Source organism: Leiobunum rupestre, chromosome 3 (assembly GCF_980474605.1).
Source record: "Leiobunum rupestre chromosome 3, qqLeiRupe1.1.hap1, whole genome shotgun sequence".
In the NCBI taxonomy this organism is placed as follows: domain Eukaryota; kingdom Metazoa; phylum Arthropoda; class Arachnida; order Opiliones; family Sclerosomatidae; genus Leiobunum; species Leiobunum rupestre.
The window spans coordinates 62,301,823-62,373,911 of NC_143386.1; the positions used below are offsets into that span (position 1 = coordinate 62,301,823).

General features: G+C 39.6%; 2 protein-coding genes across 5 annotated transcripts; one reads left to right on the forward strand and one right to left on the reverse strand.

The window, feature by feature from the left end:
• Nucleotides 1–8,060: 8,060 nt before the first annotated feature.
• On the reverse strand, nt 8,061–26,905 carry LOC149954151 (uncharacterized). 4 transcript variants are annotated; one of them, XM_090168931.1, is made up of 9 exons: nt 26,867–26,905; nt 26,691–26,794; nt 15,431–18,549; nt 14,251–14,532; nt 13,643–13,756; nt 13,363–13,529; nt 12,042–12,268; nt 11,282–11,435; nt 8,061–8,386 (listed from the first exon to the last, which is right to left on the reverse strand). In XM_090168931.1, exons 3-9 carry the CDS (start codon nt 18,545–18,547, stop codon nt 8,116–8,118), a joined length of 4,332 nt encoding a protein of 1,443 aa, XP_090025057.1. In that variant the 5' UTR covers nt 18,548–18,549; nt 26,691–26,794; nt 26,867–26,905; the 3' UTR covers nt 8,061–8,115. The 4 variants fall into 4 exon arrangements, with proteins under 4 accessions (XP_090025057.1, XP_090025056.1, XP_090025055.1 ...); XM_090168930.1 differs by lacking the exons at nt 26,691–26,794; nt 26,867–26,905 and adding an exon at nt 25,170–25,364; XM_090168929.1 differs by lacking the exons at nt 26,691–26,794; nt 26,867–26,905 and adding an exon at nt 18,638–18,918.
• Nucleotides 26,906–54,462: 27,557 nt separating this feature from the next.
• On the forward strand, nt 54,463–59,910 carry LOC149954152 (uncharacterized). The gene has a single exon (XM_090169857.1). The coding sequence runs from the start codon at nt 54,463–54,465 to the stop codon at nt 59,908–59,910; it is 5,448 nt and encodes a 1,815-aa protein (XP_090025983.1).
• The last annotated feature ends 12,179 nt before the right edge of the window (nt 59,911–72,089 follow it).

Genomic DNA, 72,089 nt, shown 5'->3' on the forward strand with positions numbered 1-72,089 from the left:
CGCCAACTCGAGTCTCCCGCGTGCATTGCTATATACTTGCCGTTCCTATACACGTATGTACGGCGCGCGATTTAAGCCCGGCGATACGTATTACATCTATAGAGACGGCAGCCCCTCGCTTCGACGCCGTTATATCAGCCTCTGTAATGGTGGCCGTGCCCGGATGGCTATCGCGAATTGTGCACAGCGAGAGAACAACCGCGAAGAAATGGGAGTTCCCCTCGTCGGATAAGTCCGTGTCTGGACGATTTATACCATCACGCGTACGAATATTATAATTGATTATTATTATATATGGATATTGTTTTGGGGGAAAAATAGGTCCGACCTAATTGGTTATTAGTATTTGCTTCTCGGGATTTTGGCTAAGATCAAAGTGTAGTATTTGGGTACAACGCATATTTTTTATTAGTGTTGTAAGTCGGAAAATTTTCCGGAAAATTACCGAGGCCTTTTTTTCCGGAATATTTTCCGTATTTTTCCGAAAAATATTAAAAACGTTTTCATTTGATGATTTGTCTAATATATTGTTTGCAAATTTAAATAAAGCGGAATTTTCACCTCATTTTTTCAAATTTAAAAGTAAAACTAAACCTATAGACTAGTTTAAACTGGTTGAAATGTAACACTATTAATGTTTTGTAGTATGTTTACTGATATTAGTCATTTTAAATCGATAAAAAGTTTAAAACATTAAAAACCCTTGAAAAGTAATTTATGTTTAAATTTTTTATTTTTCCGATTTGCGGAAAATTTTCTGGAAATTTTTCCGCATTTTATTTTCCCGGAAAATTAACAACCCTATTTTTTATAAAAAATATAGTAGGTTAAAGTGTTTGAATCTTCGTTACGGACAGCGGCGGATTAACCTTTTCGGCGCCTTTAGGCACAGAAAAATTTGGCGCCCCTTGGCATTGGTCAGCTAAGGAGGGGCGTATCGGTTTTTAAAAAGTAAATAAATATATTTTAGTTTCCCCAAATCTTTTCGGCGTTATTTTGAGTAAGGGCAAGCCCAGTACATGGACCGTGGGGGCTTTATCTGAGTTTTGGCGCCCCTAGAAAAATGGCGCCCTAGGCACTTGCCTACTTTGCCTAATGGTTAATACGCCCCTGGTTACGGAGGTATTAACGGTGTAGCGTATATGAAAATCTAGCAATAATAATAGAAATTGAGGTTTGTGCAGTATATATAAATAACCTCAGATCATAGCCTTTTGCACCGCGTTGAAGTTGTTGCAGGATAAATAAACACCGAACATTATTTTTACATTATTAATGTTAAAAAGTGATTATAGAAAATTTGTGAAGTTCAAAACATATCATGGACGCGTAAGAGCATTTAATGTTACGTTAGTAGGGTAAAAGTGTAGATTCCACACTATTTACTGTATAGATTATAGATACGCCTGTGCCGAATAATTGTCAATTTCAACGCCGGTGCGCTATTGAACAGAGAAATATCCTTCTCAAAGAACTTTAATAGGTGGAGAATGATAGAAAGACCGGTTTATGCAATTTCAACCGAAGCGCACTTTAAAACGATAATGAAATAAAAACGGTAGGTAGAATGATGGCAGGTCGCGTTGGCGTAGGCGCTAATTACGGTAAACCGAGAGGCGACGTAATCGGCGTCGACTGCCGATGGCGAAGCGAAACGCGGTAGCCGAAACAGAGTGGAAAATAGTATCGCTTCTAGAACGGAAAGAGACCGTATAAAAAGAGAGGGAACGAAAAAACAGCGTGGGTGGATCAGGAAATGGGGAGAAGGGGCCGGAGAGAGGAGGGGGTAGAGAAGAGAGTGATATGGCGACGGTGAGCGCTGACAAGAGAAGGGCCGAGTAGAATCGAGAGGGGGGAGGGAAGGGGGAGGGAAGGGGGGCAAAGCGAAGAGACAGAAAAAAAGAGCGGGAGAAGATTCGCGATACGACGTGGCTGGCGACCGAAAAGTATAATTAATAATGACGCCCGACTCTGAAACTTTCCTCCCCCCATCCGATCGAGTTTTTAGACGAAATGGGGAAGGGGGGGGACTCCACGATAGATTATATATACACACAGTCTAAAGGGAGGAAGACTGGGGAAGAAAACGTTAACACGACGGGGAAGGGAACTAAGGGGAAAAAAGCGAAATCGTGCTACAACGTCGAGAGGAGGATTTGAAATGGTAGAAGGCGCGGGGGGCGGGAGATTGAAGGAAAGTACTTTTCGTTCGTCTCTCTTCTAGTCTCGCCGCCAGTATATGGTGATTAGCTGCTCGCTATCTCGTTCTATGATCTACGAGATCTTTTTTAATTTCTTTCTCCCCCCCCCCCCCTGTAGCCTGCCTCCGTTCGTTTTATGGTTGTTTAATTGGCGCGTCGTCGCTTCGCTTTTGAAGTGAGCGAAAATTAAAGTGTACGCTATTCGTTCGTCTATTTAGATCTCTCTCGTTTTCTTTGGAAACTAACGAAATTTTAACGAAGCGAAAATACGATTCTAAAAGTTTATAGATTTTTTTTGTTAGAGTCAATAGTTGAGATATTTAAATTTATATTTGGTATAACTCGCGCTTTAACAAGTCTTTAAAGAGAGGCTGATCACTTCCCGTAATAGGCGTGGAAGACCTTAAAGGCCGACTACATAAATCTTCGGTTTACTCTGTCTTTCACTGGAAGTAGGCTGACTGCATGTCACACGTGTATTGCAGTAAGCCTACTTCCAGTGAAAGACAGAGTTAACCGAAGATTTGTGTAGTCGGCCTTTAAGACCCATTCGAATACCGATTGTGACCAATAAAATTGATAGGAATTGGCCAAGGGAGAGTAATAATAATCAGCTATGATAATACCCAAGACACCATCTCGGGCTCAAGTCATCTAGCGATTTTATTGTCATTTTCATTAACACCAGCATTAATAGAAAATAACACCCCACAAACAAGTAATATTAAGTGGGGATATTTAACTTAATGTAACAGAAATATAATAAATAAATAAAAAAATATACCTACACTAACTATTATCGTAAACCTAAATAAGTTGTTTATGAACTTGGGAATCTGAACAACAAGAGTGGAAATATCTTGCACACTCAAGTTTTCACATAGAGCCACAAAATAGGATTGAATCCGGCTCCTCTTTTTGATAGACGAGAGAGTTAACCACTTTTCCACCCCACTACTATGACCATGGCTGCAGTTTCATAGACCCTATTCGGTGTACAGAATTTCAGTAAGTGGTTAGCTCCTTCGGTCTTTTGAGGACTTCACTTTTAATCCCTCGATTTATCCTATAAGAAATTTTGTTAAAGGTTCAAATTGTAATTTGACCCGAAGGCGAATCAAGTAAAAGGATCCGAAACCCTATAGTAAAGTCGGTGGACAACGGGGTGCGCCGGAATAGGCGTAAAACAAAATGGCCCCCCGAGCTCACCTCCCGAAAAAAAAGGTAAAAGAAGCCGGGATGACCGCCAGGGGTCTTTCCGCCGACCGCGCGTAAAAGTCTTTTGGAGTTATGGCCGGTGCACGCGAAAGGTCTATTATAATCGCCAATAGGATCGCGTCGATCGATCACTCGGAAAAAAAGGGTCTAAACGCATCTCTCTGCCTTCTCCGGCATGGACGTTCACTCCCGCTCATGCCCCCCTCCGGGTTGGCTCCCGACTGCACCCTCCGCTCGCAGCCGGGATACAAACGAGGGTATACGCTCTACCCCACGTTCAAGCCCCGAGATCGGGACCAAAGGGAGAGAGGAAAAGGGGATGGAACAGCTAGTCGTTTCCCGCGCCTCTTCTCGAATCAATGGCGCTCGAGGGTTCCAGCGTCGATATCCCCCCCCCCCTCTTGCGGGAGTCTTTTGTGACCCTCGGTTGAGGAGCGACCCTACTGCGTACCGCAACTCGACAACCGGAGTCCCTTGACATCGCCCCCGTCTAATTATTAAAAATTTTAACCAGAAATATTGGGAGTCACTGACAACTTACAATACTACCAAAGGAAAATAAAATATTTTAAACGAGTATTTAATTGATCAGATTGCCAGATCTGAATCTGATAGACTAAAAACTCTAATATTCAAAATAAAAAATTTAATAAAATAAGGTGGATTGTAATAAATATTGAAAGAAGTTTTGGTTCAATAGATACACTTTTAATTATTAACTGGGCTGGCGCTAGCTACGTTAGAAACCAAACGTAGCGTGTGTTAACAGGGGTGTAGCGAAGCACTTAGGTTTTTGGGGGGATAAGATAAATTTTTGCCAACTCCAAACCTAAAAATTGCCAACTTCATGAAATATATTTTTAATTTAATTCATAGTAAAGTGCTTTGATTTAATAATTTCACAAAAAATAAAAAAAATTAATGGATTACGGGAAATATTTGGTGTAAACCCAGTCTTAACGCCTATGGTTTAAAAAGCTATATACGCGAAGAGTGTTTGTCGGCTCGGTTTGGCGGGTAGTTACGAACCTTCGACAAATAGAGCATTATCTGGGTACTTTTGCGCTAAACCGGGGTACACGAAGAAATGAAAAGTGTTTAGACGAGGCTAAAACAATTATAATAAAAAGCTCATAGGACTGCAGTTCGTGATTTCTATTCCGTCGTCATGTACCCTGTTGTAGTAAAAATACTAGCCCTCCCCCTAGGATAACATTAGGCTCGTGCGACTACTTTCAATTAAGTAATATTTATATGGTTTTAATAGCCTACATCTACTATCTAATGGGCTCAAATTTACTATGCTTTGAGATCGTAGATACGACCAAAAACAGTTTCAACGATGGTACTAATTAGTCTATGGAAATTAATTAAGAAACAGCGTTGGGAATTTAGTCAGGGTAGAATAGAGTTGGAAAAAGGACAAATATATATTGGGATTTTGGGACCAATGCATCTGGAGGAGCGACACACAATTGAACCAAAATTTATATTATATCGTTTTAAATATATTTTAACGAATTGAAGTTTCTTTAAATAACAAAGCAAATATCATATAACTTCGAAATATAGAAATTCTAAGTTTGCCGACTTTAAGATTGAAATTCCTAGTTGGCCAAATTTAAGATTGAAATGCCTAGTTGGCCAACTTTAAGATTGAAATGCCTAGTTGGCAAACTTTAAGATTGAAATGCCTAGTTGGCCAACTTTAAGATTGAAATTCCTAGTTGGCCAACTTTAAGATTGAAATTCCTAGTTGGCCAACTTTAAGATTGAAATGCCTAGTTGGCAAACTTTAAGATTGAAATGCCTAGTTGGCCAACTTTAAGATTGAAATTCCTAGTTGGCCAATTTTAAGATTGAAATTCCTAGTTGGCAAACTTTAAGATTGAAATTCCTAGTTGGCCAACTTTAAGATTGAAATGCCTAGTTGGCAAACTTTAAGATTGAAATGCCTAGTTGGCAAACTTTAAGATTGAAATTCCTAGTTGGCCAACTTTAAGATTGAAATGCCTAGTTGGCAAACGTTAAGATTGAAATGCCAAGTTGGCCAACTTTAAGATTGAAATGCCTAGTTGGCCAACTTTAGGATTAAAATGCCTAGTTTGCCAACTTTGGAAAAAAGTTGGTGGGGTGGATCCCCCTGCCCCCCCCCCTATGGCTTTCCCCTTGCACCGTGTTAGCAGACGATATTTCGATATAGAATATACTCCCCTTAGCCCCTAATGAAGGTCAATGTACAAAATACGAGGCAATCTACCGATCATAGCTACAGAGTGAAACGCGAGCCCAAAAAATCGGCAAGGTTGTCGTACCGCGGTGCGTATTGAACGCCCGAGTAAATTTCCACTCCGTCTCCTTCACGCGCAAACACGCACGACGTGTCCCCCCCAGTCACCCTTCTCGCAGTTTTGACTCCCTCTCCTCTCTCTATATATAAATATATGTATCTGTATAGGAAAACTTCTTGGCCTAAAAGAGGCTATACTTTCGCCGACCCGTCTTCGTACGGAGGCTCCATGCGTGCCTGCTCTCAGGAATGCAACGGAAAAATACAGGGCCAGGCTGGCGCGCCACTATTATCCAACAGAGCTTTTGCCTGCCCTCGGAGACGCGCGCTCTCTCTCTCTCTGACTCAGGATTCAAAGGAAATTCCTTATAACCGGGACGTACTTTCCCGACTCCGTAGTCAATCGGGATTTCAACTCCGGTAAACCGGCGGATTTCGACGAAACACCTCCAGCCACTTACCTCCCCGTCTCATCCAGAACGCTCGTCCTAATGTCGACTTTTGTAAAAGATCACCCGGAATTGCCTTAAAGGGGCACAGAAGCATTTGGAAAATGCAGCCCAAATTGTTACTTACCCCCCTGATCATACTTTGCGCATTTTTCAAGCCTTATTTCCGAAATGCAAACGATTCGGTGGTTCTTTTCTTGTTTTAATTTTCTTGTCGGTTTTTTTTTTCGACACTGACACTCCGACTACGGAATAGAGTAGTATATTATCGTCCTTGGTAGTAGTGTAAGTTTCGCCTTGGGCTTATTTAGGTAATAGGGGTCTCTGTGCTGATAACTAAACCTTGATTGCGCTATTAAAATAAGTTCGGTGATAATTTTTGCTAACTGCTATACTTAATGGTATTATTCTCAGAGATAAATATGCATATCCATATATTGCTGATGTAATTAGCTTAGGCTCCCCGCTAATTTTTCAAAATACGTTTTTTTGACAGAAAAATGTTGCGGGGCGAAAAACATATTCTATAGTAGTATTTTAAATCAGTGTTGTCGAATTTTTAGATTCAAATTATCTAAAATTCTCAAAGCCAAAATTAACCCTTTAACCGTATACTTCACTTTTGTCAGAAGTTAATAAATTGCCTTAGACTTTAGTATAGAGGTTATAAACTTTTACAAAGCATAACTTTTTATAACCTTAATATACTACGACCGTTTAGAATTTTTTTTAAATTCCTTGACCTTTTAGCGCAATTTTTAAATTGCCGGAATTTTTCGGACAATTTCTAAATTTCTTGACCAATTTGACCAATTTTGAAATTCCTTGAACAGTCAGGCCAATTTTGAAATTCCGTGACCAGTTAGGCCAATTTTGAAATTCCGTGACCAGTTAGGCCAATTTTGAAATTCCATGAACAGTTAGGCCTATTTTTAAATTCTGGCAACCCTGTAAAACTACTTAAGTTAAAATATCTTATTAACTAAATATTTTAACTTCCTATATTTTATATCGTTATGTGGAGCAATAAAACGCGGTGTCTGCTTTGGTGGATTGCATACTTCTCTCTCAAAATACTTCTGCTTGCAATAAGTATGTTTCAAGTATAACGACAACGGTTGCATTTTTAATTATTTTTATTTATAGTTTTCTTAGAAAAAACATTGTGTTTTCTGTAAGGTTGGGGACACAATAAATTATATACAATGGGTATAGATCTCGCCTTTTTTGTTGCACGTATATATCTGACATACATATAACTTTTTGTATTTTTTTACATTTTTGGTACAAGAATATTTACCCGGTTCACGGTTTTTTTTTTACTGGGGAACTAAAATATAGTCGAAGTGAAATAGCGCACCTTTATCCACAGTACTATAGCGATTAGAGATTGTATATTTGAAACCAACAACAGAAGTCTATAGTGGAAGGTATAATAATCACTATTATACTAAATCATCGCACTTTTCCCCGATGATACTCTATTATAATAATAATAATACTCTTTTACGTGAACGCATTTTTTTTAAAAAAGACCAGAAGGAAGTGAAATAAGGGAAATTTACCGGCTATATACAATCACTATACGCGAGTCTTCTTTTTAAACCCTATTTATATCAATGATATGAGGCACAAATAACACATTGTTTTCATCGAGAATACAACACAAACGTGGGCTTTTTCCAGCGGTAGTTCAACACGGATAATTTGTTTTCTAAATATATCTTCAAAGTTCGTTAAGTTTCAGCAGACGCGCCGTTCAGTTTTGTCCGGCACAATTATCACGCGACCAGAGGTAAACGGGGGAAGTCCAAGGATGTACTGATGACGTAGTGTCTCTAAGACCAACGTCTATACGTTGGATATAGGGGAGGGGATTGACTGGGGAAGCGCGGTCAAAAATTGAAAGTAGAACGGGTTGGGAGACGCGTTTCCCAAGTTCGACGACGGAACTCCTTCAACGCAACGTGATCGTCTCGATCCCCAGGACCATTCTGATTTGGTGATCGAGTTTGACGACGTCAACGAACCCGGCAGGATCGTCTCCGGCGGAGAGCAGCAAAGCGTCCAGCTTGGTGCCCGTTAGTAATTGGCTGCAAGTGGCGCTGGCTTCGAATTCGTGCCTCGGCATCGACACAACTTCGATGAGCGGGAACCGGACACGGAATTCGTCTTTGGACAGAGCCGTCTGCTTTAGAATATCGCTCAATCTGAGGCAGTTACAAGATCTATCGGTGGAGAAACGCAAAAATTAGGGTCGAAGTCTAGAGAGCTTTCCAAAGGGGTTTCAGTTTCATCAGATAATAGTAACGTTCTAAAAATTTTACTAAATACCTTTCTTGAATGACCATACATATTTGGGGGACTTGTGACTTAATAATTATAATAATAATAATAATCAGCTAGGCACCACCCCAGGGTTCGTACAAAATTTCCAGAATTAAATTCCCTGACATTTCCAGGTTTTCTCTGACCATTTTTGTAGAATAAATGAATTTTTGGAGGTAAAATCTTGAAAAATATTTATTATGTACATCTTTCAAAAATTTATCTGCCCGATTTTGTTTTGGGGTCATGGGTCATTTTAAAATTCCCTAACTTTTTTGGACCATTTTCAAATTCCCTGACTTTTTGGAAACATTTTCAAATTCCCTGACCTTTCGAGGTCGTGTACGAACCTTAGCCCAAGTCATCGTACGACTTTCAATGCCTTTAAACAGGTGGCCGGGTTACAATGCGTTGGAGATTGGTGGCAAGCCCTTCAAACCACGCGAGTTGACCTCTACAGGTTTTTATGGGAAGGGAAAACCGACGAACTCGGGGGAAAACGTAGCAAATGGTTGCCAATTTTTCATAAGTAATGAAGTAGTTTTTTTAAAGCAATCGCGTACCTAATGCCGTAATCGCCACTAATGAAATACTGATACGTTGCTTTATTTCGTGGGACTTCAAACTAAGCTATAGAGTAGTAGCACTCCGTAGCTTTGGCCATGGCCGCCATTGTGGGCGCGAATTTTTTATGAATATGAAAAAGCATGGGTGACGTCGTGTGACGTAGCACTGCCATTACTCTATTTATCTCGTCGTCATAGTGCGGGCGCACAGGGAGCCGACGTGTACAAACTGACGCGTGATAATTTGTTTGAAAGTTCGGCATTTGTTTTCGCTGGAGGCGTTTTACTTTTTGAGTATGACGTCAATTCTACGTCACCCCGCATATGGCTATCAGAAACTACATCGTCTAATTGACACACTTATGGAATGCTATCTATAATATGGTAATACCCGTAAGCTGGTAGTATTCTAAACTATTCCGAGATGAAGGGGTCATGCATTAAGAATTGATAGACTTCACCTTTTAGTAATAGCAGAAGTAAATGAACCGAAGTTATCGAAATAGCGCTCAGAATCGGAGGGCGTTTTACTTAAGAAAATTATGAGAAAATCGAGTAAAATTAAAGCTAATTTCCATCCCCGTCTTTTGACGTGATAAATTGCACTTGGGAATTGTTGGTATATCTATTTATATGTTTAATAAATAGTTTCATATTAACAAAAACTTTTTTTCGGCCTAGGAGCGACCAAACTTTCAAATTCGAGGTCAAAATGTAACTTCATAAGGAAAACGCCTCCAACATTGGGAGTATAGCAGTCTGATAACTTCGGTTCCTTTACTTCTGGTAATAGAGATAAAATCGGTTTTCGATTTATCTGAAACTTTTATCGCGGTGAATTATTTAAATATTTTCGAATATTTAGGCATTTCTTATTCGCAAACCGGATATAATAAGGTGAAAGAATACAATAAAAATATCATATACCCAAATAAAGGTCCCTGAAGCACCAAACGCCCCAAATAAAACCAAATACCGAATGATCATTTTACAAAATAAAACAAGGCAAATCACTTTATAGTTATTTGCGTACGGGACACCATCGCGACCAATCAAACCAACTAACCAACAACACCAATTACCAAACTACTCGACTGTTGTACTCTATACACATTTATCAGGGGAAAAGATAATTGTTAACTCTAAGTCTTACCAGATGGCGTTAATAGTTTATGTTTTAATTATGTACAAACCACGACTAAATATTAATTTATTTGTACATCTACTTAAGCCAAATTTTTCCCGAGTAGAACTTAGCCACGGTCACACTTGAGCTTAAAACCCAGTTTAGGTCGGTTTGAATGCCAGTTTTGACCGCCGACGATAATTCTTGGTTCAATCACTTCACCCCGGTTCGCTTATAGCCAAGGCTTAACGTCATTTCAAATTATGACCAGAATTTTGAAAATACTAAAATGTATCCCAAAACAATTAGTTAATCATGTTTACTATACTATTTGACATTATTTAGAATTTTGTTCCCATTATTTTGGAAAATACGAGCAATTTTACTTCCCCGCCTTGTCGTCTTGAAAGCGATTCTAAGCCCAATTGACTTGGACGAGTTGCTTCCCGAACCAACACAAAGCAATTTTTCACGCTGGTTTCGAAAACTAGTTCTCTAAAACGAAGCGATTTTAGGGGTAAGTGTGAACCTGGCTCTTGTGTCGAAGGCTCGTTTTCAATAAGGCAAAAACGGAACGACGGTGAGTTTCGACGCAAAAAAATTGTATTACTCCTAACGGAGATTTTGGTCGTCATGGCGTTTTTCCGTTAGTGAAAACCAGTTTCTACATAAAACTTCGCTTACAATAGAGTTGTAAGTTGTTTTGTAATAAATCCCATTTATTCCCTTTCCACCAAGAAGTTTAAATTAGCGTCATCTAGTATAAATAATAGCATTAAAATCAAAACTCTAAGGGTTCGCCCTAAATGTTTATTTCCCTGTGCGCAATTTGCGAATCGGTCTGAGAAACGGACTAATATTTAGCGTAGCTATCCGCTATTAACCACGCTTAAATGCCAAGCAGCAAATTAGGCTTAACTGATCCTTGTATAAGATTTGCTATGCCCAGCTCTACTACAAAGTGTAGAGACTGGGCAGGGGGGAAAGCCCCACAGGGCCATCAGCAAAAGATAAAGCATACGGTGTGCCGGTAGGAGGGGAGGGGGGTGTATATTGTTAAAAAAAAGAAGCTATATAAAAAGCTATTTGAGAGAAATACTTACGCCTTGCTGCTTGGCAACTGAAGGCGGAATGTAGGAAGGTGAGGAGAGTCGCTCACCTCGAACAGGAAGTCATCGCCGCCGACTTGCAGCTCGCCGTCGCCGCCGCTGTCCGATGGTACCCCGTCCAAGACGTCGAAGCCCATTTCCTCCGGGTCTATTAACCCACACGGTCAGGGAGAGGGCCAAAAGAAGAGAAAGACGGTTAGTCAAGATACCCTACTCGCTTCTTCACTGCCCTCGTTGCCCCGGTAACGCCCGCTACGATCATAAAGTCTCCCTTCCACCCTCCTCAAAGGAATATGAGATATTAGGTCTATCCGCGTAACTGATACCAGAAATTCGTAGGCCTAGATCGGATCACCCCACTATAACGGAAGTCAACCGTTTTATAGGAGTAATAAATTCTTGACCCACAACTACAGATTGTAAATTATGTATAGTGTCGTATATATGTTTTGAAAACCACATACAGTTTCAAGAAGATTTCAATTATATCAATGTATGCGAAATTACGAATCAATTTTAAGGCCGAGCGAGATCAGTTGCGGGGAATTTGGAAGGAAACTACGGCAGTTATGGCTGTTTCCACCAAAACCGGAAAAAAACATAAAACTTCAAAGCTTTCTTGTGAAACTACGAGAATTATCGAGGTACGGAGATTTGAGGTTAAACTATTTTCGACCCCGCAGACTAAGCTTCTCTCGCACGGCCAATAATGTAATTGGGGATGGGGAGTATAATTAAAAAATTGACCGCTCACCTAAACAGGAAGCGGAACCCATAAATTGCCAGGGCAGTACGGGTCGACCATCGGCGTCACCGGTAATATCAGCCATGAAACCACGCAGGAACTCGGCCATCACCGGAGACCTGGCTAGCTTCAAGGGACTCAGTCCGGAGTAGGTGGATATGGTAGGGTCAGCACCGAAGGACAAAAGTAACCTGACCACTTCCACGTGGTCATTCTCGACAGCATCGTGTAAAGGCCTGTGGAATAGAGAAAAAAATCGTTGACGTCAATGTAAAAGACGAAAATAACCATAAACTAGTGTGAGCGTCGACGCAAAATTGTACTATTAGGCTTAAGGGCTGGTTTCACTAGGGCAAAAATGCCGCAGCGTCGACGCAAAAATGTACTATTAGGCTTAAAGGCTGGTTTAACTTGGGCAAAAATGCCGCCGCGACGGTGAGCATCGACGCTAAAAACATTTCTTTGGAATAATGCCTGGTTTTCAATAGGGCATAAACGGTACGTGGGTGTAGGTTAGCGTTAACGCAAAAATATTGTAATAAGCCAAACGGGAATTTTTTGCGTCGTCGCTCGACGTCGTGGCGTTTTTTTAAATAAAATACGTCTATAAAACCAACCAAAAGAGGAGATCGTACGCTAATACATTTAATATCGAATCTGGCGTATAATATAGACGAACGTCCAAACATAACAAATAGACCAATATTGGGAAAATGAAAATCAGCATCGTTTTTCGTGAGGAAAGACAGACAGACACAGAGAAAAAAATTTGGCAAAATTCCCAGTTTATCCACCCCAACTGTAAATCAACCCGGATGGGGTGCGATGGGGTTGGGGGGGATGGGAGGCTTAATATCCTATAGCCGGACTGGAAGGGAGGCGTATCTAGAGAAAGAAAACTTCGACAAGTCAGCCTTTCCCTTTACACTCTCTATTAGCTCAAGATAAGCGTGAAAATGATAAAGGCTCGAGCCAGACCGATTTCGTCTCGCAATATTACATATCCTCAGATAAGCCGAGTATGTAATCTATAATATTTCTATTTTTCGTATCGCTACAAGTATGCTAACAAGAATATATTGTAGCGAACAGAGAATACGTGAGCCTCGTGATTCCCGTACGGAAAACCACGCCCTTTCGCCTTTCGTGGCGTAGAATTTCCCCTTTCGCCGGGTTAAGGGGCGGAAGACCCTCGGGTACTTACTATTGCTCCCTGTGGGCGGGGAATATTTCCCGGGAATCATGAAAAGAAAGGCTCCAGTTGCCGCTTCATATTCTCGGTCTCACCCGCGTATATTCTTGATAATAATATATGGGAGGTATATATTACCTGATTCCCCCTGCCGCGCTGGCATTGACATCGGCGCCATATTGCAGAAGAGCGCGCGCTATCTCCAAGTGTCCCCTCGAACAGCACTCGTGAAGAGGCGTGTATCCGGCGTTATCTCTGGCGTTCACGTCGCAGCATTTTGTCTCCAAACAATACAGGACCACGTCCTGCCATTAGGAGAGAAAAAATATATATCAGTCTTCGATTTTCCTTAAATATTTTACGAAGGCTATAGAGGAAAAGAGACATTTTGGATAATAAGATGACGTGAACTATTTACCGGATAGCATTGTCTAGCCGCTCTGTGCAAGATCGTTTCACCCAAAGCCTTGTTAACCATTAAGCGCTTCATTTCGGGGGGCATCACCAAATCACCGGTAGCTTCGCATACCACCTGAAATAATATAAAATAAAAATTGCTTATTACTATTTATATTATAATATTTTTCATATTAATATTATATAAACAAATTATTAAATTGTTTTTCTTTTCTACGAAAAGAAATTTCGTATTTCTTAAATAAAAATGTCATTTTTAATATTTTTATTGAATGTTTTTTGTATTGTCAACTTCCAAAAAACGTGTATATAATTATTATTATATTATTTAAGAAAAAAAGGTAATTTAGCCAAAAATAAAATAACGAATAGTAGCTTCCAAATTATTGTTTTTTCTTAAATAAAAATGTCCTTTTTAATAGCTTTTTATTTAATGTTTTTTGAATTGTCCATTTTTGAAAAAACGTTTAAAATAAAGTCTGATTTAAATATTAAAGTTTTACTATATTATTTTAAAAAAAGGTAAAAATAAAATAAAGAATAGTAGCTTCCAAAATGTAGCCAAAATGAAAACGTTCTTTTAGGTGAAATAATGGGAATAGAGGTTACCTTGGCAAAAGCTTCATCCATATGGCACATTTTCCTTTGATCTTCTTTCTTCTTTTCGGAACTGAATTGGCTTTTGCATTTCTTCTTTTGTCGGCGGGCGATCATATCTAGGCCCGATCTGAAGCGCTTTCGGCGAACCGCGTGCGAACAGCTGATTTGCATCAGTCGTCTCTGCCGCCAAGTTAAATTCAGCTGCGATAAGGCTCGGCGATCTTGACCGTTGTCCCCTCCTTTGCCGTCCGATTTCTCCGTTTCCGATTTGACGTCTTCGTTACCCGATAACTGATCAAAATTTAAATTCAATAAATATTTATTAATAATAATTAAGTTACGTTCGGAGTCGAGATTGACTGTGGTAGGTAGTTAATGAAGTTAAGATATAGAAAGAAAGTTTAAAACTTGGGAATAGGAAATTGCGCGGGATTTTTTTGGGTAAAGGATATTGAATAAAATGGTAGGTTTCCTGCCTTACACAAAAAAGCGCTTCGGGATTTATTGTGGGCGCCATCTACGGCAATTTGTCGAAAGCTGATCGTATTTAAGATGTCGAAAAACGGGTACAGACATAAGTAACATAATAACGATTAAGTATGACACCTTGGATTAACAATAGTAGTGCCTACCTGGATATATCACTCTAGCGTTCCGCGTGCATTTGTTAAGTGTTTGTTACGGGTTCTGCCTTGTAGAAGGCTACGTGTTACGGCAGTTTCGGAAATTCTCCGTTAACTTCGTCGAAGCGGCGCTGCTGTCGCAAATGTCATTTGCTTGTCAGGTTTATTCCAAGTGATATATCCAGGTAGGCACTACTATTGTTAATCCAAAATGACACCGTCTAACCTTTTTTTCGATAATGTTACTCGCCCAGCTCAGACGTGGACTTTTAACCGAACTAAGTGTTTTATTATTATTCTTGGTAGTAGTATTTAGTAGTTAGTTATTGCGCAATAGCTCGGAAAATTAATTTGTCGATTTTTGCAAATTGTCATAATTATTATCATGTTACTTATGGTACAAGGAAATTATATAAGAAATATTTATATATTTTGATAGTAGATGGCATGTCAGTTTTACGCGCTTGCGGGGATAATATTCCTGAAGTTGCGTAATAAAACATTTATCCGCTAGAAAAGATAACACTAACCGGGTTTGTAAGCTTATACTGAAAATGAATGCATACCTTAGTTTTCTCGTCAAATTCCGGCTTGGCGTCATCCGAGACGTCTTCATCTCCATCCTTGACGGCTCCCTCGTTGGGTGGCGAGTCGGTCTCCGATTCATCCGGGCAAGGAATACCCACGCGTTCGTGGTAGAGCCTTTCCAGCAGTCTTCGCCTCAACTTCTTTTTAGCCCGGGCGTCGGCTACTCTCAGGGCCTCTTGTCGCAGTTCCTCTTCGACGGCCGATGCCCTTCCTTTGCCCTTGGGCGATGTGGGAGGCGGCGAAGCGGAGTTGGCCGTTAACTCGCACCTGGCGGCGCTGGCTCCGTAGGGTCCGGTGTTACTCGACGGCTTCGTCGGCGAGATTTCGCTGCTGCAAACTTCGGGGTTCTCGCGCGCGGATGTCTCGGGTTTCATCTGTTTCGATTTGAGGAGCGACGCTTCGGAATCGAATTCCCTTAAACGGACTCCCTTTTGCCCGTCCAAATCTTGTTGGTCGATTTCCGATAAGTCCGAATAGAGGTCGAGCACTCTTTGTCTTTTATCGGCCGCTTCGGCCGGACTCGGACCGTCGATTTCTTTCTTGACGAGCGAAGAAGGGCTGGACACGCGAACGGAAGAGGCCAAGTAGCTTTTCTTGACCGCGAGAGAGGCGCTCATTACCGGCACGGGGATAATTAAAGGCGTGTGAGAGACGACCTCGCGGCTCGTTTTCTCGATGGATTGTTGCGGCTTGGTCGCGACGGCGTTTTGACTAGAACCGCACGCCGTCGCTTCGGGAGACCGTGTCCTCGGGGACTTGTTGGATTCGGCCAACGTCGCCACCGACATTTCTTTCCCGTTGTTATCGACGTTGTACGGAGTTCCGGCTGGGCAGGCCGGAGAAGCGAACGGTTCGCTGGCGGCGACGGCCACGGCCACTTCGGCCCCCGCTGGTTCGACGACGGCGGGACACGGAGAAGGTACGCGAGGCGATTCGGATGGAATTCCGTTCGGTACTGGCACTCGGTTACCGTTAACGAAAGGAATGGGGTGCTGGGATGGAGGCAGCATGGCGTGAAGCTTCTTCAAGCGGGCGGTCTCGTCTTCGTGGAGAGGGTGGCCGGGGGGCAGGTGGCCGTGGAAAATGGGCACGTAGACGGAAGGCGGCATGACGGGCAAAGTCGGCACCACGGAAGCGATCAGCGACGGAGGTCCCGTCGGACTGAGAGATTCGGCCGGGTCGTTCAGACCGGGGTTGGGACGAACGACGGCTTCCAGGCGGGGCATTTTAGATGGAATGGGTTGGGCCACCTCGGGATAAGACGGCGCCGGACTTCCGCTCCTCTTCACGGGCGAACGGGGTCGGTGTTCCGGCACGGGACGGTGAGGTACGTGAAGCGGAAGTCTCTGAGATCGATCGAGGCTGTTGATTGTGGGGATTTTGAGACCGTTACACCCGGCGATGGCCGGGAAAGTCGCGTGTGGACGATGAAGATTGCTACTTTTGGGCTCGACGTCGTCGATGACGATGATTTCGTTATCTTCCTTGCTGGCGCTGTTACGACGGTGACGGTTGTTGCTTTTCTGATGGGTCGAGTTGCCGTGTTTCGAATGATGGCTGCCGTGGTGAGAATGATGATACTGGCCTTGGACATTGTTGTGGTGGTGGTTGGATCGGGAAGAGTGGTCGATGACGGTCAGCTTGCCTGTCGAGTCCTTGTTGGAGGACGGTGTCCTTGACGCGTTGCCCGCGGGCGAATTCTCGAATTTCGATCTTTCGGACGAGTGATCTTTGGAGCCGCTTCGATCTTTGTCCTTCTTTCGCGAAGACTGATGACTGGACTGATGCGATTTACCGACGTTAACGTGACTAGTGGTCGTATTCGTGCCGTTCGCGTACACAACGTGACCTTGAGAATGCGCGAGCTGATTAGGTATGTTTGGCAAGCCCGTCGTCCAGACCGTCGTCGTCGGGACGTAGATGGGCATGGTTGGTTCCGAACGCGTCGACGCTTCGCTCTTCGCCGATCCGGAAGAGGAATTCTTGGCGGCAGAGTTCGGAGTGGAAGTCGGCGTGCGCGTGGCCGGCGCCGCGCCGTCTTTGCCGTTGTGTCCGGCCGTCGCGAAACCCAAATGCGACACGGCGCCTCGGCTCAAGGCGGCGGGACAATGGGGCGAGCTGCCGGGAATGACGCAGCAGGCGCACGATCCGCCTCCGCACGTGGCTTGATGATGGGCCAAGCCGGAAATGACGGCGGACGCGGACGTCGGGACGCAACAGGCGGCGCTGCATTTGGCCTGCAAATGTTGTTCGTGAATTCGTTGCATGTGTTCCGCGTATCGGGCGGCGTCCAGGGCCGAATTGCCCAGAAACGTCTTATCATTCGCGGCCGCGGTCGACGAAGAGGCAGGGGCGGGCTGAGTCGGAGTCGGCCTCAGAGTCGTGAAAGCGCCTTTCTCTTCCGGTCTCCGGCTCGGGTCGGTCGACGGAGGCGGTTGCAGAGTAGGTGCCGAAGCGTGCTGGAAAAATTCGGGAAATAGAGAATATCCCGGAATTCCGACGGAACCTTGCAACGAAGGTACTCCGAAGATACCCCTCGCGGTCAGGGCGGCGGCGTTGGCCTCTCTTTGGTTGGCGGCGTTGACCCCGGCAGCCGCCGCGGCGGCGGAGCGTAGGTGTAAGGATAAGGCGGCGGCTGAGGCGGGATCCATGTAAGGCGACACGGGTTGAGGCGCCGTGGTCCTCGCCGAATGAGGATCCAAGCAGCGTTCCCGCTGTTGCAGTATTCCAGCCATCATGGGGTGACAAAAAGGCGAGGCGATCGACGGCACCGACATGCCCGAGCAGGCCGCCGCGTCAGTTCGGTACGGAAGGCGAAACAGGGCCGCCGGGTCGAGCAGCGAACTCGGCAAACCGCGACCCGCGAAACCCGCGGCCGCTAAGCCCAAAAACTTCCTGTGATCTAACAACAGGCCGACTTCGTCCGGATCAGCCGTCGAATCGGCGGATTGTCTCACTGTCTTGATGGACAGGTCCAGAGGTATTTCTCTTTCGCGACCGGTACCCATAACGGGCAGTTCTAAAGGACCTCCTAATCCTGGAGCGCGTCCGTCGTAGGAACGTACGGACGCCGGGAAAAACGTTGGGAAGTACATTTCTGGAAAAAAAAAGAAATAAATTATCGTTGACGTTACGAAGTGACGAAGAAAAAAAATCATTACTAAATAATAATTCAAACGCCATACCCATAATTATCCGTTAAACTACGCACGTGTCATTTTACGAGAAAAGCTAAAAATTGGCGAAACGTCGAGCCGCGAACGCGTCGAATTGGGAGATTTCGAAACGAGTGGACGGAGAGAGAGAGAGAGACGGGCTCCTCGATCGAGATTCGGGGAGGAATAAAAGAGGGAACGCAAACGAAAGAGAGACGCTCGCTCTCCGGCGGTATACTGCACACTTTCCTATATTTCGAATAGTCCGCTTTAGCGAGCCATGGAGAGTGGAACGGGAGAGGAGAGAGAGAGAGCCGTCGACGGCTGAATATCGCGGGCGGCGGTAATCGGAGCCGCGGAGCAACGAGGTCGTGCTCGGATGGCGCGCGCCATCATCCATCTCAGGCCACCCTCCGTCCCACCTCCCGTTCCCGGTTATCCCCCGTCATTTACTTTCCCCAGGATTTCGCCTCCCTTCCTGGTCGCGGCTATCTACGCTCGTCACCCCCTTCCCTTCCCCCGCCGGCGAGAGTTCATAGAGATCGGGCCTGCGATTCTATACAAGCGGCGGCGGCGGGGAGGAACGTAAGCGAAGCGAAATTTCGCGAGGCAACGCGCGTTCGTATAGAAATTCGACGCCGGATTGCGTACGCGGGATCCTTATTATAAACGGAGATGGCAGCGGCGGGGAGCGAGGGGGGGGGGATCAAGCTGCGGGCTTCCCGCTTCGTGTCTTTAGATTTAGCACGCCGGCCGAAGGGAGGGGAACTAGTCTCCGCGCGCCGAGAAATTGGGCGAAGGATAACAAAGGAGACGGGAAGTTATAATGGCTGGGAAGAGAGAAAACGAAAAGAGAGAAAGAGGTGTTTGTTAAGTTTCCTCGCGCGGTGCATCCGGATTTGTACTGGAATGCGCGGGATTTACGATAAAAAATACCTCTATGGAAAAAGGTAGGCAGACAAGGTGAAGGAATGCTCAGAATTATGATCATGTCCGCACGTACCCCTTATCTCTCACCATGCCGCACCCTGCCTCCCCCCGGATACTACTTAAATCTATACTCTGGGGGGGGGGGGACAGAAATTCGTTCCAAGAACGAAGATAATTCTACGAATAGCCAAAATAAATCCAGTCATTTATTTAATTTGGCGTGAAAAATTCGAATTTTTAAACGGATTGTGTCACAACTCGTACATATTGCTTTACTTTGATCATTTTGCCAAAAACTAATAGAAATTGAAAGTAAATATTTTGTAATGGCCTAAGTAGGAGCCATACTTCAAAATAGATGAAATCACCCGGTAAATCTTTTACAACCGCACCACACCCAGTAGGTCAAATCAGTGCCCGACAGAAAATTAGTGTTAGTAACTCAAGAGATTTGGCTAAGATCGAAGTATCCGGTATAGGAATTATAGTTTCTGAAAATTAATAAAATACATATTACAATTACATATTACTAACGTAAAAGTGTAAGTTTAACTATTATGATATAAGTAATTTCTTAAAACTCCGATCGTTTCATCATGTACCATTATGTGTACGAAATATAGATTTATATCGAACTGTAATACAAAAATCGATACCCAAAATAACTTAAATAAAATAACCGCAATATTTAGTGTCTAAATGATATCTAACCACGAGCAACATATTCGCGTTCATCGCTTTTATAATTCACCGAGACCAATTTCGTAGAATACAAACGAGACGCTTTCATAAAAAAAAATACAATTTAAATGACAAAATAAATAATATCTTCATTCGGCGGCTACCGGAAGACGAAAGCAACGCGTCAAATTAATCTTTCGGGGACGAGCCCTTTCCAAACAGGCGACTCCCGGCGAAAGAGAGAAGAGAGACGCGGATAAGCCGGGTTTCGCGAGGAGTTGCCCGCTTTCGCCACATCAACAAAAGAGAAAAGCGCGCCAAAGAGGCAGTGGGAGGGACGTCACTCTCATTCCCCCTCCACCTCTTCAACCTCGTTCTTCCTCGCTCAACTGACGAACGCTTCCAATAAAAGTTTGGAAAGCGAAGGGAGGGGGCGCGCGCTGCGAAAAGGGGGAAGACAGAAATAAGCGACATTCGAGGCGAAAGTTTGAGACGGGAAAGATAGAGAAAACGAGCCAAAAAGAAGAAGCGCCGGAGATAGGAACGGCACGCGAAGTCGGCGGCGCGGCGGGAGGGGGGTGGCGAACTGAGCGCGCCGCTAAGAAATAGAAAAGTAGCAACGGCGAAGTAGGGGAGGGGGGGGGGGGGCAAGCGAAGGATTTTTCAGAAGGGAAGAGAGTAATATACGAGGGCAGATAAAAATGCGGTTCCACCGTATAAAGTAGAAACGCCGTTTTTAGGGGGGGGAGGCGAGTAAGAGAAGGATTAGGATTATGATGAGAACCTTTTACGGCCGACGACGATTATACAGTCGGACTCTCTACCCAATTAAAAAGAGAAAAGAAAGGCTTGAGAAAACGATTGAGACGTTTTAATGGACGCCGGCGGTTAGGATGGTTTGGTTCGGCCGGGAAACGCGCGGGGGGGGGGGGGAGATATGGAAATTAAACGGAGTTCTAATTGGCGGTGATATTTCGAAATGAGACTTTTTAATAGTGTTCGTTTCAATGGACCATCTATGATTTTTGCCGGTATGAGATATGTGGAGTTAAATTAAAGTTTTATAATGGTATATACCACCTCCTAGAAGTCTAGGTAAGTTGATAGCCTAATTTAACGTAATTTTGGTGATCCAAATAAAGGCTAACAGAAATGTTAATTTCGTTACACGTTTACCCTGCGTATATTATAGACAATTAGTCTTTCAATAGAGCTAACGCGAAAAGTTGATTAGCTGGTTAATTATCGACTACTAAGAAAATGATTTGCTTATCGGGCACTGTGATGTCAACGATGCTATATATAAAAAATTGTTTACCAACAAGACAACCATGGTTAACGCTAAGAAGTGTAATTTCCCTTTGGCAGGGCTCCCACCAAAATCTCAAAAAAAAATAGGGAAATAAGGGATTTTTCTGGCTAGAAATAGGGTGAAATAGGAACCAAATATTTTAAAGTAGGAACCAAATAGGGACCATTTTAATAAACAAAAATAAGATCTTTATTTAAACTTTTAAAAGCAGCAAATTTTTAAAACTGACTTAGTCTTAATTTTAAAAAATGTTTTATCACAAAAATTAAGTACTTAAGTTTTAATTTCCAAAAAAACGTTTATCAATCCCAAAAATGACTATAAATTTTTTGTAATAATTCTATCACATTAAATCGGGGTTTTTTTTTTGCTTTTCTACGAAATATTTTAAGCCGATGGTACTTTTCACCAAATGTACTAGAAATAGGGTGATTTAGTGACCAAATCCCGATTTTATGGTGGTTTAGGGACCTCGAAAAAAAGTAGGGGCTTTTAGGCATTTTAGGGACCTGGTGGGAGCCCTGCTTTGGTTTTAACCTAAACAGTTTGCCAAGAAAGTTATTTGATAAACTAACTTAAAAGTTTGATATCTTCAACCGTATTAAATAGATAATTTTTCCCACTATTTCGACGGGGTTCGTGAGAATAAATCGTAAATGGCAGAAAAACCCGCTTAATAAATCAAACGACGAAGCCAACAGGAAATAAACTGCACCCTCATATTTTTTCCACGTAAGAGAAAAAATATACAGCGTATATTTCCAGGTATATGAGGGTAGCGTCATAACCGGCTTACAGCCACGACGGTAAACGAGCGTCAAAGGAAAAATAACGATTAAGGAGCCGGGGGCATCATTAGCGAAACCCGGAGCTGCCACCAGCGACCGAGGAAGACTCGAGAGAGACCCGGACCATATTATACACCTGAAAAATGACTAACCCACACGCCGTTATCACGACGGCAGAGGTAAACAAGTTAACGACTATCTATATATGCCGATATTCCCGGAAAACGAGACGCGAGTTGAAGGATATGGTACCTGGAAAAGGTGAACTGTTCATTCGCGCGCGGCTACGCCGATAGCTGGCGTCATTTCTACGGATTCTTGGGATCATGCTTATAGGGGCTTTTCGAAATTGATCATGTTACGCGGTTTATTTTTAAATAAAGAAAGATAAAACATTTACACATTGCATTTCTCGAGAGGCCGATTACTCAGCGTAAACCCGGCACAACTCTGTGATTACGTAAACGCTTACCGACGGGCTTATCATTCTACGTAATCGGTGTACACGCTTTCCGTAATCTCGGCGTAATCGGTGTACACGCTTTCCGTAATGAGTACGAAATCTCGGCGTAATCGGTGCACACGCTTTCCGTAATGAGTACGAAATCTCGGCGTAATCGGTGCACACGCTTTCCGTAATGAGTACGAAATCTCGGCGTAATCGGTGCACACGCTTTCCGTAATGAGTACGAAATCTCGGCGTAATCGGTGCACACGCTTTCCGTAATGAGTACGAAATCTCGGCGTAATCGGTGCGCACGCTTTCCGTAATGAGTAGGTAACCTTCGTACTTGCGCTTACTTTTACTCCGTTTAATTGGTGTACAGACAAATTAAACGATCAGCCCGTCACCGATTACTCATGTATCATTACTAAAGGCTGTACTCAGGAAGTGGTTATCCACTTAACCCTGGTTTTTTCAGACCTATCCCGAAAAATAAAGGTTGGGTTCTTTAGATCAAAAAGAAAACAAAATGTCTAATGAACACGGGTTCCGATGTACTGCACACCCAATGAAATAACCGTGATTGAGAGACTGTTAAATGTGTTCCAATTAACGATCCAAGTTCCTTAGATATTTTAGACAGTTTTACCTCTAAATTATACAATCGGTATTTTAAGAAAATTGCCACAAAGTCTTTCAAAAATACAATTTGAATTTAATAAAATGCAAAACTATTATCACAGACAATAATGAAAAAAACAATATCGGTGGAACTCTGACGAATAGGGGGAACTATATCCGCCCGCGAAACCGTTTCCCCTTTCTCATCGCGAGCGGCAAGATCGTACTCCCCCCTTACCACCAACCAGCGCCTCGGCCTTAAAGGCTAGCGCAATCCATAATAACGGCACGAAAAAGGCGATACCAAAAAAAAATAAAAGAAATGGAGCTCGCGAGGTATCTGGCGCCGAAAATTATTCGAGCCAACTCCCGCCAAGTTCGTGCGCCGTAACCCCCACCCCCTCGCACTTTCTGTTCTATCTCGTCTTGGCTCCCCCGCGACCTATCTTCACATTTTTATTTTTTTTGGTAGGCAAAACCAGCGCGATCTCGGCAAGAAAATAAAAAAGAAATATCAAGAAAAAAAGGAAAGCGCATAAAAAATGGGAATAAAAAAGCGGGAAACTTGGTTCAGCGATTCCGTTCGGAAATTCTCGTTTCGATATTATTTTCTTTCAATTTGGGAAGAAATGGGAAATAAAAATATATTTTGAAACAATGACCAATAACAGTTAAAATAACTGTGTACCAGAAAATCACTATACGAAGCCGAAATTAGTGCGTTTTACATTTAGTGTGATGTTACAATTATCGCCCAATTAAAAATATATTTCCATAGACTAGACTTGTGTCATAACATTAGCTGAAGGCTGAAGTACCCCGTGACCATGAGCGGAGGTTTTAGGGCCCAAAATTTGTATTTAATATATAACCGGCTTCCAAAATTTTAAGCAAAGGATGGGCGCAACCAACCCCAAGCTCACACTAAGTCCAAAATGCATTTTAATCCACGTGGAAAGTAATCAGATTAAATGACCTTACATTGGCGCTTACCAGTTTGGCCAACGGGAGAGGGGGCATAAAAATTACCGGGGCCCGTGCACCCCGAGGGCCCAGGTGTCTGGTCAATCGAGATAAATAGTCCCCCTGGGGTCCGGAATAATGATTGTTACCGGGGCCCATTTTCGGAGGCCCTTGCCAGTTCGATTAATTTATAATAAACCTGTTCACAGTTTCGAGCTCAGTGTAATTGGGGTTCAAAAAAACTATTATATTTAAACCACGCACGGACTGTATCTAGCGAAAATAATACGCAATTGTGCAAAAAAACAATAAAAATAAAAATTATAATACTAGGCTCTTCGATGAAAATTTATAAACCCCGGAAATTCGATTCATAGTGCCACGTGCAATGTTAAAACCAGCGGGAAAACAGAAATATAATTATAATTAACTGATTTGATATAGGGAACAAAACAAATACAATACAGCAGACATCATTATTTACGAGCCGGCAGTGTTATCAATAGAGGCAACACAATCAAACAATATACAACATCCACGTCTGCTAAAGCCTTAACGAACATTCTGTAGTGAATTACTAATTGGATAAATGAAATTGAAATCGTCTGTGAAAACAATATACCGTCTTCGAGCGTGAAAGCTTAATGAGGTAAACGTGCGAGGAAAAAAGCGCGCTCGAGTTTTCGAATGCCAAACTCTACCGGAAATATTTGACACTATAGATACCTCGCAAGACGTGACGATTTTATCCCACTTTGACATCTAACTTAAAAGCCTCGATAGCGAGTCTACTTTTTTAAATAATATAATCACACGACTCACCGAATTAAATTTCGATCCTTCTAAAGCAGATTTGGGTAAATTAATCCATGTGTTTTGTATAATGTCTTTATTATTAAATTGTTATTGTCCAACACCAATAAAAAACGTTTCATTTAGTTTCCACGATCTTCCGTCGCGCGATTTAGTAAATCCATTAATTTTGTTCTCGATTTTATATTATTATTATTATTAATAATAATACTTTCATTAGAAGTCAACTATTAATTAGGCCTGTTGCCAAGATATGGTTGGACGCGGTCACGGAAGGTTGGGACGATACGCGTCAATTAAAAAGCAGAGACAATAAAGAGACTCCTCTTTTCTCCGTAAATTCAAAGGATGACTGGCTGACGAGCCCCGCGCGAGTGACCGAGAAAGTCGTTGGCACGGAGGTGGTTACGGGAACTTCCCGGAATGGTACGCCGGCTCTCGCGCGCGAGAACGCCCGGGGAGGATGATCGTCAAGACGCGGCGAAGGCTGCACGTCCGCGAAGAACGCGATTCACGTCGAGACTGTGTCGGGTGCGCCTCGAAACGGGAGTATCTCGGCGAGAAGCGCTTTTTCCCCGTTCCTTCCCCCTTTATTTCGGGGTTCCGATTCCGTTCTCGCCGACGCTCCCTGTCGCCCTCCGCACTACTTCGGCGTGGAATCGAGAGAGCGCGCGGCCTTCGAGATCCGCAGTCACTGGCGGCCAGCGTGCCTTTGTTCCGCCTCGCCGCCGCTACGAAACGATTACCGTCATTACCGCCCTACACGCGGGTGCGTGACACCGGGTCGAGACTATTTCTCCAGCCGAGGGGTGCGCCGTACGTTCCGGCCCGGAGAAATGATGGGCACGTTTCGAGGCGCCGGTTCCGTCTCGGCTTCGGCGGCGGCGGAGGGTGTGGGAGGGACGGGAAGAGAGAAAGCGCTTTCCGGATCTTTTCGCCGCGGAAAAGGCGATCCCGCTCTCTCTTTACGGCGCCGAAACGGATATTAGTGGCAAATGGAAAAGCTAAAATTACGCCTTGGAAATAAAAAGTTATATCTTCATAAATAGGCCAGTTCGCTTCGCCCCGCCGCTGTGGAAGTGTTCCAACAGAACACCGGCTATCACGCTCATTCTTTTTACTTTACGGTCGAATTACTAAATTTAAATAAATTTAATTTAAATATATTTTAAAAAACTTAAAAAATATGAAAAACAAAACTTTGTTATTTTTATATAATGAAGTTTCGTTTTTCATATTTTTAAAAGAATATTTAAGAACGCAAAAGTTGATACACTGATTTATATTTTACATCAAAATAACTGTGCGGTTAAAATATTTTGAATGTGCCAAAGTTATCTAAAACTTAACTTTATATGAATATATTAATGTACCTGAACGGAGTTCGAAATACGACTATAATATAAAACATAATTAGATTCAAAAATTTTGAAATATCAATAAAGTTGCTCATTCGAGTCAAAAACCCATGGCTTAACGATATCTATAGGTAGTACGCTTTGCTATAATTACATAAATATCATAACATACCTTATTAGAGAAGTACCTTTCTATGCCTCAAAACTGACCAATTTCTCGTCAAATCGCGCGAGCGTACTCTGTATCACGGTTGAAGACTTATCACGTGAAGTACTCTGCCATAACCCAGGTAGAAATTTTAATTTTAACCTCGTTTTTAACGTCGAGAAACATACTGCAATTATTACTTAGTAGAGCGCAGATTACGGAGGTATGTGTCAGATGTTACAAATGTTCGAAATTTCCTCAACTATCTAAATGATTTATCTATTTCAAACTAAACCTCGAGAACTCCTATTAAAAGTCTGTAATATTTAACCGGTAGGTTATCTTTGATAAAGTGGTACCTACTTAAATTACATTTTGGATATTAATTAATCTCCTAAAAGCCTATTTTCGCGTAAAAAGTTAATGTAGACCATAAAACGAGTAAACTCGGACAGTGACGTCCCTTGATTTGAGGTCAGCTTGAAGTCCCGCGGAATAACGGTGTACACTTAAAAATCGCGGTTCGCTATAGAATGACCACTCGCGACCGAAACCTTACCCTAGATCACGTCCTATCCAACCAAACATATCCCGCGACTCCCAAACGTACGCGAAGCCTCCGTTTCTATAGCGATAAAACCACGTGGAAGACTTCAGTCTCCGAGTTGAGGAAGTTCAGTGACCGCCTAGCTTATCCAATCCCTAATTCGTTCGATATACTTTACCGCTATAGGGCGTTACGCGACAGCAGCCTCGAAGGCGCTGTTCCCAGGCTCGGCTTCATCCCACTCTCGAGTCCGTTCGTCGTTTACTCCAAAATATCCTCGGCGCCCATTTTGGAGCGGACGGAACGACGGGCGCATTATCAAACGTTCCCTATACTCTCTCCCGAGCCCTCCCACTCTATCTCACCCCGAGCGTCACCCCCCAGCCACCCACGCTTGGAAACGACCACCCTTCATCTCCTCCTCTCAGCCCAATATCCAGGCGTCTTTTCCGAGGCGTACTTATTCCGAGTTCCCATTAGAATCGTTCTCGAACAATAGAGGCCCACGCGAACGATAAGAATATTAAAAAGGTCCGGCAGATACGCGACGGGAGAGTCAGCCGACGCGCCAGAGCTAAAGAGAGACGCCAGTCGATATCGTCATTATTTAAAGAGGGCTTTAAAGGCCAGCCACCGTATAACCGAAGAATTCTACTCCACTAAAGTTATCGTTTATAATTATTGTCTAATACGTTCATAGACAAATTAACGCTTCTATTTCTTAATACTTAGAACCGCGATTATAATCGCTTATCTTTCTCAAGTTTTAAAAACCGGAAAAAAGCGTGGCCTTTTCCGCTAAACCGAGCCCGTTTGGCCCGTTTTTAAAGAACCTCGGTACGAACCGAGAAGAGCATCGTTAAGAGGCAACAATTAAAAGTTGGCCCCGGCTTCTTTTCCGCGAGTCATTTTCTCGGAGCCGAGTGCACGGAGTTTAAAAGCTATTATTCGAAATAGTGCGAACGTTTCTCCGCCGCCGCCGCCGTCGATGCGAAAGCTTCCCTTCGTCAACTTCTCTCTCGCGCTCCGCCTCCCCCTCTCCCTCCCTCCTTTTATCCTCCACTTCTCCCCGACTTCGGAGTTTGTTCCAGCGCCCTCTCCCCCCCCCCTCCTTCACTTATACTTCGGAGCTTCTCCTTTCCCGTTCATAGGCCGTAACTATTACCCCGTCCGTAACTGCCTTCCCCCTACCATTTTCCCGGCCGACGCGACCCTCTCTTCTCGCTTTCCCCCTCCCCCCCCCCACGCTCGATCCTTCTCCCCAATTCCCCGGAGCGAGGCGCTCGCTATTTCGTTACTATATCCCTCTCTCTCCAATCTAACATCCCTCAGTCTGAGTCGCCTTCGCCTTCCTCCAATATATACCCGCCAACCGCCCGTCACTCCCACAACCCATTGGGTTTCGAAACCGTCTTGGCGACCCCCCCCTTCCCGCCGGCCGTTTCCATCCCCCCCCTCGACTCGAAACGCGATTTTCCTCGCGGGCGAAAGCTCCATTCCCCGGCACAGCAGCGCGTGCAATCCTGACGTCTGCGGCTCGCGAACTCTCCTCCTAAACGCGTTAATACTCGAGGAGGCCCGCCGCTCTACTAGTCCTTCTATACTCTTCCGATACGAGTACGGGACGCAGACCGGGAGGGGGGTGGCTGAGAGCCCCTCGCCCGTAATGAGTTGTATAATTTCGGAGAGGAGGCCTAGCCCTATCGTAAATATATCGCCGGTTATTATAATGACGCGAGGGTCGCCTTGTTTTGCCGATAAAACGGGCGCGCGCCTTGTCGGTCGTCGCCAGGATGCGACAAAGATAAACTGGAACACGCCTACCGCCGCGGACGACCTACACTTTCATTCCCTTTACTTTTCAAACACAAAGAAAGTTATAATTACGCGATGGTACGGACGGTAGGTACCCGCCGTCGGGTGGAACCAACATACGGTTAGAAAGTTCCAAGGTCCTCGCCGCAATCGGTACAATTAAAATACTTATCTCTAAAGTATTCAGATTTCCTGGACATTACCAGGGTGACCACGGTTCTTATATTTACTATTTTTTCCTATAATTTCACGTCCTATAATTTCATTAAATTTCCTATAGTTTAAATCAAAATTCTGAAGAAATTAAAATTGTTGATATTTTACACTTAGAAGTCTCTAAAACGTCCTAGTTTTTAAAGATGCTTATTTCCAGCACTGATCGGCGGTAGTTTTCGAGTATTTTTATTTATTTATTTATTTCGGATATAAACTATTTTGAAAGTTATACTCCCCTTAAAAAAATTACAATTCGATTTCTCTTATTGTATAATTAATTTTCTCAATTTTTCCTCCCAATTTTCTTCCTATTTTTTCCTATTTCACTGATAAATTTCCTATAATTCCTTTAAAGGATTTTATAATATTCTGTGGTCACTCTGCATTACGTTTAGAACCTAATCAGTGGCGTAGTCAGAAATATTCCAATTGGATTAAGGAGGGGGGGTACGAGTGTACAGTCCACGGTTGTAACATAATATATTGGACTTATTGCATTCAGCCGTTACGTAAAAATTTCTTAGCTCTCATTAATGATATTTCAAAAACCCTAATTATTATTTCGTGGAATTAAGTTTATTTTTCTCCAGGGAGTGTTTCCGCATGTGGGGTAGTTTACGTAGCTCGCGCGGGACGCGAGTGGAGTAATTGACTCCATATTCGACCATTCACTAAGATTCCCATTGTGTGTAGGGGAGTGATGTCTCCGTAGGCCTAGGGGTCCCGCTTCCGCGCTTTCTTCACGCCGAAGTCGTTAACTATTGTCCGCTTAAAGTACTGCTGTCTTTCCCCCTTTGCGTAAAAAGTAACGCCATTATATTTTTAAAGTATTTCTACCGTAAAATGAAGGTCACACGTGGCGATCTCCTTATCTTTCCTTAAACCCGCAAATACTTGTTCTTTCTTTAACTTTTCTAAATATGGTTTGCCAGCGGATTTATAAATGTATCCCACATGTTGAAAAGTGTCGCGAATGTTTCCCAAATGTAGAAGGTGTACCGATGTTTCCCAAATGTTGAAGGTGTACCGATGGTACTGTGTTCCCCATATGCCAAGAGAATTTCCACGTGTGTGTCCCAGGTGTAAGGGGTTGTAAGCTTACCATTTTATAAATTTAATTTAATCAAGTTTAAAGACAATTTGGTCAATTGGGGGACCCTTAAAATCCTTCAGATTCCCTCGTGATTTTCAATGGAAATAGTTCCAAATCATGTTGTCAAAAACGTTTTCGGTTGCCATGGCAAAACGAAAGCCCATCGCAACTTTTCCCTCGGAGGTTTTTCAAGTTACATGAAGGTGTACATTATACCCGAGTTTGAACAAAATCGGTGATTATCACCTCGGGTCGTCTCCTTTAAGTCTAATGAACAATTTTTACGTCAGTTTACTAATCACATTTCTACGATAATTTTTTTTAAATATCTGATAGTCAAAACGCGACGTTTTGGTACTTTTCCAGAAATGCTCATGATTGGAAATTACTCTTAACTTACGCGACCGTTCTGAAGAAATAAAAAGAACACAGAAAACTACACTCGCTTTATACTCTTAACGAATCTGTTCCATTGCGCCGAATCCCATTCGACCGAAAAACCCGCGCTTCTCTGGGTTTAGGATTCGGTTTTATCCGTTTCAGCATCTGTGAGAACAGCATGCAGTGTTACCTCACCTAACAGACTTAAAAATATATTAAAACGCTTCCATAAAAAATCAAAAAGAGTAGAAAGAAAAACAATTTATTTTTTGCGGTCGCTCAATTGTGAATATTGCGTCGGTCGATTAGAAAAATACAAAACCCACATTTGGGCTAATTTCATAAAAAACATTGGCGGAATTCGGTCTAATAGGAATTCGGTCGAATGGGATTCGGCGCAATGGGAAGAATAACCCCGAGAAACTAAAGATTAAATTTCGATTTGACCCGATTTGGTCTACTGTATCTATCGAAGTTGTAACAATATGAGCTACTTTTAGGTGATGTCGCGGGCTTATTTTTTAAAGGAAATTTCGGAATTGAAGACAAATACGTAATATCGGACACCAACAAAACAAGTTCTTTAAGTATTTGCGAGTTCGAGACCAACCTACCGCTAATCGCTATAAGGGCTATATTTCTGCGCGATCCTAATGACTGAATAGACCTTTCCTGGAGCCAGTTTTTAGACGCGAATGTAGACGTTCGGCACTATTTCGCGCGGAATGGTCGGGATGTGAGCTATGGGTACGATTCGTCCTGATGGGAAGAACAGCGAGAGAGAGAAAGAGAGAAGAGTATTCTTCACCGAAGGAATTCTGTCATTTCCGTAAAGCTATGCCTCCCTTTCCGCGGAAAACTCCCTCGAACTTTTTTCTCTTTCTTCGCTCCCCCTCCCGGCGGCGGTGGCGGCTCCGGCTCCGTAGCTGCGAGTTCGCGCACGAACCCGGCGGTCGGCTGGAAAACGGATTACAGGGAACGCGGCGGCGTTTCCCTTTACGCCCCCCCCCCCGCCGGCTCCTTTCCGCCCCCCCCCCCCCATCCACACATCCCCAATTCCCGCTTACGGCGCGTTATTTTTTTTCCTCTTCTTCGCCCTCTCGTTTCTCGCTAAAGATACGAGCGGCTCGCGAAAGGAGCTAGAAGCGCGCCGCAATTTCCAAACGTATCCGCGTCAGAGTCGAAGCCGCCTTTTTTCGTTACGATCCTGGAGCGCAAAGCCTGACGAAATCTTTTACGCGGATTCGCGGCGAGCGTCTGTACGCGGACGCCGGGCGACTTCGGCTCAACGGGATCGAAGGCGAAAAAAAAAAGAACTTTATACGGGGCCAAGGCTTTCCCTTTACAGATAACAATATAAAAAGAGGAGAACGAATGAAAGAACGGCGACGGCGCTGCTGCGGGGAAAGATCTATATAAGATATACATACACGCACTAACGCCGCCGCGCGCACTCTTCGAAAATTATGTATTGGGGTTTCCGATACGAGCACTGGCTGCGGAGACTAGAACGGACTTGCCTACGCCAACCAAAATGACAAGGCGCAACCACGACTACACTCCTCAATTTTCAAGGTCTATTCGCGCGTTGGATTTCATTTCCCTTTTACAGCGAGCTCCTATTTCCCCTCATTCGACAAACACACTTTAGTCTTAAACAAATTTAAATGATCGTATTCAGCCCAATAAGATACGCGCGCGGATAATAAATGCGAATTGGGTTTCGAATAACCAATTGCTTCCACTAATTTAAAGGCAGTATCTTAAAATATACCCGATTCGAGATTAGCATTAGCTCCATCTCTGGAAAAAATATCGCCATTTCACGGAACCATTAGTAAACTACGACGTATTTCTCGACTTTATTTTTAATAATATTTTGCATTGAAACCGGACTCCATCGAGAGTTCTTGATAGGAAAGAATTTATATTAAAAGTACGCTACAAACATAAGTAATATAATAACCGTAAGTACGACAATTAGCGAAAATTATTAGCAAACTGATTTTTAGAATGATTGCGCAATTAAGGTTTGCGCAGTATGGATACCCGTTAAGAATGCACTCATAAAGTTATGAAGTGTAGTTGTCCACAGTGGCGTAGCTAGCAATGGTGGCACCCGGTGCGGATATCATGGTTTGCTACTTACTAGTCAAAACGTGTAAATTTGTTTTTCGAATTTCTCTAGCGCGGGCCACCCACGCCCCCTACCCCCCTAGCTACGCCACTGCTTCTCCATTAGACTTTGTACGAAGTTTACCCACCCGCGCCCTTAGTGTCTTAATATGCCCAAGTCGAAATCAACTACTACCAAGTACAATAATATCTGACTCAGTTCGCTTGTATAGATCCAAGTCGGAGTGTCAGTGCCGGGAAAAACCCGGTAAGAAAATACGCGTTTAAACAATAGGAAGTGTCAAACTTATCGTTATTACATTCCTTATGGTACACCCGATAGCGTGTAGAGAGAAATATTGTGGAAGGTATCGAGTTGTAATTCCAATCGGGGAAAAAAGGGGGATTTATCCATCCCTATCCCCTTTTCCCCAAAGGAGTTCTAACCCCCCTCCTTGGACCATCTAAAAACCATCCAACGGTTTAAATAAAAGGAGCAGACTGTACGGTGTTCCGGATTTAACAGCGCACTGTCAATGTTATTCTATAGTAGATGGCGGGATGCAATGGAGACGATGGAAATAGTAGAACCGCCGCTATTAGAGATAAAAATTCCGACAGCGACGGCTTCTTAAATTCTATTTTCGGCAGAGTCTTGATAGCGGCTTATTTTATCAGAGAGAGGGAGGCGTGGTACAAGTTCAAAGTCCAAGTCGGGAACCGTTCCGAACAGCGACGTCGGCAAAATGGGAAGGCCTATTCACACGAGACAACATTTTTGATAAACATTGTTAACCGACCGAGTTGCCACATGTGAATGGATCAAATATTTCCGCAACGTGTTGGCCTAACCACAAACACTTTTGTTGCTCAAGTTTTGAAAACCGTTGGTTTTTCTGAACCATGCTTAGCCCCTAATATTTAAACTTACAATTGTAATCATTTAAACCTAATAATTTTAATCATTTAAACCTAACAATTTTAATCATTTAAACCTAACAATTTTAATCATTTAAACCTAACAATTTTAATCATTTAAACCTAACAATTTTAATCATTTAAACCTAACAATTTTAATCATTTAAACCTAACAATTTTAATCATTTAAACCTAACAATTTTAATCATTTAAACCTAACAATTTTAATCATTTAAACCTCTCAATTTTAATCACTTTAATAATTTAAACCTAACAATTTTAATCACTTTAATAATTTAAACCTAACAATTTTAATCACTTTAATAATTTAAACCTAACAATTTTAATCACTTTAATAATTTAAACCTAACAATTTTAATCACTATAATAATTTAAACCTAACAATTTTAATCACTTTAATAATTTAAACCTAACAATTTTAATCACTTTAATAATTTAAACCTAACAATTTTAATAACTTTAATAATTTAAACCTAACAATTTTAATCACTTTAATAATTTAAACCTAACAATTTTAATCACTTTAATAATTTAAACCTAACAATTTTAATCATTTAAACCTAACAATTTTAATCATTTAAACCTAACAATTTTAATCATTTAAACCTAACAATTTTAATCATTTAAACCTAACAATTTTAATCATTTAAACCTATAAGACTAATAATTTTAATCATTTAAACCTAACAATTTTAATCATTTAAACCTATAAGACTAATAATTAAAAAAATTAAACCTAAAAATGTACACATACATTTGACTACGCGAAACTAATTAAGAATATTAATTCGAAATACCTTTATTACTATAAATTAACTATGTTGTTGGAGAAAAGCTATTTTTTAAGAATTACGATAAATGGTCTTCATCGGTTTTCGGGCGAGAACTTGAAAACCTTTGATCGAGCGCTTGAACGAAATCTCAACTAGGCTCACGAATAAAGTAGACCAAAAGTGTTGGCTGGTTTGAATAGGCCTTAAATACGCAATCTTATCTAAGGCGCCGCGATGTAGATTCGAAAAATACAACGATGCCGAATCGTGGAATCTGGACTAGATTTTAGTGACAAACACTTTGCGCTATGACAACAATCGGTTGACACGCTAGAAACAGCTGTCGCGCCGTCGTCTAGCCACAAAATACCAAATTGAACATTTCACGAAATTTCCTTGTTATTTAAATTGAATATACTACAGCCACTTTACTTAAAATATAATTTTACAGTTTGATTCTCGTACATGGTTTAAATATATGCCGACAATTTCCAGGCCTCACAATAGAGTACGATAACGCTATACAAAAAACGGACATTACTTGATATTAAAAGCTTAGAAGTTCGATTTCTGTCATCGGTGAGTTGGGGGGCCCCAAATCAGTTTTAAGGGGCCCGGGAAGAGCCTCCTCCAGTCAGGGGTGGCCCGTTAACTTTGGGGGCCCTGGACTAACACTGTTTGGGGCCTATACCAACTTTGGGTTAGCTGTGACGACTCATTCGTAATTTTGTAAAAAAAATCTCAATTTCTTACCCCTTTTAAATATTTATTTTAATTTTTTTATTAATTTTTTTACCACTAAGGGGGCCCTTTGATTTAACGGAGCCCATAAAGACCATGCCTATATCCGCCCCTGTCTCCAGTTAATTGGTGAAGCTCCGATCAAGGTCAAATAACTTGTAAAAGTTTCAAATTAGACCTACAAATTAAATTTTAGCCTACACCAGTGGCGCAGAGAGAAATTCCTCAAGGGGGGTCGAAGTATATGAATGTTAAGAGGGGGTCGAGAATGGGCGTGGAAATTTAGTACAGTCAAAGGTAGACCCAAGGGGGGGGGCACGCAACCCCCCCCCCTTGTCTACGCCACTGAAAATCTTTGGATTTCTGTTATATAGAAATCATATTATTTAGAAAATAGTAATATTTTAGTGTTGTAAGTCGGAAAATTTTCCGCGGAAAATTACCGAGGCCTTTTTTCCGGAAAATTTTCCGTATTTTTCCGAAAATTATTAAAAACGTTTTCATTTGATGATTTGTCTAATATATTGTTTGCAAATTTAAATAAAGCGGCATTTTCACCTCATTTTTTCTAATCTAAAAGTAAAACTAAACCTATAGACTAGTTTAAACTGGTTGAAATGTAACACTATTAATGTTTTGTAGTATGTTTACTGATATTAGTCATTTTAAAAGTAAAATATGTTTAAAATTTTTATTTTTCCGATTTGCGGAAACTTTTCTGGAAATTTATCCGCATTTTATTTTCCCGGAAACTTAACAACCCTATAATATTTTGATTTAATTTTTTTATTTTATTGTCATTTTTGCGTAGTGTGATTGTAGAGTGATTTTAGAAAAATAACGTTAAATATAATATGAGATATCGCGATTTCATTACGTTATTTCTTTCAAAATATAGCGCATAGCTTGTCTAAACGCTCCAGACGGTAGAGAAAAGATATAGGTGAAACCGGCTCCCGCTCCCCGAGAGAGAGAGAGAGAGAGAGAGAGAGAGAGAGAGAGAGAGAGAGAGAGAGAGAGAGAGAGAACACGCTCCTCATTCCGGTGGATCATTTTCCAAAGCGCCGAAAAAAAATCTCTCTTTCTTTGGTACTGTACAAAACATTTTGCTACCTGAGAGTAAACGTCAAGTAACTTTAGAAAAATATACGAAAAATCAAAATCGTCGACTCTTTCGCTACTTTTTAATATTTTATATTAACCTTATTTGGTTAGATTGTTATTTTTATTAAGAGGGATATAGTAATTAATGTTTCGCCAATAGGGGCTTTTAAAATGGTTTCACCTTTGCGATTGGTTTTTGCTTTGAATTTTGAATAAGCGGGAAAATGTGCAGTTTGGAACAATTCATTATTTTTTAAATATTTTGATCTGGAGTTTTGAGCAATTCTGTTATTTGGGAAATATTTTGATTTGGAGTTTTGAGCAATTCTGTTATTTGGGAAATATTTTGATTTGGAGTTTTGAGCAATTCTGTTTTTTTGGGAAATATTTTGATTTGGAGTTTTGAGCAATTCTGTTTTTGGGAAATATTTTGATTTTGAGTTTTGAGCAATTCTGTTATTTTTAAATATTTTGATTTGGAGTTTTGAGCAATTCTGTTATTGTTTAATTATATTGATGTGTAGTTTTCGCAAATTCTTTATTTTTTAAATATTTTGATGTGTAGTTTTGAAAAGTTAATTATTGTTTTAAATATTTTACGTTAATTTTTTACATTTAACTATTTTAGAAACTACTGATTTAGATTTTTATTTTGAATTCATTATTGTTTAAGAATTTTTTTTTAATGTTTGGACGTTTAACTATTTTTGAAAAAAAAACATTTGTCAATATTTGAAAATAGTGATTTGAATTTTTGGGGAAATCATATATTGGAAAAATATGATGAGATATTTTTGGGGAAATCATATAGTGGAAAAATATAATGAGATATTTTTGGGGAAATCATATAGTGGAAAAATATGATGAGATATTTTTGGGGAAATCATATATTGGAAAAATATGATGAGATATTTTTGGGGAAATCATATATTGGAAAAATATGATGAGATATTTTTGGGGAAATCATATATTGGAAAAATATGATGAGATATTTTTGGGGAAATCATATATTGGAAAAATATGATGAGATATTTTTGGGGAAATCATATATTGGAAAAATATGATGAGATATTTTTGGGGAAATCATATATTGGAAAAATATGATGAGATATTTTTGGGGAAATCATATATTGGAAAAATATGATGAGATATTTTTGGGGAAATCATATATTGGAAAAATATGATGAGATATTTTTGGGGAAATCATATATTGGAAAAATATGATAAGATATTTTTGGGGAAATCATATATTGGAAAAATATGATGAGATATTTTTGGGAAAATCATATATTGGAAAAATATGATGAGATATTTTTGGGGAAATCATATATTGGAAAAATATGATGAGATATTTTTGGGGAAATCATATATTGGAAAAATAGGATGAGATATTTTTGGGGAAATCATATATTGGAACAATATGATGAGATATGTTTGGGGAAATCATATATTGGAACAATATGATGAGATATTTTTGGGGAAATCATATATTGGAAAAATATGATGAGATATTTTGGGGAAATCATATATTGGAAAAATATGATGAGATATTTTTGGGGAAATCATATATTGGAACAATATGATGAGATATTTTTGGGGAAATCATATATTGGAAAAATATGATGAGATATTTTGGGGAAATCATATATTGGAAAAATATGATGAGATATTTTTGGGGAAATCATATATTGGAAAAATATGATGAGATATTTTTGGGGAAATCATATATTGGAAAAATATGATGAGATATTTTTGGGGAAATCATATATTGGAAAAATATGATGAGATGTTTTTGGGGAAATCATATATTGGAACAATATGATGAGATATTTTTGGGGAAATCATATATTGGAAAAATATGATGAGATATTTTTGGGGAAATCATATATTGGAACAATATGATGAGATATTTTTGGGGAAATCATATATTGGAAAAATATGATGAGATATTTTTGGGGAAATCATATATTGGAACAATATGACGAGATATTTTTGTGGAAATCATATATTGGAAAAATATGATGAGATATTTTTGGGGAAATCATATATTGGAAAAATATGATGAGATGTTTTTGGGGAAATCATATATTGGAAAAATATGATGAGATGTTTTTGGGGAAATCATATATTGGAACAATATGATGAGATATTTTTGGGGAAATCATATATTGGAAAAATATGATGAGATATTTTTGGGGAAATCATATATTGGAAAAATATGATGAGATATTTTGGGGAAATCATATATTGGAAAAATATGATGAGATATTTTTGGGGAAATCATGTATTGGAAAAATATGATGAGATATTTTTGGGGAAATCATATATTGGAAAAATATGATGAGATGTTTTTGGGGAAATCATATATTGGAACAATATGATGAGATATGTTTGGGGAAATCATATATTGGAACAATATGATGAGATATTTTTGTGGAAATCATATATTGGAAAAATATGATGAGATATTTTTGGGGAAATCATATATTGGAAAAATATGATGAGATGTTTTTGGGGAAATCATATATTGGAAAAATATGATGAGATATTTTTGGGGAAATCATATATTGGAAAAATATGATGAGATATTTTTGGGGAAATCATATATTGGAACAATATGATGAGATATTTTTGGGGAAATCATATATTGGAAAAATATGATGAGATATTTTTGGGGAAATCATATATTGGAAAAATATGATGAGATATTTTTGGGGAAATCATATATTGGAAAAATATGATGAGATGTTTTTGGGGAAATCATATATTGGAACAATATGATGAGATATGTTTGGGGAAATCATATATTGGAACAATATGATGAGATATTTTTGGGGAAATCATATATTGGAAAAATATGATGAGATATTTTGGGGAAATCATATATTGGAAAAATATGATGAGATATTTTTGGGGAAATCATGTATTGGAAAAATATGATGAGATATTTTTGGGGAAATCATATATTGGAAAAATATGATGAGATGTTTTTGGGGAAATCATATATTGGAACAATATGATGAGATATGTTTGGGGAAATCATATATTGGAACAATATGATGAGATATTTTTGGGGAAATCATATATTGGAAAAATATGATGAGATATTTTGGGGAAATCATATATTGGAAAAATATGATGAGATATTTTTGGGGAAATCATGTATTGGAAAAATATGATGAGATATTTTTGGGGAAATCATATATTGGAACAATATGATGAGATATTTTTGGGGAAATCATATATTGGAAAAATATGATGAGATATTTTGGGGAAATCATATATTGGAAAAATATGATGAGATATTTTTGGGGAAATCATGTATTGGAAAAATATGATGAGATATTTTTGGGGAAATCATATATTGGAAAAATATGATGAGATGTTTTTGGGGAAATCATATATTGGAACAATATGATGAGATATGTTTGGGGAAATCATATATTGGAACAATATGATGAGATATTTTTGTGGAAATCATATATTGGAAAAATATGATGAGATATTTTTGGGGAAATCATATATTGGAAAAATATGATGAGATGTTTTTGGGGAAATCATATATTGGAAAAATATGATGAGATATTTTTGGGGAAATCATATATTGGAAAAATATGATGAGATATTTTTGGGGAAATCATATATTGGAAAAATATGATGAGATATTTTTGGGGAAATCATATATTGGAAAAATATGATGAGATATTTTTGGGGAAATCATATATTGGAAAAATATGATGAGATATTTTTGGGAAAATCATATATTGGAAAAATATGATGAGATATTTTTGGGGAAATCATATATTGGAAAAATATGATGAGATATTTTTGGGGAAATCATATATTGGAAAAATAGGATGAGATATTTTTGGGGAAATCATATATTGGAACAATATGATGAGATATGTTTGGGGAAATCATATATTGGAACAATATGATGAGATATTTTTGGGGAAATCATATATTGGAAAAATATGATGAGATATTTTGGGGAAATCATATATTGGAAAAATATGATGAGATATTTTTGGGGAAATCATATATTGGAAAAATATGATGAGATATTTTTGGGGAAATCATATATTGGAACAATATGATGAGATGTTTTTGGGGAAATCATATATTGGAACAATATGATGAGATATTTTTGGGGAAATCATATATTGGAAAAATATGATGAGATATTTTGGGGAAATCATATATTGGAAAAATATGATGAGATATTTTTGGGGAAATCATATATTGGAAAAATATGTTGAGATATTTTTGGGGAAATCATATATTGGAAAAATATGATGAGATGTTTTTGGGGAAATCATATATTGGAACAATATGATGAGATATTTTTGGGGAAATCATATATTGGAAAAATATGATGAGATATTTTTGGGGAAATCATATATTGGAAAAATATGATGAGATATTTTTGGGGAAATCATATATTGGAACAATATGATGAGATATTTTTGGGGAAATCATATATTGGAACAATATGATGAGATATTTTTGTGGAAATCATATATTGGAAAAATATGATGAGATATTTTTGGGGAAATCATATATTGGAAAAATATGATGAGATGTTTTTGGGGAAATCATATATTGGAAAAATATGATGAGATATTTTTGGGGAAATCATATATTGGAAAAATATGATGAGATATTTTTGGGGAAATCATATATTGGAAAAATATGATGAGATATTTTTGGGGAAATCATATATTGGAAAAATATGATGAGATATTTTTGGGGAAATCATATATTGGAAAAATATGATGAGATATTTTTGGGAAAATCATATATTGGAAAAATATGATGAGATATTTTTGGGGAAATCATATATTGGAAAAATATGATGAGATATTTTTGGGGAAATCATATATTGGAAAAATAGGATGAGATATTTTTGGGGAAATCATATATTGGAACAATATGATGAGATATGTTTGGGGAAATCATATATTGGAACAATATGATGAGATATTTTTGGGGAAATCATATATTGGAAAAATATGATGAGATATTTTGGGGAAATCATATATTGGAAAAATATGATGAGATATTTTTGGGGAAATCATATATTGGAAAAATATGATGAGATATTTTTGGGGAAATCATATATTGGAACAATATGATGAGATGTTTTTGGGGAAATCATATATTGGAACAATATGATGAGATATTTTTGGGGAAATCATATATTGGAAAAATATGATGAGATATTTTGGGGAAATCATATATTGGAAAAATATGATGAGATATTTTTGGGGAAATCATATATTGGAAAAATATGTTGAGATATTTTTGGGGAAATCATATATTGGAAAAATATGATGAGATGTTTTTGGGGAAATCATATATTGGAACAATATGATGAGATATTTTTGGGGAAATCATATATTGGAAAAATATGATGAGATATTTTTGGGGAAATCATATATTGGAAAAATATGATGAGATATTTTTGGGGAAATCATATATTGGAACAATATGATGAGATATTTTTGGGGAAATCATATATTGGAAAAATATGATGAGATATTTTTGGGGAAATCATATATTGGAACAATATGATGAGATATTTTTGTGGAAATCATATATTGGAAAAATATGATGAGATATTTTTGGGGAAATCATATATTGGAAAAATATGATGAGATGTTTTTGGGGAAATCATATATTGGAAAAATATGATGAGATGTTTTTGGGGAAATCATATATTGGAAAAATATGATGAGATATTTTTGGGGAAATCATATATTGGAAAAATATGATGAGATATTTTTGGGGAAATCATATATTGGAAAAATATGATGAGATATTTTTGGGGAAATCATATATTGGAAAAATATGATGAGATACTTTTGGGGAAATCATATATTGGAACAATATGATGAGATATTTTTGGACAACTAATTTCCAACTATCCCGAATTCGTTAATTTCGCCATTTTCCATTAGAGATTTGAGATCCTTCGGAGTGGAAACGGTTCCGCAGCCCGGCATTTTAAAGATAGCCGCGGGGATTAGCTCGTCTTTTACGCCTGAGAAACAAAGGTTCCGTTCCGTAAAAGTGAGGTTGCTCCGGTATGACGAACGGGCCACGCCGGTAAGTGAAGCCCGTAAAATACTTCGATCGGTCTTCTTTTTTCTTTTCGCCTGGGAAGCGAGCGTCGGGGAGAAAACACCATTTAGGAGGTTACGCCTAATAAGGCGAGACAGGCAGGCCGGCCTATCCCTACAATGTTATCTTCCTCTCGGAGCGTTTTCCAAACCCGAAACGAACGGGGGGGGGGGGCGCCGAAACTCGAAGGCGGTATCTGGGTCAGAACAGCGGGGCGCGGACTTAATTTATATCCTGTAGCCGGCGCACGAATCATCTTCCGCACTACTCTACGGCCTGGTTACTTATATCCTTCAACTTTATTTTACAGACCACTCGCTCGTCTATCGTCGCAATTTCTTTACGCTAGCCCACGCGCTGACCTTCACAAAGGATAGTTCCAGAAAAATAAACCAAGCATTCGAGATTTAATAGCGAAACAGTATTACCGGATTTTATTTGGAATAGCGTTGTACATCCACACAGTGGCGGATACATATGGTGGGCGCCCCCCCCCCCCCCCTTGACGCTTAAGCTTTGCGTGTGACTTGATGATCAAGATGTCTTTTAGCTACCCCCCTTGAGTTTTTTCTTATCCGCCACTGCATCCAAAACTATTGCCGCTTACGATTTTAGAGTAACTAAAGTTATCAGGTACACAAATAGTAGATTATTATGGGAATTCGATTTAGCAATCTGTGAAAATCGGTGAAAATGTACGGGTAATCAATGGAAATTGGCGAAAAATTACGGGTACTCGATGAAAATTGACGAAAAATTACGGGTACTCGGTGAAAATTGGCGAAAAATTACGGGTACTCGATGGAAATCTACGGAGATTTCGGGTAATCTGTGGAAATCGGTGAAAAAATTTAGGGTAATCTCTTGAAATAGGCGAAATATTTCGGGTACTCAATGGAAATCGGTGAAAAAATTTAGGGTAATCTCTTGAAATAGGCGAAATATTTCGGGTACTCAATGGAAATCGGTGAAAAATTATAGGTAAACATTAATGACTGAAAAATCTCCAGTAATCTATTGAAAGTTATTTTCGAAAATCTGACATCAGGTGTACAAAATTGAACCGATAATTTTCTGTTATAAATCGAATACATAGTACCATCATGTTGGCACACGACCAACAATAATCGAAAGTTATTATTAATATTTCTAATAATTCTCTATCTGGAAACGTCGACAAGAAGATGGCCATTGTTGCCATTTCGCTTTCCACTTTTACCCCAGCAACACTTTACCAGCGCAGTCAAGCGTAATCATATTAGTCGAAGTGAGAAATGAAAAAAAAAATTAAACTTTTGTACGCCCCAAAAATAAATAGTACCGCGAAAACTGAGAAAATAAAAGAAACTTGTTTTCTGCTTTCTTTGTTTTTTTGGAATAAAAGCCCCATATTTTTCCCGCCTTTTCGCACGTGCATCTCTGAGGGCGCGAGAGAAATGAAAAAAAAAAACGGGAGGAAAGGAAATGGAGGGGGGAGAGATAAGGGGGGACGGAAGCGCGCACGTATTTACTTATTCCACCTGCGGCGCGTGCGAGCCGCCGAAATCGCCTCCCACCGAAAAAGGGGGAACCGCTGCGGAAAGAGCGGTAGTGTACGCTAGGTGTACGTTTCTCGCAAACCAATAGGCGAAAGCTATACGGCTAGTGTTGGCAGATTTTTCTTAAGCGGGCCATACACGATGCGATTTTTCGAGCGACCGCGACTCGCGGTCGTTTGTCCTTGAAAAAATCTTACCGTGTGTAGCGTTGTTGGGAGACCAAAGACGGCGATAGCGACCGTCGCTGGTCTTCCGACCAGGGCGGGAAATTTCAGCGATTTTGACGAGTCGCAAACAAAAATCTTCTCGTGTATGGGCTAGTCGGCAGACCAGCTAATGAAATTTTCTATTTTTTTTAAATATCTATTATTTATTTATTTTATTTATTTATTTATTTATTTATTAATCTAAGTAATATAAAATTATGTTTATATAATGTAAGTAATATAAAATTATGTTTATATAATGTGAGTAATATAAAATTATGTTTATATAATGTAAGTAATATGAAATTATGTTTATATAATGTGAGTAATATAAAATTATGTTTATATAATGTGAGTAATATAAAATTATTTTTATATAATGTAAGTAATATAAAATTATGTTTATATAATGTAAGTAATATAAAATTATGTTTATATAATGTGAGTAATATAAAATTATGTTTATATAATGTGAGTAATATAAAATTATGTTTATATAATGTAAGTAATATAAAATTATGTTTATATAAATTAAATGTAAGTAATATAAAATTATGTTTATATAAATTAAATGTAAGTAATATAAAATTATGTTTATATAAATTAAATGTAAGTAAAAGCCATTGTTTCGACCATTTTCGTTTTCCTTTTTTTTTTCATCTGTAGTAATAATCACGGCAAGCGCAATACAAGCTTTTCTTTTTTTGAATAAAATTGGTGCTGTAAAACACTGTAGTCCGTGCTCTACGTCGATTTTAGGAATCTGCCTAGGCTTTGTGTTTGGTAAAATTTTTCCATTTTCGAAACATCGGGGTTTTGCCGTGTGTGGCAAAAACCGACGAGCGATCGCGATCTCCCGGATCGTAGCGACAAGTCGCCCCCCAAAAAATCGCATCGTGTATAGGGCGCTTTAGCGAATTATTGTACAAAGGGTAAAAAATTATAGTACAGCAATATAAATTATGGTAAAAATGTAAAATAGTATTAATTACTTTTAATTTAAAGTGTTTGTTGCAAAACACGCTGGTAACTCGTGCGTCTTTTCATTATGGGGAGTGGATGTAGTCAGTAACACTTGAACCTGCGCTTAATATTTCGTCGTTTAAAAGCAAAAACTACGTAACCTTAACTATAGATTTAATAAGTATAAAGTTACGTAGTTTTTGCTTTCAGGTGACGATTTTAGGTATAGTTAATTCTTATTATTTTAGTAGCTTAAATAATGTAAATATAAAAAGTACTATTATAGTTCAATAGGTTGGAAATATGGTACAGTTTGGTACTATATAGTACACTCTCAAATTAATAGTACTATTTATAATATGAAGCAAAATTATGGTATTTGTACCATAATTATATTATTATAATTGGCCGTAAATAGCTCCGGATTTAAGGTCCAAAAGTATTCCCATTTTTTATGGGATTTTATATAAACGCAAAATGTGCAAGGGTGCTATACTGACAAACCGGACCATTCATAAATTTTCTGTTACCGGGGGCTTATGACGAAGACGTCGGATGAAAACCTGTTTCCCAAAACCGTTTTGCGATATTTTATTCTTTTACTTTTCAAAAAAAATAATAATGGGACTTCTTTTTCGAACAATTTGGTACGTTGAGAAAGATAATGCAGGTCGTCCCTTTTGGGATATACGTTTTACGGCTTCAATACGAAACCAAAATTAAATTCCAATTTTGAAAGAAAATACCTTCTCCCTAAAGGATAGTAATATTTAATATAGAAATTTTCTTAAACTACTTACGGGGTATAAATAAGTGAAAATGCGATTGAAAACAGTGACGTGCTTTTAAATTAATTAAAGGGGGATAAAATAAAATATTTTTGTTAAGTTATTTGTTTTTATTCGGTAGACAATTAGACTTTGCCATAAAATATACATCAAAGTCAATTATAGAGTTGGTTTTAACTTTAAACTGCCAAAGATAATAATGATAATAATAATAATAATTAGCTAGGCTAATACCCAAGGCACCACCTTAGACCTAAGTCATCAAGCGACTTTTAAAGCCATTAATTCAGGTGGTCGGGTTACAATGCGTAGGAGGGCGGTGGCAAGCCCTTCATGCCACGCGAGCCAACAGCTCTCTATACTAACTATTACCGTTAACCTCGACAAGTTTTTAGGGAAGGGGAAACCGAAGAGCTCGGGGGAAAACCCCTTAAACCAGTGGGGAGAGAACTTGCAAACTCAACGCAAAAGGAGTAGTTTCGAGTTTTCACTCAGTGCCACAAGCTGGGATCGAACCCGGCTCCTCTTGCTGCGAGGCGAAAGCGCTAACCCCTCCGCCATGTGTTAAAGTTCTGGCAGCAATGTTAGTCAAAGGAGGATTAAATGGAAAGACGTATTCGATCGAGTAACTCTCTGAGGTAAATTACGTATTACCGCAGTTACTACCACAGTCTCTAATCATACTATCTAATACCAAAAGTAAATGAACTTGATATTTTACTTCCGACACCTATACCAAAACGACAAAAATTTATAAAGATAAAAATACGAAACATTTCTTTTAAAAAAAAATTCTGGTTAACCGTGCGCGACTGCCGAAAGTGCGAAACGAAATGGATAAATGCGACTTTAGGTTCGGTCCCTCGAAGTAAAGCCACGGAAAGCGACTGAAAGCGGGGAACGAAAGAGAAATAAAAACCCGAAAAATAAAAGAAGACGAAAGAACGGCGAAAAAAAGGGCAAAAATTCGTCATTGGGGAGGAGGAGGAGGGGTGGCGCGGCGGGCGGGAAGGAAATAGCGAGACGGGGGAGGGAAAACGGGGCCGCCCTCCGCCGAAGAAAGAAATAGGAAACGATCGATGTGGGCGCACGTGCGAGCCGGAGGTTTCTGGAACTACGTACCACCCACCCAAAGCTCTTTTAGACGCCACTCTCTCTTGGCTATACCACCCAGTCCTCCCCCATTTCGCCCATCGGTCGACGGTCGGGCGGTACGGAGGAGAAAAAGCCTCCCGTTCTAGAAGAAGAAAACGGAGTGTAGTGGCTCCTTCTTATCTGGAAGCTTTCAGTCGCGCGGGCGGATCAGTTTGCCGGGGCTGGGCGGCGGCGGCGAAGGGAGGCGCGCTAGAAAAGACCGAAAGGAATCTTGGATGCCGGCGGAGGGTACCAAAAAAATCCAAGCCTCGCTTTAGAATTCTAGAACGCAATTTTTTTCTCTCTCCCGGCGCGCGGAACCCGGAGTCGAAAACTCAGAAGCATCGAAGCGTAGTTTTTTTTTTCCTCAGCGACGTAAAAGATGGTACCCGGAAAAAAATTAAGGAAGAAGCTGGGAGAAAAAAACTTAAAACAGGGCTTTAGGCTAGAAACCCAGCTAGGTCCCGCGCGCGGCACGGCGAAAAAAATGCGTTTCTTTAACGGAGTACAGCGTCGAAGTTGGCGGAGATGAAAAAAGCGAGGTGACAGTTCGGACGAGGCTGAAGGTACTGGCAGAAAGCGAGCCTTCCGGAGTCAGCGCGAAGTTCCACGTGACAGTCGCGACTATTTTCTGTCCCTCTCATTCCATCGGCGGCGGCGGCGGCGGCGGCGTTTTCTGCAAAGGTCCTTCGGGCCATCTACCTCGGAATCAACGAGGATAGTCAAGCTATTGAAGGTTTCAATCTATTTCGGCGAAGGCCCCGCTCGCCTATATAATAATATACGGTTCCTAACGTAAGAATATAAGCTTTTTCGTTCGCCTCTTCCCCGAACGCTTTTTTCGCTCAATCCTTTTCGTAATGGATGAAAGAACGCTTTGGCTTTCCCGAGTTTCGCGGCATTAAGCGATTTCACCGTTTTAAAGTAGCGAGAAGTGAAAACGGGGGGCAACGATTTGGGGAGAAAGAGGAGCGCGCGACGGGGAAAAAGGATGACAACTTTTCCTAGATTATTAACAGGTCGAAAGCTTTTCTATTAAAGTCGATAGTCGTTTCCGCGATTGACCCTTCCCCCTCTAGGTCGATACGTCTGTTTGAACCCCATGCCGGAGATTAGACGTCCCAGGCTGAAACAAACGTGTAGTGCCAAGTTATATCATTGATTTTGGCTCCATAAAATTACTAAAGTTGTTAATTTTTCGGAAAAATCAAATGCGGAAAAATTTCCAAAAATTTTCCGCAAATCGGAAAGATAAAATGTTGAAACATAAATTACTCGTTAATAGTTTTTAATATTTTTAACTTTTTATAAAATGTCAGTAAACATACCGAGGGGTAAGTCATTCTCGGATGAGCTGTAAACCGAGTTCTCGCGTACTTTGTACTAATGCACTGTTAAAGGTACGGATTTTTAACAGTTCACGAACGGTTATTAGCACAGTCAGAGGTACGACAGTGTACACCGAGTTCGCGGAGTGACCAGCCCCTTGATACCGCTTGAAACATACTACAAAACATTAATAGTGTTACATTGTTAATCAGTTGGTAGTCCAGAGGTTTAGTTTTACTTTTAGAGGCGAAAATTCCGCTTTATTTAAATTTGCAACCATATATTGGAATAATTTTTTTTCGGAAAAATACGGAAAATTTCGGGAAAAACGGCCTCGGTCATTTTCAGGAATATTTTCCGACTTACAACAGTAATAAATTACTTTTTAATGGTTTTTAACTTGTTATCAATATAAAATGTCTAATAACAGTAAACATACTACAAAACATTAATAGTGTTACATTGTTAATCAGTTTAAACTAGTCTAGAGGCTTAGCTTTACTTTTAGATTCGAAACGAGACAAAAATGCCTCTTTATATAAATTGGCAAACATTATTAGACTAATCATGAAATAAAAACTTTTTTTTTTTCGGAAAATTCGGAAAATTTTCTGATTTACAACTCTAAAAATTACCTTAAATAGTTCATACCAATATATTAAGAATCTTGACCAAAAAAGGTCAGGGAAAATTCCGGTACACTTTAAATAATTAATTTAAAGCATGGGAATGTGTTTAAAACGTTTGCCCTAACGAGTGCACTAGGTGGTAGGTAAATCCCCAATGGACCGTTTCACTAATGCTATTACCGATAATATATTTATTTCTACTTAAGAGAATGACTTTTGAAGCGATCCGGAGGAAAACTGGTCATCGTGGCCGAATTTCCTCTGGAAAATAGGGAGGAGGTAAACGTAAGTTTTAGAGATCCAATTTTATTTTATTTTCGGGGAGGCAGTACCGGATTTACCGAAGGTGGGGCATAGGCACTAAGCAACTAAGTAGGCAGATTTTGGTGGGAGCCTATGGATTTTTAGCGATTTTTACTGATTGGCAGTGACATAATTTGAGCTATTTCAATCAGTGAATATTCACTGTAAATCAGTTTGTTTTTAAAACTAAAACGGTTTTCAAAAACTAAGAGCAGGGTTCATACACGACCTGGAAAACCTGGAATTTAAAATGTTTCCAAATGGTCAGGGAAAAGTCAAGGAATTTGAAAATGGTCCCATAAAAAAATCAGGCAAATAAAGTTTTGAAAGAATATATTTTTTAAATTTTTTAACTCAAACCATTCATTTATTCTACAAAAATGGTCAGGGAAAATTTGACAATTTGGCCAGGGAAAACCTGGAAATGTCAGGGAATTTAATTCCGGAAATTTTGTACGAACCCTGAAGAGACGTCTGCTTCAAATAAAACAGGGCAGATAATAAGTTATTTATTATTCTGTTTTTTTTTATTCATGTACACAATTTTTTTGCGGGTGGTGGGAGCCCATAGGCTTATGCCTAGTAGGCTAGTGTTTATTACGGCACTGTGGGGACGGAGCTTAGCGCTAGAGCGTGAGGAGCATTAGGAACAATCAGCGGCGGCCCTAGGGCGGTGCGAACGGTGCGACTGCACCGGGCGCCGTCATAGGTGGGGGCGCCGAAACGGGATCAGGACGACGGGACCAATAACTTTTGACCGCAAGACCGAAACGCCTGACCTCGCAATGAGATCTCGCACCACCAGAAAAACTTGCTGGGGCCGCTACTGGGAACAACGCTAAAAATCGCCTCAGTATAAATAAGTACTTTTTTGCTATTACATAATGGAAAATCTGTGATGAATCCTGGAAGTATAGTTTTTTATATAAAAAAAAAAGGTTCGCATCCGAAAAAGCTTCGGTAAAATAAATCATTTCGTCCACAATTTCCTAAATATAAAGTGATAAACAATAGGCCATCCACGAAATTGTTGAAAATAACCGTAGAAAAAAATAGCGTTATACGCGAAGAGTTTGACGAAATCCACCTACATCGTTTGACCCAAAAAATAATCGTTTGTTCCAGTCACGAAAAGTCGGTGAATAAAGAGGCCTATAGCCGCCCCTGGACGCCAAAAAAAGAAGGGGGGGGGGAGATAAAGAGGAAAAAAGACCAGCCCCCCGCCAGTTTTCCGCGGAGACTCTCGCGAAGGCAATTGATAGGGGCGTAAACAAGAACCGTCAACGGAGCGCTTACAGTCATCCGAAACTCCGCTCGGTTTCACGCGCGACTTTACTAAGGATGCCGCTGAACTCACGACGGAATCGCGATAAACGTCCGCCTAGCTTGAAACGGAATGGAAGGATCGTAAAATTACGGTGGAGACCCCATCGCGGAGAGAGAGAGAAAAAAACTCTGAAAAGTTTTTATTTTTTGTTCCTTTCGCGAGACACGAGGTGCGGGTCTGACGTGCCGGGTCACCAGCTGGCGAACCAACTTGGAAATGCTCTTGCCCATAAAATATATGGAAGGGGGAATGAAAGTATACTAGAGAGAGAGAGAGATTTGAAATGAGCCGATTTTTATGCGGGTTATTATCCGCTTCTATCAAACTATATACCCGGTTTTGCAAGGCGATTCATTAGCGAAGCGCCAACTAAGATTGGGGAAGTGGAATATGCCCTCCAAAGGGGGGCGATTTCGAGGAAAGTTTCGTGATACGCTTCGCTCAATCGATAGTTTCGATACGCGTGAACTTCTGAGAATTTTCAAATATAGAATCGTCTAGGAAGTGGGTGATAATACTACGTATGAACTATTATTAATATGATTAAGTTTCAATATTAATGAACTATATAGTTTTCGTTTAATAGTAGCCGTTTATAGCGGGGGCTTAAAGGCGCTTCAATTATAAAGATAATTTTCCAGTATTTAAATTTATCTAAATTTATTCTAGTTTTCCTAAAACAATATTCGTAGCTTGCTCGTGGGTGTGGCTTGTGTTCGTTGCCATGCTAACGCTTATAGGTCGGCCATGACATTAAGACGCCCATGGTGGTCACGTGATTATTTCGCGGAATCATGCGTCGTTTTGCCTCGTGATCTGTGACGTGAAATTTATGTAATGGCGGCCGTTTCAAGGCGGGTCTTAGTTATGACGTATGCCTACCACGCTACGAGTAAGCGCGCAATATGATATAATTGTATTCCTGTCAAAGAGACTTATAATAAATAATTATATCATAGTTATTTTTACTTAAATACATGAATACAAATTGGCCAAAAAAATCAATTTAGAATTACAAATACGCAATTTGGAAAATAAACAACCATAAGTAATATAATAACATTTCTATGACACTTCCTGTGGTTTTTGTTAATTTTTTTATATTCCAAACCTTTTTCCGACACTGACACTGCAGCCGAATTGAGTAGTATATTAATATACTAGAGGGCTCTTTGTTGAACTAAACCTTGATTACGCAATAACTGAAAACCAGTTTAATCGTTTTTTTAAATATCATACTTATTTTTGATACGTTACTTATGGTACTACGTAATATATTAGGCGCTTAAAGAGTAACAATAGTAATGTAAGTATTAAAAAAAGCATAGTTTAAGTAAATAAGAAATCATGTAGGCCACTTCACATTTAATTATAGAAATGACTAATTTTTATAACTTGTTAATTATAGCAATTAAGATACAGTAGCAATTAACGGGATATTAAACCTGTAGGAATACACACAAATTGGGAGTTTGTGGATTCTGGCACAGCACCAAACGTTACTTATTTTAGAAGCAGTAGCGGCCCCAGCAAGTTTTTCTGGTGGTGCGAGATCTCATTGCGAGGTCAGGCGTTTCGGTCTTGCGGTCAAAAGTTATTGGTCCCGTCGTCCTGATCCCGTTTCGGCGCCCCCACCTATGACGGCGCCCGGTGCAGTCGCACCGTTCGCACCGCCCTAGGGCCGCCGCTGTTTAGAAGTCGCATTTTTCCGTCCAATCACTCTCAAAGAATTCGTTGATTGTTCTGAAAAGTCTTACCTCAATCGACGCGTCATAATTTACCCCAAAAATTTTACAATTCTTAATTGCGCGGCATTTAATAATTAATGACGAAAATGGTCTGAGAACGTTCCCCGCTTGCATTAGTTCGACGCGTCGTTCATCCGACGTCCACGGGCGTTTCCTCCCCTTTCTCCTCAGTCCCCCCCTCTCTAGCCCCGCGGGGAATGCGAGTCGGGCAGCCGCGCGACGACGTAATACCGTTCTATCTGTCTCTCTCCTTTCGCCCCCCCCCCCTCCACCTCCGCCCCTTCCGCCCCCCGCCGCTGAAACGCGATCGAGGAATATCCGAAACGACAGGCGGGGGAAAATAACACCGTGAACTAAAAAGTCCCCCGCTCCGTTCGGCAGCGCGTCCTGTCGTCCGCTTCTGAGCCGGGGCCGGGGTCGAAAGAGTACAACGTCACCCAGATAGCGCCACCGTCACCATTCGTTCGCTACTCTTTTTTACGTCGTCGTTGGCGACGGGAAGTCAGCGACCCACGCTACACTTCGCAATCACGCGCTGTGTAGCGACGGACGAGAAAGAGAGCCATAAAGTTCTTTTATCTTCATCGCAGATCCTTCTCGAGAGTCGCGGCTATCCCGATTCCCGACGAGTTTCTCCACCGCGGCTTTTTACATTATTAGGAACCGAAGATAAACCCCACCCGCTTTGGTTCCTTGTATTCCAATGGCAGGTGTTTCGAATATCGTCCTCGGGAAAATAGTAGGAACAGTGCTTCCACTTTGAGGCATTTTATCCCTTTTTTGGGATTTTCCGACTTAAAAGGGATTTGATTTTGAAAGAGAGGGAAAAAGGGAAATATAAGGATTTTGGGAATTTTCCTAATTTTCGCTAGAAATATTTTGGTCTAATAATAATAATAATAATAATAATAATAAAAAGCTTTATTCGGATATTCCCATTCAGTTAAAACTGATTTACAAGGGAGTCCTAGATTAAATTAAATACTAAAATAAATAAATAATAAAATAATTGTTGTCAACAAATTCAAAAGTCAATTAGAGATACTGTCTCTTAACATTTAGTTTTAAATGAAGAGAGCGACAAATTCATTTTCATCTCATTGTCTAAGCTATTCCATAATTTTACACCTATTGTTTTTAAATTCTGTTCACTAAATATATTTTGTTTATAAGAGACCGAAAAATTATATAAACTACCTCTGTTTCCATATCCATGCAAGTTTTGTTAAAAAAAAATCATTAATATACAATGGAGCTATTTTGTTATAAGCTCTATACATTTGTTAAAAAACCGCCTCGTAATTTAATTAAAATGTTTAAATCAAATGTCGTAAATAAATAAAAATAATAAAATGTAAGTGTAGAACTAAAATTGTATAATTTAAAATAAAATCCAAACATGTATAAATTCCAATTGCAAAAATAATATCTTAAAAACTTTCCAAATGTAAAAATAATCCTCTAAAAATGTCTATTATATTGTAACGCGTAGGCTCGGTTATCGACGTGGGATTCTTGGAACCGGGGAAATGGACAGCGCCGATTTGGCGCTAAAATTTCGCCACTTTGAGCCAATTTCCCCCGTTTTCCCCAGGCGTCCAAGATTCCCGCATCGAGTCCGTTGATTTCACAACCGAGCTTTCTTTCATTTGTATTGTAAAATGTATTGGCACTCTCGACCTAGCCTCGAAGTCGACAAGGATGGAAAAAACCACCATTCCTAAAAATAAAACTAAACTTTAAAAACAAAACTTGTCATTTTACTTAGATAAACTTTAGTCCGGAACAAAATCATATAGGCGCAATTAGAAACCTCCCAAAACAAAACGATAAAAAAAACCTTATATCGTTTTTCAGTCGGCGATATAAAGTAAAATATAGCTCTCCCTGAACCAAAAAATTAAACCAGAGAAAATCGGTGTAAACCCAAATCCAAATTTTCTACATGGTGCCGAAACCCGGGAACTAAACGTGGAAACAAAAAATGCCTAACCAACCGGACGATCTAAGTGAGGATAAATCAGCTAAAACTTTAACCAAAGCCCAACAAGCGCGGTTGGACAAACTAACCCTTCTGCGCGCTTCAAGAGCCTGTGCCCGAGATGCGGCTAAAAGAAAAACAAATGATCTCGACGCACTCCTAAAGAATTCAACGACTTCAGCGGACGATCTGGAAGACAACTTAAACATTCTACTACAAAAGGAAGAAGAACTCATCGATATCGACGGAAAAGTAGAATCTCTCATTGACGACGAGAACGACCTCATTGCCGAAAGAAACGAGGCGATCACCGAACGAGAAAGAATCATCCTCTACAAGTCGAAAACGACGAGAGCCATCAGGAAAGCCACCGGACAAAACAGCTCCAGCTACGGTGGATCAACCCTGATCGCGGGACCATCGCCGCTCAACCAACAACACGGCGCCGGAAGCGGTGGAAATCCAGGCATCAAACTTCAGCCGATCCCACTCAGCGTCTTCAACGGGGACCACACCAAATGGCCGAGCTTCTGGGCGAGGTTCAAAGTCACCGTCGAAGACAACCAGCGGTATTCGAAGGTAGAAAAAATGATTCATTTAACTTCTTATTTAGAAGGAGAAGCCCTTCAGGCTATCCAGGGGTTCCCAGAGCTAGATAGCTCTTACGATGAAATTGTAGATTTGTTAAAACTAAGGTACGATAAAACTCACGTAGCTATAAATGAACATATTACGAAATTAATGTCTATACAACCAGTTTACGAATCTAGTAACGTAAAAGAGCTACGTCGTCTTTTAGACACGTGCGAAATTAGCTTAAGATGTTTAAAATCGTTAGGTGTAAAAACAGCTGCTGAAAAAGCCAGCTATGTCTGTCCCGCATTGTTGAGATGTCTCCCGCACGATATAAGAACCGAATATTTCCTTAAAAATAAACCAGGTACTAGTAAACACTGGGACGCGGAAGAGTTGATAGCATTTTTTAGAGAACAAGTTGAATGCAGAGAGATGGCCGATTTAATGGGTGGAAAGCAGAGATTAAACAAAAACGTATACCAAAATTCTTACGATAAACCAAACTATAAACCAAACGAAAAACCAAAATGGAAAAATAGAAACGAAAACAGGCATACAGGGGGCTCCGCTTCTACGTTGTCAGTTCAGGCTCAACCGCAAGGTTACGAAATGTATTGCATATTTTGCGATGCAAAAACTCACAAAACTATAGAGTGTAAAAAATTCACGTTAGAGCAGAAAAAACAAATCATAAGGGATAGTGCTAGATGTACTAATTGCCTAAAATTCAATCATACTGCCGACAGTTGTTTCTCAAAATTTAAAAGCTGTAAAAAATGTCATAAAAGAACCCATAACTTCGCGGTATGTGATCAAAACGAATCGCATTTAAAATCCAAAACTCCCGAAGATAAAAATACTTTACGCGGTACCACGTCGGTAGTGTCGTCAGTAAAGGGGGGCGCAAAAATAGTTCTGTTACAAACGGCTACGGCTATTGTCCGGAATCCCTCTTTCCCCGAAACCCATGGGGTGGCGAGAGCGCTGTTGGACGGGGGGAGTCAAATCAGTTTCGTCAGGGAAGACCTCTCTAGACAATTAGACCTCCCGATTATCGGAAAAGAAAATTTAGACGTTTTTAGTTTCGGAGATAAGAAACCAATTGAAAGAAAAACAAATAGGGTAAAATTAACTTTAGAAAACCGCGACGACCCAAACCAAAAAGTCGAAATCCAAGCGGTAGAGGTGCCCTTTATCTGCCACGCTGTGCCGTGTATGGATAACTTAGAAATTGAAACCATTATGAACCAAAAAGGCCTACAATTAGCTGACGAGTCTAATCCATCCGGAGAAACAAATTCCGAATTACAAATCTTAATCGGAGCGGATTATTATTGGCGCGTAGTGTCTGAAAAAAGAGAAACTGAAAGTTTCAGTCAAGACGTCGTAGCGATTAAAACTATTTTGGGCTGGTCTATTCAAGGACCTATAGGGGTATCAAAAAATAGGTACGCTGAAGGCTCAGTCACTACTATGTTAATTAGCTTAGGGCAGAAACAAATAAACGATAGCCTAAACAAATTTTGGGATCTAGAATCCATTGGGATAGAAAATGAAAACGCGAAAGACCCAGCGAATGACGTAACAGTAGCTAGATTCTTCGAAGACGTAGAATTCACGGGGGAACGGTACTGCGTTAAATTCCCCTGGAGGGTAAGCAAAGAAGCTCTGCCTGACAATTTCTCAATAGCTGAAAAAAGGTTACAGGGTTTAATTAAAAAATTCAAACGAGACCCTCAATATTTCTCCGATTATAAAAAGGTAATCGACGAACAAATAGAAACGGGTGTAACTGAAATAGTTCCTTATGAAAACGTTGAAACCAAAAAGGTAGGGACCTATTACGTACCACACCAGGGGGTTGTCAGAGCAAATGTCGCCACGACTAAACTTCGCGTGGTACTGGACGCCTCCTCGGGAAAACCATCTCTAAACGACTGTCTCGAGCCAGGCCCAAATCAAAACCCAAACATTCTCCTCCTTCTATTAAACTTTCGTAAGCATACCGTAGTGGTGGTCAGCGACATAGAAAAGGCTTTTCTTCAGGTAGCTTTAGACGAGGGGGACCGGGATTCTGTCCGTTTCTTATGGATTAAAGAATTAAACGGTGAAATAATCGAAAACGAATACGCAATTTTAAGATTGACTCGCGTTCCGTTTGGTGTCACTTCTTCCCCATTCTTACTGAGTTGCACCATCAAATACCACCTGCAAAATTCCAGGGGGGCGGACGAGAGAGTCATTGATAAACTAAACAATGATCTTTACGTTGACGATTTTTTATCGGGGGGAAAAGACGTCGAAGAGGCCTACGATATCTCGGTTGGGTCAGCTCGTGTCTTAAATGGAGCGGGGATGAAATTACGTAAGTGGGCAACAAATTCCCCAAAACTTAGGGAACTCTGGAACAATCATTCCATTCCGGGGGAAATCGAAATATTCGAAAAAGTAGAAGAGGAAAAACAAACCAAAATATTAGGATTAAATTGGGATCCCAATTCAGACATTTTCACCTTTGACCTAAGTAAACTAATAGCGGTCGTAAGTGCTCTTAAACGGACTAAACGACAAGTTTTAAGTCTCGTATCGCAAATCTTCGATCCGATAGGCCTATTAGCTCCATTCACGATTCGCGCTAAAATCCTCTTTCAGGAGATATGGAAGCTAGAAAAAATAAACTGGGATTCGGAATTACCGGAAGAAATAGGTACGCAATTCGAATCTTGGTGCGCAGAGTTACACCTACTGCATGAAATTAGAATAAACAGACATTATTTTCGCGACGCGAACCAAGATGTAGTCCAACTTGAATTGCATTGTTTTTGCGACGCTAGCGCAAAAGCTTACGCCACTGCTATTTATGTAAGGTACGTAACAAAAACAAACCAAATTGGAGTTTCCCTAATAACGGCCAAATCGAGGGTAGCTCCCCTAAAAGAAAAAGTACTTACGCTCCCAAGGCTCGAATTAATGGGATGCCTTTTAGGCGCTAGATTGACCAATAGTGTGAAGGGGACTTTCGGGGAGGAAATAACTAAATTTTATTTTTGGACCGACTCGACAATAGCTTTGTCGTGGGTAACTGACTCTCCAAAAATATGGAAACCCTTCATATACAATCGAGCTTGTGAGATTCAAACTTTAACTAGAAACAGCGAGTGGGCGCACTGCCCAGGGGTAGATAATCCCGCGGATTTACCAACCCGAGGAATTAAAGCCTCTAACTTGCCAAAAAATAAACTGTGGTTTAACGGACCACCCTGGTTGGGAAAAACAAAAGAGCACTGGCCAAAAACAATGCCAGAACCCAATTTAAAATTAGTAGCCGAGGAGAGGCGAAAACTAGTCATGTCGGTGAACGTAGTCAAAACTGTAGGGGTGCAAAAAATAGTCGATTTAGATCGAAGTAACGCCCTAGATAAAATGTTGCGCGTAACAGCTTACGCGTTAAGATTTGTAAAAGCGGCTAGGAAATTAGGCAAAACTACAGGCCCTATAACCGCGGAAGAAATGAAATACGCGGAATTAAAATTCGTAAAAGACATTCAGGCCGAAGAATATCGCCCAGAATTAAAATCACTCGAAAAGGGTGAAAAAGTGCACCCTTCGTCCAACATCGCTTCTTTAAGCCCCATCCTAAACGAGGGGGGTATTATTTGTTTGGGGGGTCGCCTCGGGGAATCCGAAGACCTGACATACAACGAGAAGCACCCCATCATTTTAAACAAACTTTTTCGGTTTTCAAAATTATTAATGATAAGAAGTCATACTCAAGTTAATCACGGGGGAATCGGAGACACCATCGCCCAATTAAGGGAAAGATATTGGTTGACGGCCGGTAGGCAGTTGGCCAGAATAATTGTAAAAGATTGCCCAAAATGTAAACGGTTTAAAGCCAAACTAGGCGAAGTGCCTACCGCTCCGTTACCCAAAGACCGTATCAGCGAAAATCCTGCTTTCTCCATTATAGGCGTAGATTTTTTCGGTCCTACAATGATCAAAATTGAAAACAATAAACAAAAGGCGTACGTCTTGTTAGCCACATGCGCCGTTACGCGAGCAGTTCATATTGAACTCCTTCCATCACTCAGCACTCGAGAGTTTTTATTAGCTTTTAGACGCGTGATTTCCCGAAGGGGTTTACCCAGTGTCATTTATTCAGACAATGCCCTAACTTTTAAGAAAGCTGATAAAGAATTACAAAAAATATGGGAGAAACTCAATGATGCGGAAATAAAAGAATTTTTTGGAAATCACGGTATAAAATGGAGTTATATAATAGAACGATCAGCTTGGATGGGGGGATTTTGGGAGCGTTTAATTCGCTCAATAAAAACATCCCTAAAGAAAACGCTTGGTACAGCCTTGCTAAACTATACAGAGATGGAAACTGTACTCTCCGAAACGGAAGCTATAATAAATTCGCGTCCCATTTCGTACACTTATAATGACCCAAATGAACCATCACCTCTCTGTCCAGCTGATCTAGTAATTGGCCGAAGATTAACTTCGTTGCCACCTCTCCAATTTAAAGAAAATCTTACAATTAAAAGAGATCAATTAAAAATTAGACAAAAACATCGCGAACAAATTATGCAACGAATTTGGAAAAAATGGCGGCATGATTACTTGATGGAATTGAGATCAGCTCATCATGCCGACCCGAATAAAAGAAAATCTACATTGTTTAAAGTAGGAGATGTTGTAATCGTCTATGACGATAAAATACCACGTCATATGTGGAAGTTAGGAATTGTCAAAGAAATAATTTTAGGTAGAGGCAATAAAATTCGTGCCTGCATTGTAAAAAATTCTAAAGGATATGACATTAAACGTTCTGTGCAGCACTTAGCAAATTTAGAAATTACTGATTAAAACATTTCTTTCTGGTGATAATTAGCATTATCACCGGGGGGAGTGTTAAAAAACCGCCTCGTAATTTAATTAAAATGTTTAAATCAAATGTCGTAAATAAATAAAAATAATAAAATGTAAGTGTAGAACTAAAATTGTATAATTTAAAATAAAATCCAAACATGTATAAATTCCAATTGCAAAAATAATATCTTAAAAACTTTCCAAATGTAAAAATAATCCTCTAAAAATGTCTATTATATTGTAACGCGTAGGCTCGGTTATCGACGTGGGATTCTTGGAACCGGGGAAATGGACAGCGCCGATTTGGCGCTAAAATTTCGCCACTTTGAGCCAATTTCCCCCGTTTTCCCCAGGCGTCCAAGATTCCCGCATCGAGTCCGTTGATTTCACAACCGAGCTTTCTTTCATTTGTATTGTAAAATGTATTGGCACTCTCGACCTAGCCTCGAAGTCGACAAGGATGGAAAAAACCACCATTCCTAAAAATAAAACTAAACTTTAAAAACAAAACTTGTCATTTTACTTAGATAAACTTTAGTCCGGAACAAAATCATATAGGCGCAATTAGAAACCTCCCAAAACAAAACGATAAAAAAAACCTTATATCGTTTTTCAGTCGGCGATATAAAGTAAAATATAGCTCTCCCTGAACCAAAAAATTAAACCAGAGAAAATCGGTGTAAACCCAAATCCAAATTTTCTACAACATTAGTACCAATAATGACAAATAATAATATTGTTTTAAGGTGAGCCAACCCAATTCTTTTCGAGCTTCAGATACTTCAAATACCGCGCCTCTACCTTTATTGGAATCCACGAATGAAATTAACTGGGATTCGGAAGTGTGTCATAGATTTTAAAATATTTTTAAGAAAATATTTTTTTTAATGTATTATAAATCTTATTGTTTTAGTTAAAAAATTGTGAAAGGGATAAAAAGGGATTTATTAGAACCGACAAAGGGAGCAATGGGAGTGTCCAAGTGGAAGCACTGAGTGGGAAATAGGAATAACCGTTTCAGACAATGGTTGCGGTTGTTAATCGACCTTTTGAAATTTTTCTTATGAAAATATTTTTCACTCTTCAACCGGTAACATTCGGTGTCCGTTTCAAAAATATTGGTCAATCTGTGTATTCTACCATTTTAGCCATAGAATAAAAATTGTTTTGAAGTATTTTAATTTTTGGGGTTATATAAATGTGTACCGATGAAACTAACCCGTGGACCTTGCCGGATATAAATCTCAAACAAATATTAAACTAGTGGCATGTTCACCGAAACCAATGGTTGTATGTAAAATTATTTGGGTTTGTGTTAGAGGTCGGCAGTCGATTAATTTTTATCCATGAATAAAATAAGCTCGGCTATATTTAAATAATATTTATTTAAATAACCAATAGTTGAATAAATATTGTAAAATGTTTAAATAATCGAAAGTGAATAAGCCTATTATTTAAATAAAACAAACAATTTTTTAAATAAATACCACTTTTATTCAAATAAATGTTTGGTTGCGTAAAAAAACATAATTAAATAAGTTAAAATGATATTCTTTTGACCAACGTTTTTTAAATAAATCGGAAAATTTGTGGATAATGAATAAACAATTCCGAACACTAGTTTGTGTACCACTCTCCGAACCAAAATCCTGGCTACGCTACTGAGAGATACATACAGGAAAACCAAAGAAATCTACAAATATTAATCGCTGGAAGTCGAAGAATGCATTTGTTGTTCGTTGTTGACGAAAACTCACTATTTTAAAGTCATATTTCCCGTATGGCGAAGAGGAATTTACTCAGCTAGGTTAATTAGAATAAGTAGGGACCGTAGCAGCGGCGAACAAACAGCGTGACGACTGAGCGAATAAAATCAAGCGGGAAATATAGCGATTGTTTGGAAATAGACGGATTTCATTGTAGTAAACTCTACACAAAGGGACGGTGGTTATACGGAGAGATCCGACCCCCCAGTGTCGTCAGGGATCCGGTACGCGCCTCCCCCCAAACATCCTTGATAGACTACGGTTACATGGAGCTCGAAGCGTCGACGTAAGGAAACGTCGACGTTTATTTTTCTCATGTAACCGCACGAACGTTGACGTTCGAAGAGATACGTCGACTTAACGAAAACTACGTCGAACCGTCGATTTAACGCCTTACGTCGACGTTCGGCGCTGCGTGTAACCTCTTTACGACGACGTTTCCTTGGCCAGTAGGGATATTTCCTACCGCATATCCGACTGTTCCGAAATAAATTCGTTTTAATTTGAGTTTTTTTATATTTATTTATATTTTTTTACTATTTATATTTATTTTTATATTTATATAATAATTATATAAATATTATTTTATATACTTAATTTTATTTCCTATTAATTTATAAATAATTTCAAATATCCCAAACAATTTACTAACTACAAATTGCAATTTATAATTTATGAAACTTTTTAAATTATACTGAAAATATAATGAACATAATTTATTATTAATTTATATAATAAATTAATCAACGTATGAAAGATGTCATTTTATATATTATTATTATATGAAAAACTTGATATATTTATATTTAAAAATGTATTACTTTATAATTGAATAGCAATAGAAACTGTATTAAAATGATATACTAATAAAACGCGAGTAAAGCATATTTTTAAGGAGCGCCTGGAGGGAAAAATCCGTAGTATTTTTTGAAACGACGATCATGTAACCGCTCCCCTTTTCGGAACGTCGACGTTCCCTTACGTCGACGTTCAGAGCCCCATGTAACCGTAGTCTATAGAGCCAACCGTACGACGCACACTTGACACGCGTAGAGTATTTTCGAATGGAGGAAAAAGGAAATGAAAACTGTTCGAAGCAGCAACAGCGTTGGCCGATATATCATCGTGACGCTTTTTCGTAGTCGTGGGCGAAAAATAATAATAATAATCCTAGAGCGGCCTGGCGAAACGTTGGTGGCGGCCTCTTCGTTTCTTTTTCCGTTGGCCAGAAAAACAACTTTACCGGATGAACGAGATCTCTCTCGCTCTCTGTTCCGGCGAAACGCGTAATTTCTCCGGCAGGGAGCGTCGCCGTCGATGCGTCGGTTAATTTTGATTGGTTGCGGTTTGACGCTCCCCGACGCGGACGTCGGAGGAAGCCAACCGAACCATTTTCGCCTATCCTACCGAAACAAGTCCTAATTTCCAAAACAATACTGGACGAAAAACCGTGCCTCGTGATGCCATAATAGACACGTTAGGAAATAATTTTTACCAGGCAACACTATTCTATTCTGGGTAGAGGGGGTAGCGGAGAGGGGGTGGAAATAATGTAAGCGCGTGAGAGGGATATTTTATAACGTAGCGTGTGAGCGCGAGCGCCCCCCCTCCCCCCCAGCCCGTAAAAGACAACAAGGCGTCCTTGATAATCGCGCGTTTCAGTCCTTCCTCATTTTCTGCTCACATGAGCTAATCACCCGGGGTTCGGGGCTTTTTCGCGGTTTTTATAATGCTCGGGCGAAGGCGCAAAAACCTTCTCTCTCTCGCAATAAGCTTTCCCTCCCCCCGTCTCCAAAGCCGCCCGGGTCCCCCCCTACGCAACTTGGCGAAAAATGAAGAGGAAACTATCGGCGTCGCTATAAGCCCGCCCGAAGGAGATATAATCCCTCTCTCTCTTGCCCGGTTTTCCCTTTCTCGTTGCCAGTCTCCTCGGCTGGTTCCAGGCGTTTTCCCCAACTCCCCACCGAAGTAGACGGTGCCGCCGCCACGCGGAGAGTTGACGTAGCTGTACGCCTAGGGGGAGCTCCGTTTTATAACTATACCCCCCGAATGTTTCTTACAAACGGCCCTCTATGTCCCCCGCTGAGTAAAACTCGCCCGGTTTTCTTCATCTTCCCTTTCTCTCTCCTCTTTCAGTTGCCATCTTCTTTTAGGCCCTCTTTCGTTATTTTTTTTACGACTCTTCGCCGTTTCTCCTTATATATCGTCGGCTTATAGGCCTAATAAGAAGAAACTAACTTGGCGCGAAAGAAAAAGTACGACCCGGGGTTTCGTCCGCACTGAGACGAAACCGGCCTGGGGGAACCGTGGGTAATTAAAGCGGGACCTTTTCTTCCTACGAAGTCATTAGCCGCTTCTTCAACCGGGGCTGAGCGGCCTTTAATGCAGCCGCGGAGACACGGACTCAAACCCGCTCTAATCTTACTTTATTTATAGCCAAACAAATGGTTAAGTCGCGTACCCCTCGGAGGTGCTCGCTATTTCCAATTAGATACGAATTAGGGTACCGTCGCCAGCGTAAAGGTTTCGTTACGAAACCAATTTTACGTCGAATCTTCAAGGTGACGACCATAGGTATCCTCTACAGATTAGATGGGGCTTATTTTTAAGTTAAACTAAAATTGTAAACATTCGATACTATGAGAGTTGGCCATTTTCGATGTATTTCAAACCAAATAATCTGAATCTGACAACACTGCTATCTTTTTTGGACGTCACGGTTTCTCTACACCGACAATGGCGGGCGTTTGTGCCGCCGAAATGTTTTCCTAAACAGTTGGGCGATTTAACCGTTCTTTTGACTATTTATGTTGGAAGAAACCACCTATGGACTGTGAGAAGGATGATAAAATACGCGAAAAAGTAGATTAGTCCATAATTAAAAGGGATAATATAGCTAAATCCTAAACAAATTTGAAGAAATTAAAAAACTTACTATTAACTCGTACCAATAGGTCTTCGAGCAAACAAAAAACGTGAAACTCGGATCAAATAGATCTTCGAGTAATAAACTAAATTAAAAATTAATAAAATAGCCAGAAATTCCAATTGTAGACCGGTTTCGTTCTATTTGGAACTCATCAGACTATTTATAATGGGTAACCTAATTTATCTTCTGCCACTAGGTTTCAGTGGCGGCGATCCCGTGGGGGATAACTAGCAATCAGGGAAAAATTTCTAACTTTACTGCCTTTATTTTGTTGCGAATTCAGTCTTTTTACTGAAGTTATTTTGATATTGAAGATGCGAGTAACATTAAGATGAAATATAAGTATAAAATTTATTTAGACAGATTCGTCCAAACAGAAATTCGCCTCGTCGTGTACCCTGTTTTACCCAATTATCTTACGCTAGATAGCTTAAAATACCTTCGTAATGTATGCGGCCAAAAAAGGTTTAATTATTTAGCAATGTACACAGGGATATTTTTGAAAACATCGATTTAAATTTGGTTATCAATGAATTCATTGACGTACGAGATATTAGAAATAACACATAATTAAAAAAATATATTAAGAGCTGTAATTTTTTTTGTTTAAGTTTTAAGTATATTAATTTTGGGCAAAAACACGAGAACCACCAATGGTCTAGAGAGTGAGGAGTAAAAACGCGAACAAGTAAAGAGACCAAGAAGTGGGGGAGAAAACTAAGCTTTATTGGTCTCTTTACTTGTTCGCGTTTTTACTCCCCATATTAATTTTGGGTTCCCACAGGCATTTTTGCTATCGCCGACACTGCCAGGTTTAAAAGAGGCTGGGGTAACTGGCGCTAGTTAGGTTAAAAATAACTAGCCCCACTCGTAATAATAATAATGAAGATGATAAATTGGCTTCTTTTATTTTGAAAAGAGCACATTCACTAATTAATTTCTAAGAATTTGTAATACAAGATCGATTTTTTTTATTCCAATTAAAATTTGGATCAACAAAATATAGTGGATCGGGAAAAAACAAAGTATGGGCCTTTTCCACTCCATTTAGAAGCTTTCGCGACGGGCGACCATCAATATTCAGGTCGACTATTTATCAAGTATAGCGAAAGACCAAAGTTTGATTAGAAAAATATATTGATTAGAAAGTAGAATGGGGAGGGAAGGAACTTTGGATGCGAACGCAATTTTTCGTCTTAAAAGAATCAGCGTGCTGACCCCCCCTCAACCTAGGCTGCGCTCCCTTTCTCGTCTCAACGATCTTTCCAACCCCACCCCCTTCCAGCGAAGCGCTTCCTACCACCCCATCCCCCCCACGACGTTCTCCCCCCTCCGCACGAGAGAGACTCTTTTATAACTGGCGCGCATTTTGGCGTCGACATTTATCTAAAGTACGAGAAGACCAAGGAGCTGGTGATACCGAATTTTTTTTCTCTTCTCCGGTAGACGCGAGGGGATGGAAATGGAAAGAAGGGGGAAGAGAGAGGGGGCGCGGATACAATTTTCATCCCCCCCCGGCCACCCTTGTCATCCCCTTCACACTGTTTTTAATGCGCGTCGGGAACGACCTCCGTCCTATTCCCAAGGCGAAATCGCCGACTGTAAAAGAACCCTGTAGAAACGGCGCACTGGCTGCTTTAGTTTCGCGCCTTGCAGAGAGAGAGAGTAAAAAACGGGAAAAAACTGGACTCTTTTCCAAGTGAAGCTTTTTCGTTTTTGTTCTCTCTCTCTTTTTACGCACGCGATGGAGGGATCTTTTAATAGTCCTGGCTATATACTCGAGAGATTAAGCCCTCCGCGTTAGACCTCCGCCCAAACGTCAACCGTAGGCTTTCGTAAGACGATCAACGCGTTTTCTACTTTACTTATATTTTTCTCTTCCCGGCGGGTTGGGGCCGAGCTAGGTAGGGGGAGGGGGACCTAACGAAGCCCAACTTGAGTCGCCTGACATGGCTCACATGCGAAGATATTGATTTTAGCTTGACCCATTTTCGAAGGAGGGAGAACGGGCGGGTTATAAGTATACGACCATTTCTGTCGCGTCGAACCCGACTTTGGCACAATCCGCACCGCGTGCCTCGAATGTCGGCACGCTGATGTAAGTTAACTAAATCAACTATTAAATAAAACGCGATTTTACCAATGAACCCCCAAATCGTTGGTCTTTTCTTACATTCGCGACCGAAACGAATTTAGGTAATTGCGGTGTTGCATGGAGGAAACACAAAAATGTTTAATTATAATTAAATGCAAATATTTAATTTGAGTTCCATATTTTATTTTATTATTAACATAAGTAATAATAATAAATTATAAGTATGACACTTTGATGATAATAATAATAATAAACAGATAGGCTAATACCCAAGGCACCACCTTAGGCCTAAGTCATCAAGCGACTTTTAAAGCTATTGTTTGAATGCTAATTTCCTGACCAAATCTTTTTTCGACACTGACATTCTCTCCAAGCTCCGACTTGGACTCGCACTCGAACTGAGCAGGGAGCACTAAACCGCTCCCTGAACTGAGTAGCGTGTTATCGTCCTTGGTTATAGTATATTTTACCTGGGCATATTTAGATACTAGGGCTCCGAAAACCAATTCGGTGATAGTTTTTCCTAATTGACATATTATTGTTGAATTATGTTACTTATTTAATTCAACATAACCCTCTAATAGGGACTTGGCAATACTACGTCACAGTTTTTTTTTTCAATAGTATCGTGGGGAGAAAAATGATACCACAATGTCGGCCATGGCCAAAGCTACGGAGTGCCAAGTCTATATACTCCTAATAAAACGTCTAATAGCTTTTTTTTTTAATTCAGGTGGTCGGGTTACAATGCGTAGGAGGGTGGTGGTAAGCCCTTAATGCCACGCGAGCCAACCGTCAGCTCTCTACACTAACTATTACCGTTAACCTCGACAAGTTTTTAGGGAAGGGGACACCGAAGAGCTCGGGGGAAAACCCCTTAAACCAGTGGGGAGAGAACTTGCAAACTCAACGCGGAAGGAGTTGTTCCGAATTTTCACCCAGTGCCACAAGCTGGGATCGAACCCGGCTCCTCTTGTTGCGAGGCGAAAGTGCTAAACACTTCGCCACCCCATAGAGTAGTATCACCTCCTAGCTTTGGCCATGGCCGCCATTTTAGGCGCGTTTTTTTCTCTATAGGAAAAAGCATGGGTGACGTTGCGTTATGTAGCACTGATACTACTCTATTGTCTAACTGGTAACTTCCGTAGATCATTCTTTACAATGTCAAAATTCCTTCGAAAAACCATATGTACAAAACGAAACGGGTAATCGAAAAATATTCCCTCGATGACAAGAAACAGTCTGTATATATAAACGAATTCTCAGTTAATGATTGAATCAAACAAAATGGACTCGACAAAGTTTAATAGTTAATTAACGAAGCGGGTGGAATCGGTTGAACCATGACAGCGTACGCAATAGCGTTTAAAACCTGACAACGTTTCTGATATAAAAAAGAGGACTCCCCCCCCGCTAGCACTTCGATGGAAAACCGCTTCATTGGCCATGCGTGCGCGAACAATCATTTTTATTCTTTGATTTTTCTATTATGATTTTGTATATCCGCTTTGTGTACGGTCCCTCTTTCATCAGCCAGCCACGGCAGCCCGAGTCGGTGGTAATTTCTACGGACTAAATTTGATTTGGTTTTCTTGGCCTCTGTCGAATTCGCTCTTACGCTAACTTAGCCCAGCATATACGGATGAAAACATACTTTTCCTTATTCCCTTTCTCGTATTGGGTTTTTTTTCTTGTCTTCCGAGACGAACGGAGAATTGGACAACAAGAAAAAAGACGGAATACGCTGTGATTTTCAAACCATTTCTATCTTGTTTAACACGCCGTAAAATAGTGTCTGAAATATTTGGAGAGATATCATGATTCAATTAAGTTACATTTTATTTTAAATTATTTATTAATTTTTTGGCTAACCAAAACCAAATGGTAGACACGTACTCAACCAAATTCATAACACTTAAAAATGTACAACTATATAATAACATCTATTTTGCACAATTTTATAAACCTTCAAGACCGCGTATATGCGTGAATTTCACTTTTCGATAAACGTTAATTTTTCATTGATTTATTAATCAATTTATTTATTAATTTATTTACTAATTAATTAATTTACTTACTAATTTATTAATTTACTTACTACTATTCATAATTTATTTTTTATTTATTAATTTATCTACTATTAATAATTTATTTTTTATTTATTAATTTATCTACTCTTCATAATTTATTTTTTATTTATTAATTTACTCATTTAACTTGGCCCATATAACATCATATATTAATTGTGGTCTCCAAAACACTAAATTTCAACATGACCTTATAACTAATGAACTAATAGGAATAACAATCGATTTGAAACGCTATAGATAATCTGTTCTACAGAACATGTAACAGCCCATATCCTAATTACTGAGCCAAACCAATTCCGTAGAAGAAGGTGGGGGGGATACCCCCTCAGTAGAACGTGCTCGCCAAAAAATACACCACCGGAAAATAACTAATTATAGATTCCAGGACGGGGTGGGGGTTTCTTAAAAAAAAAAAGGCCCGCGCGCGTCAAAACGCGGGAGCTATCCTGATCCTCCGGCGCTGGATGCGCGGACGCACCCTCGCTGTGGCATGATTGATAGTGATAAGATTCTTCCGAAAGAGAACCAAAAAATGATCGCCCGATGTAATAATGCGAACCCAGCCCAATCCAGCCACCCCCCCCCCCTCCCCAAAAATGAGCTAGAACATAGGTGGCGTCTCGGACGAATGGGAAGGGGGGGGGGGCTGATAGAGAACATTTTTTTCGGGGGAAAACTTTGGTATGAAAAAAAAACTACTTTCCAAACATTCAAAAGGGGGGGGGGGGGCTAGCAACGGGCTACGGCGGAGAATTGTATTTTTTTATTGAGGGCCTTTTTGTTTTTCGGGTCCTCACAGGCACGTCGCGACCGGCAAAGGCAGGCTTTGCAATTAGGCGGCAACGACGAACGCCTAAAATTTTTTCACTTGTTTTTTTAGATTACCCTCCCGACCACCGCCCCTCTCTTCCGTTTTACAGCGCGTCATCAACCGCGCGTTTAGGGAACTCAGTTTTGGGGGAAAATATTCCGTCAGAAAGTTTTGAGAGGAAGTTTTTAGTTCTTATTATTTTTAATTACTTCCAGCTTCCATCTGGCATTTTATAAAATAATTTTCAGAATATTTTACGTCGTGTATAAGCTTTCTAATCCTTAATGTCCTGCAAATGGCCTATAAATAAATTCTCTACTCTCGTACGTATAACCACAGATGGTCGTCGAGTACTGACTAACAATTTTCCTATGATTTCCACTGATTTTTAACAGTTTGTCGTTGATTTCAACTGATTTTTAACAATTTTCCTATGATTTCCACTGATTTTTAACAATTTGTCGTTGATTTCAACTGATTTTTAACAATTTTCCTATGATTTCCACTGATTTTTAACAATTTGTCGTTGATTTCAACTGATTTTTAACAAATTTTCCTATGATTTCCACTGATTTTTAACAATTTGTCGTTGATTTCAACTGATTTTTAACAATTTCCCCATGATTTCCAGATTTTTTAACAATTTGTCGTTGATTTCCACTGATTTATCTCAATTTCCCGATGATTTCCACTGATTTATCTCAATTTCCCGATGATTTCCACTGATTTATCTCAATTTCCCGATGATTTCCACTGATTTATCTCAATTTCCCGATGATTTCCACTGATTTATCTCAATTTCCCGATGATTTCCACTGAGTTTTCACAACTTGTCGGTGATAACCACTGATTTCCTTAATTGATTTCTCGTGATTACCTACGATTTGTACACCTGATTACTTAAATAACTACCCCTCGAACTGTAGATATTTGGAGAAGGGTCCCAAGCCCGGGCCCCTGTAATTTGTACCGGCTCTCCCCTTATGCTCTCGTCGGGGCTGACACCGCTTCAGAGCAGACGCGTGACCGAAGGAGTAGCCGAGGAACAAATGGGGGTTTTTAGCCCCCGAAATTAAGATTCTGATGGCGAACTGAAAATGCATCGCGTGTCGTATAAGTGAATCGTGCCTTATACTCAACATACGAGAATAGAAAGTAATAACAATAATTGTCAACGTTTAACGTTCATCTAAATGGCAATCTGAATGTATTTTAGGTATAGTACAAATTGATATTTTTTCGAAGCTAATATTTTGCATTCATTTTGATTATGTAACTTTGGTGACATTGATATATAACTTTATTATTTATTTTTACCATAAGTTTTACAAATGAAGTACTTTTGAAAAAATAACCAACAAACAGCCGAGAGCTTTCGATTTCCAATCTCAGCACGAGCAAATACTACAATTTGATCTTGATCAAACAGCCTCGAACCTAATAACACTGGATTTCCAATATCACCACGTCTGTTGAAACACTTCTACAGGCAGGCTTGGCATAGAACCAGCCATACCGGTTATAGCCACCTGGTTAAAACCGGTTAACACCACTTGAAAAAATCCATATTTTTTGGGTTTTTTAAAAAACAAATTACAATATGAATATTTTAGTAAATTAATAGTTTTTATTTAGAAATTTAGTTTATTTTTTGTTTAATATTTAGAAATTTAGTTTATTTTTGGTTTCATATTTAGAAATGTAGTTTACTTTTTGTTTCATATTTAGAAATTTAGTTTACTTTTTGTTTCATATTTAGAAATTTAGTTTATTTTTTGTTTCATATTTAGAAATTTAGTTTACTTTTTGTTTCATATTTAGAAATTTAGTTTATTTTTGGTTTCATATTTAGAAATGTAGTTTACTTTTTGTTTCATATTTAGAAATTTAGTTTACTTTTTGTTTCATATTTAGAAATTTAGTTTATTTTTTGTTTCATATTTAGAAATTTAGTTTATTTTTTATTTCATATTTAGAAATTTAGTTTACTTTTTGTTTCATATTTAGAAATTTAGTTTACTTTTTGTTTCATATTTAGAAATTTAGTTTATTTTTTATTTCATATTTAGAAATTTAGTTTACTTTTTATTTCATATTTAGAAATTTAGTTTATTTTTTGTTTCATATTTAGAAATTTAGTTTACTTTTTGTTTCATATTTAGAAATTTAGTTTACTTTTTATTTCATATTTAGAAATTTAGTTTATTTTTTGTTTCATATTTAGAAATTTAGTTTATTTTTTATTTCATATTTAGAAATTTAGTTTACTTTTTGTTTCATATTTAGAAATTTAGTTTACTTTTTGTTTCATATTTAGAAATTTAGTTTATTTTTTATTTCATATTTAGAAATTTAGTTTACTTTTTATTTCATATTTAGAAATTTAGTTTATTTTTTGTTTCATATTTAGAAATTTAGTTTACTTTTTGTTTCATATTTAGAAATTTAGTTTACTTTTTATTTCATATTTAGAAATTTAGTTTAT

Bases quoted from the DNA above. Each gene is read 5' to 3' on its own strand.
- LOC149954151 (XM_090168929.1), bottom strand. The intron at 12,269-13,362 runs GTAATATATACC...TCTATTCCACAG, and splicing joins AGCGCGGCAGGGGGAATCAG to GCCTTTACACGATGCTGTCG. The intron at 8,387-11,281 runs GTAAGTATTTCT...CTCCACCGATAG, and splicing joins CAGTTGCCAAGCAGCAAGGC to ATCTTGTAACTGCCTCAGAT.
- LOC149954152 (XM_090169857.1), top strand. From the start codon at position 54,463: ATGCCTAACCAACCGGACGATCTAAGTGAGGATAAATCAGCTAAAACT.